The 72089-nt window shown below is 31.2% G+C and overlaps 2 protein-coding genes across 2 annotated transcripts in view; one reads left to right on the forward strand and one right to left on the reverse strand.

Moving 5' to 3' along the window:
* Window positions 1–5995: 5995 nt before the first annotated feature.
* Window positions 5996–56504, forward strand: LOC139487865 (von Willebrand factor D and EGF domain-containing protein-like). Its single transcript, XM_071273072.1, has 17 exons — window positions 5996–6212; window positions 6521–6688; window positions 8106–8168; window positions 12636–12901; window positions 14815–14901; window positions 16167–16559; window positions 18780–18929; window positions 40769–40972; window positions 42048–42256; window positions 44952–45312; window positions 47089–47238; window positions 47998–48184; window positions 51851–52035; window positions 53934–54182; window positions 54502–54541; window positions 55853–55967; window positions 56318–56504. Exons 1-17 carry the CDS (start codon window positions 5996–5998, stop codon window positions 56502–56504), a joined length of 3231 nt encoding a protein of 1076 aa, XP_071129173.1.
* A 2867-nt stretch (window positions 56505–59371) lies between these two features.
* The window catches only part of LOC139492827 (uncharacterized), a 75484-nt gene continuing 62766 nt past the window's right edge, over window positions 59372–72089 (reverse strand). Inside the window, exons 12-21 of the mRNA XM_071280981.1 lie at window positions 71617–71883; window positions 69389–69442; window positions 68862–69019; window positions 68327–68531; window positions 67812–67931; window positions 67445–67599; window positions 64812–64931; window positions 62281–62395; window positions 60538–60631; window positions 59372–59757 (exon numbers count right to left, since the gene is read on the reverse strand). Of these exons, the coding sequence (XP_071137082.1) occupies window positions 59622–59757; window positions 60538–60631; window positions 62281–62395; window positions 64812–64931; window positions 67445–67599; window positions 67812–67931; window positions 68327–68531; window positions 68862–69019; window positions 69389–69442; window positions 71617–71883 (1424 nt within the window). The 3' untranslated portion in view covers window positions 59372–59621. The remainder of the gene's footprint in view (window positions 59758–60537; window positions 60632–62280; window positions 62396–64811; window positions 64932–67444; window positions 67600–67811; window positions 67932–68326; window positions 68532–68861; window positions 69020–69388; window positions 69443–71616; window positions 71884–72089) is intronic.

A 72089-nucleotide genomic window follows, 5' to 3' on the forward strand; every position in this document is an offset into this window, starting at 1 on the left:
GGACACACGTATTTGTATACCATTCCACTTACACTGTTATATTTAAGATTATATGAAGATGCATCAGTTTTCAATGCATATTGTTATATAATGCATAGTTAATAGATTTCAATGTCATGATTTTTCTTTTGTAAGTGGATTGTCTTTGTTAACACTGTTTTCCTTGTTTTGAGATCAGTCGATTTATATTGTAGGAAGACATAGTTTTAGTTTAGGTTTGCTATTGTTCGGATGAGTTTAATTGCGCATAATTTTGTTTTAACATATCTGAAAAATGTAAAATATATTAAAACTTGTATAATCCTGAGAAAATTATAAGGGAAATATTGCCAGATGTTATTTATATTGGCCTTTTCTCTGGAATTTCCGATTATGACAATTTACTCGCAATTCAATTTTTCTTATTAGATTATAGTGCGTTCAAGACTATCAAAAACAAAAAAAATAAAAAACAAAAAAGTATCATTGGAATCAAATTATTGATACCACGAAACGATGAATGAAATACAAAATGCATATTTTAGTGATCAACTGTATGAATATTTGTTCTGTTGTGTCGCGTGCTTCCTACAATGCTCATTTTTTTTATAATAGTTCGTAGGACTTTTCAATATAGATATATATTTGGCCTTGGACATTTAAAAATACTAAAACGTAATGATCTATCAATGACTTCCTTGTTGGTCGTCCTTATTATGATAGTTCCTCAGAATACCATTCAAGAGAATTCAATGTTGTTGTTTTTTAATTTGAACGCCAAATCAAGTTTTGTCATGATTATCAACATAAATAATCAGTACGTAACGGAAAATCTATGCCGATGCAAAGGAAAATTTATGAAACTTAACTATTCTAATATAATCATGTATGATGTAGTTTGGCACTGGATTTTTCATATATTCTAATTAACCGACGGAAACGTGAAAGTTTTTCTCATCTGATAGAAAGCTGTATAAACTTTATTTCTATTTTACTGACGATGGTTAAATCGCTTTGGAATCTTTTGAGTTTAATAAAGATAGCGAGTTTTAATAGCTGACAATGAAAGTCATTGAAATCTGTCAATGTTGTTTTAGACAAATGAAGTTATGGTTTTATTAATTTTATAAATTAACCAAAGTTCACCTCGAAGTCAAATTGTTTGTTGTATACACCATTTTTTAAAAAGCGAAAATAGTACAAGTAGATGTATAAATCATCATATAAAAAGCCTAATTCTTTTATGTCACTTGAAACTGCAGCATACGTGTCTCTTGCATTATGTATGTGCACCATCAGAATCCCTGTTAAATGCAAATTATATCTATTAGTTGAGTGTGGTTAAATGTGCTGTCCATTATGGAGTTTCATTTCATATTTTCTATACTGTTTATACCATTTATTATGATTCCGATGTAACAGGTTCACTTATATCTATATGGAAAATCATTTTAATATCAATTATGTTACAAAACAACTGATAAGAAAAGATAATACTATATTATTTAATAAATAAATGAGGCTTAACAACTATATAACAGGAAGTTAATTCTTATTTGTCTAAAACTTTGGAAAATTCCAAAATTTAACTATTCAACTAGCATTGAATAGAGTTTAAATTATCATAAAGACTGGATGTTTTGACTGTTAACGCAAAATGTACATGTACACAGTATATTGTTTCATTATTATTATACAAACTGATATCACGTTTAGCCAGACTGGTAAGTAGAGTATTTTGTTTAATTATTCTAAGGTGATTGGAATCTTATGTGGATTATCAAAAAAACTTCTTGTCGTCATATAACATAACATTTTGGATATTTTCGTATTTTCTTTCTTTTATATTGTATTAATGCAGTCACTTCGAGTAAGAACACGATGAAGTGATACAGCAATGTTGCTTAAGAAAATATCGATCAAAGGATCATATGTGGAATAAAATGTATCTCGACTTTATCTCATATAAGGGCGGTTACTTCGAAAAGAGTGTTGCCGAGAAACTCCCTCTCAATGTCAGTAAAATTTGACAAGAATTCAACTTAAGACTCATCGAACTTTAAAGATGTAGCAATCGTGTACATATATCAATGTCTTCCAGCTATGTCAATACTTCGGTGTTGACATGAATATCAATAATGTGGTAATTTTTTTTTATAAATTTCCTGTTAAAAAAAGTTTAAATTTTTCGAAAAACTAAGGATTTTCTTATTCCAGGCATAGATTTCCTTAGCCGTATTTGGCACAACTTTTTGGAATTTTAGATCCTCAATGCTCTTCAACTTTGTAATTGTTTGGCTTTATAAATATTTTGAGATGAGCGTCACTGATGAGTCTTATATAGACGAAACGCGCGTCTGGCGTACTAAATTATAATCCTGCTACCTTTGATAACTATTTACACCACTGGGTCGATGCCACTGCTGGTGGACGTTTCGTCCCTGAGGGTATCACCAGCCCAGTAGTCAACACTTCGGTGTTGACATGAATATCAATAATGTGGTCATTTTTTTATATAAATTTCCTGTTAACAAAAGTTTAAATTTTTCGAAAAACTAAGGATTTTCTTATTCCAGTCATAGATTTCCTTAGCCGTATTTGGCACATCTTTTTGGAATTTTAGATCCTCAATGCTCTTCAACTTTGTAATTGTTTGGCTTTATAAATATTTTGAGATGATCGTCACTGATGAGTCTTATATAGACGAAACGCACGTCTGGCGTACTAAATTATAATCCTGGTACCTTTGATAACTATTTACACCACTGGGTTGATGCCACTGCTGGTGGACGTTTCGTCCCTGTGGGTATCACCAGCCCAGTAGTCAACACTTCGGTGTTGACATGAATATCAATAATGTGGTCATTTTTTTTTATAAATTTCCTGTTAACAAAAGTTTAAATTTTTCGAAAAACTAAGGATTTTCTTATTCCAGGCATAGATTTCCTTAGCCGTATTTGGCACAATTTTTTGGAATTTTGGATCCTCAATGCTCTTCAACCTTGTTATTGTTTGGCTTTATAAATATTTTGATATGAGCGTCACTGATGAGTCTTATATAGACGAAACGCGCGTCTGGCGTACTAAATTATAATTCTGGTACCTTTGATAACTATATACTTCCTTTAAATCATCCGCACATTATTGTCGTGAAGGATTCATCTGGAATGGTGTTCAAATCTATGGGTTCCGCCATCGTAATCGGCGACAACGATGTAATACAGCGTTATTCAATTGTGACGTTATGAAAAGATCTGCCATAGATTTAAAGAAAACAAAAAATATGCCATAAATTTGATTTGTTTGCCGTTTGTAACGTCACAATTGCCATAGATTAGGAATCTACCATAGATGGAATCCGCCATAGATTTGAGTCCTACATATATGTAAAAGTCAATAAGGACACACGTATTTGTATACCATTCCACTTACACTGTTATATTTAAGATTATATGAAGATGCATCAGTTTTCAATGCATATTGTTATATAATGCATAGTTAATAGATTTCAATGTCATGATTTTTCTTTTGTAAGTGGATTGTCTTTGTTAACACTGTTTTCCTTGTTTTGAGATCAGTCGATTTATATTGTAGGAAGACATAGTTTTAGTTTAGGTTTGCTATTGTTCGGATGAGTTTAATTGCGCATAATTTTGTTTTAACATATCTGAAAAATGTAAAATATATTAAAACTTGTATAATCCTGAGAAAATTATAAGGGAAATATTGCCAGATGTTATTTATATTGGCCTTTTCTCTGGAATTTCCGATTATGACAATTTACTCGCAATTCAATTTTTCTTATTAGATTATAGTGCGTTCAAGACTATCAAAAACAAAAAAAAATAAAAAACAAAAAAGTATCATTGGAATCAAATTATTGATACCACGAAACGATGAATGAAATACAAAATGCATATTTTAGTGATCAACTGTATGAATATTTGTTCTGTTGTGTCGCGTGCTTCCTACAATGCTCTTTTTTTTATAATAGTTCGTAGGACTTTTCAATATAGATATATATTTGGCCTTGGACATTTAAAAATACTAATACGTAATGATCTATCAATGACTTCCTTGTTGGTCGTACTTATTATGATAGTTCCTCAGAATACCATTCAAGAGAATTCAATGTTGTTGTTTTTTAATTTGAACGCCAAATCAAGTTTTGTCATGATCATCAACATACATAATTAGTACGTAACGGAAAATCTATGCCGATGCAAAGGAAAATTAATGAAACTTAACTATTCTAATATTATCATGTATGATGTAGTTTGGCACTGGATTTTTCATATATTCTAATTAACCGACGGAAACGTGAAAATTTTTCTCATCTGATAGAAAGCTGTCTAAACTTTATTTCTATTTTACTGACGATGGTTAAATCGCTTTGGACTCTTTTGAGTTTAATAAAGATAGCGAGTTTTAAGAGCTGACAATGAAAGTCATTGAAATCTGTCAATGTTGTTTTAGACAAATGAAGTTATGGTTTTATTAATTTTATAAATTAACCAAAGTTCACCTCGAAGTCAAATTGTTTGTTGTGTACACCTTTTTTAAAAAGCGAAAATAGTACAAGTAGATGTATAAATCATCATATAAACAGCCTAATTCTTCTGTGTCACTTGAAACTGCAGCATATGTGTCTCTTGCATTATGTATGTGCACCATCCGAATCCCTGTTAAATGCAAATTATATCTATAAGTTTAGTGTGTTTAAATGTGCTGTCCATTATGGAGTTTCATTTCATATTTTCTATACTGTTTATACCATTTATGATTATTATTTATGATTCCTATGTAACAGGTTCACTTATATCTATATGGAACATCATTTTAATATCAATTGTGTTACAAAACAACTGATAAGAAAAGATAATACTATATTGTTTAATAAATAAATAAGGCTTAACAACTATATAACAGGAAGTTAATTCTTATTGGTCTAAAACTTTGAAAAATTCCAAAATTTAACTATTTAACTAGCATTGAATAGAGTTTAAATTATCATAAAGACTGGATGTTTTGACTGTTAACGCAAAATGTACATGTACACAGTATATTGTTTCATTATTATTATACAAACTGATATCACGTTTAGCCAGACTGGTAAGTAGAGTATTTTGTTTAATTATTCTAACGTGATTGGAATCTTATGTGGATTATCACAAAAACTTCTTGTCGTCATATAACATAACGTTTTGGATATTTTTGTATTTTTCTTTCTTTTTTATCGTATTAATGCAGTCACTTCGAGTAAGAACACGATGAAGTGATACAGCAATGTTGCTTAAGAAAATATCGATCAAAGGATCATATGTGGAATAAATTTTATCTCGACTTTATCTCATATAAGGGCGGTTACTTCGAAAAGGTTGTTGCCGAGAAACTTCCTCTCAATGTCAGAAAAATTTGACAAGAATTTCAACTTGACTCATCAAACTTTAAAGATGTAGCAATCGTGTGCATATATCAATGTCTTCCAGCTATTACTCAGGGGACTCGGCGAACGAGTGGTCTACGTAATAGAACTATTATATCATTAGCCTGTGGCAGATGCGCTCGACTATAATCGTAATTGACTAGGATTGTCAGTTTTAAATTTTTTTTAAATACATATTCCTTCTATTTCTAAACGCAAATTATACTAGGTTACTAAGTATTGTTTCTTTTGACTATTTCCATTATGGCAAATTAATCTTATGTGTTTCTTATGACAAAAGATTTTTTTTTTTAATTTATCATTTTAATTACTGCATTTTACATACATTACTACATAACCAAGTAAACTGTCCAAGTTCAAATCTTTGTTTCTACTTCTTGGTTGAAACAATGGACAACGAAACATTGACCCTTTTTACGGTGACAGTTCTAAATGTTATAGTTTTCTCATCGCAATGTTTCTATTTAAATTAGCAGCACTAATAGGTGAAACCAAATAGTGTAAAACATAGTTCTGAACAATTTCTTCTGAGTTGACCGTCTCGCGTCAGATGGAAACAATTATATAGTTATGAATCTGATTACAGATCCCTGTGCAAGTTATTCAACTTTAGACAATGTTAAAAGGTCTGCTGGGTATGCTCTTGACTTGGATACTGATATAGCAATAAGTGATGACAGACTTGATCCTGGATGGTATAGAATTGTAAGTGTAGCTGGAGAAGACATACCTACTGAACCACCTGAGACTTTCAGATGTGGCTCCTGGTACCCTATATGGTTAAATGGTGTGTACATTATATAATATTTTAGAAAGTATTCTTCTACACAATGCCTGATTTAGGGCATACATTCATTTTGTAAACGTCAACCAAGCTACAGTATTACTAGTAGTAAGTTATATCGAATAATTTTACTTTTTTTTAATCAAAATCCATTAATAAATTATACAAGAATGATTGAGGAACATAGAGCCAAGATCAAAAATGCTGTCCCAAATAAGAGTTTCTTATATCAGAAAGAACACAATTACTTCTTGATAAAGAAAAGTTACTCTTGCATAACTTGACAATTTAAGAGGATTCATTACTTTTAGGTACTCTCCCACTAGATGTTAACTCTGATGTGTCCCAACCTGTTTGCATTAAAACGCTTTTGGATGAGTGTGAGTCCACCTGGAATATTGACATAAGAAGATGTTCAGGAGATTTTCTGGTTTACAATTTACTGAGCAGTCAGAAGACAAAATCGGCGTATTGTTTTGGTAAGTTAGAAAAAACAAGAATGTGTCCATAGTACACAGATGCCCATCTCGCACTATCATTTTCTTTGTTCAGTGGACCGTGAAATTGGGATAAAACTCTCATTTAGCATTAAAACTAAAAAGATCATATCATAGGGAACATGTGTACTAAGTTTCAAGTTGATTGTACTTAAACTTCATTAAAAACTACCTTGACCAAAAACTTTAACCTGAAGCTGGACAGACGGACGAACGAACGGATGGACGCACGAACGAAAGGTCTCACAGACCAGAAAACGTAATGCCCCTCTACTATCGTAGGTGGGGCATAGAAATCCTTTATATATGGTTTTTCTACATCAGATCATCCAATATATCTATTTACTTCGAATTCCTACTCCTTTTCTTTTAAGTAAGTCTATTATTATACTTGTAGATTATTCTTCATGAATCAACTGTCAACTGAAGTAATGTCTATTTAAACGTTTGACATTTAACTTACAAACAATTCTAATATGACGGCATATTATCGTCGACAAGTATAATTGCAGTATATCTACTTTTAGCGCAAGCGCATAAATACACAAAACTGGCTGTTCCCCCTTACGCTCAACTTAATTATACTACCAGGGATTCTCATTTTTCGACATCAAAGTCAACAGTTTACATAGACCAAGAATCAGATAGAATTTAGTTATCTTTATTCTAAAGCAAAATAACCAAATCAGTCCATTTCTCTTTATTTTTCGTGGTAAAACTTCATAAAAGAAATTCCGCGAAATGTTATCGTTTTTGCATGGCAACGAAACAAGGTGACGTCATATGTATATTTCCGTAAACCAAAAAAAAAAATCAAATGTAAACACCGGGCTTCTTGTACGCCTCAGAATGCAATGAAATTTCACCAAAGGAACATGTATAAATGCGATTTAAAAAAATAATTAAATAATATAATATTACTAATATTATTATATGGGGGTAAAAAGGAACAGCCAAAACAGTATCGTGTGTATAGGGCTTTCACGGTTAACAAATCTAATAAATTTGACCTATTAGAATCGAAAAATTAATGACAGCCGTAGATTTGCTTTCATTCAATCATGGGTTGGGCATTTATATTCGTATTTTACCCCTCGCTAACGCTTAAGGTAAAATAATCGAATATAAATGCCAAACCCATGGTTAAATGAAAAAATAATCTACGACTGCCATGAATTATCCCCCCATGATGTTTTTGACATCAAAATTGTATTCCATTCAGCAGCGTCTTTGTGTCAATATACTATATATATTTTTTTTAAATGCAACACAAAGAACACAGCTGCCATATGAATATAATGAACATGTTTTCCTCAAATTATTACTTTACGTATTTGTTGTTCGCAATTTATGTTGTTTTATCAACACTTATTTACATTATTTACTTACTTACATTTAGGGACAGATGTAAAATGCCCTGATGGGGAGTATTCGGAAACTGGATATTCTCCTAATTGTTCATGTAAGTTTTTGCTTGTTGCTTTTATCTTGTTTTGTTTTCATTATTTTTTGCTTAGAATGAACCTTCTATTTATTTGTACAATATAACAGAATTTCATCTGATATAATCAACGACATCATGAATCACACACGATGAGCTAATTTCTCATTTAAGTCGAAATCCATTGAAGAAAATGGTCTTTACATGACAACCAAATTATCTAATAGTCATTTAAGTTAAGAGGTATACAAATGCAACAGTAGTAAACCGATGATCGAATATCGAAAATCGAGTGAGAGATAACAACTACAACCGAAGGAAACACTTTTAAAACTATAAGAGGAAAACAAAGGAACAACAAGAACACTGACGTGAAACAAAAACAAACGCCAGCATACCTTTAAAGAACTCTTTGATAACAACTGCCATATTTCTGACTCGGCACAGGACATTTCAAGAAAAAACGATGGCTACAAGGTTATATGGCTAGCCAAACCTCTCATTTTATGACAAAGTTAAGAAATATCGCAAAAATAACAACAAGTTAAGCTACAGAAATACAACACACACAAGAACACTCATCACAGAGAAATGCACAAATAAATACCAATAAAATACTGTCACAACAACTTGCAGAACAACAACGAACATCTTTATTGATTTATACTGTCTTAAACAAAGTGAAGTAAAATTTAAAAAAAAAAACAGAACGTCCATCAACAAATTGCCAGTTCAAAAGTTCAAGCACAACAAATGAATGGAAAAAAAACTGACATATTCCTGCATGTTACAGGCATTTCCGTATGTAAACAATAGTGGGTTGAGCCTAGTTTTATAGCTAGCCTTACCTCTCACTTTATGACAGTCGTATAAAATTTCATTATATTGACAACAATATGTGTGCAAAACAAACAGACATAAAATGCAAAATGGTCAATAATTGGGGGTACATCAGTAAACATTGTGTTATGATCTTAAAAACAATCAACTTTGTTAATAAAGGAAAACAAAATGGTTGAATAAATACCGAACCACGCCAAAAGGACACCACCAAAAATGAACTAAACGGTGAAGATTAAAAAATAAACAAAGACACTTGAACACGATATTTCGAAGATGATAAACAACGTTTGTACCTCGAAGTAATAATACATTACCATCATGTATTATTTGCGATGTTGATACGGAATATGTAAACTAATTACTTTATTGAAAATATATTTTGAGTAGACAAACACACAATCACAATAATCGTTATTAATTGCATTGCAATTGTATGTGTCTGATCTGTTCATCTCTCGTGAACTATGATTAGTATCAGTTATTTCAGTTGATGCAAAAAATAAAATCACACAAATATTGAACTCCGAGGAAAATTCAAAACAAAAAATCCCTAATCAAATGGCAAAATCAAACTAGCAAAAACAACAAACAAATGGACAACAACTGTCATATTCCTGACTTGGTACAGGCATTTTCTTAAGTAGATATCTGTTAATTAAACCTGGTCTTATAGCTAGCATATGACGATCTCATGAAATTCTATTCTATTGACGATATTTGAACTAAACAAAAAGGCATAATGGGTAAAAATGTCAAAAAAGTGATACTAAATTATAATCCTGGTACCTTTAATAACTATTTACACCACTGGGTCGATGCCACTGCTGGTGGACGTTTTGTCCCCGAGGGTATCACTTCGGTATTGACATGAATATCAATTATGAGGTCATTTTTATGAATTTCCTGAATATAAAACTTTGAATTTTCGAAAAACTAAGGATTTTCTTATCCCAGGAATAGATTACCTTAGCCGTATTTGGCACAACTTTTTGGAATTTTGGATCCTCAATGCTCTTCAACTTCGTACTTGTTTGGCTTTATAAATATTTTGATATGAGCGTCACTGATGAGTCTTATGTAGACGAAACGCACGTCTGGCGTACTGAATTATAATCCTGGTACCTTTGATAACTATTATTATCTTAATCACTATAAAAACAAACAAATATGACCACATTAGCACAATAACACTATGTCGAGATGTATAAATAAAGAGTCTCAAAGCAAAACAAAAATGTATATAGACTAAGCTTATAAGAAAAAATGAAATATAACAAAATAAAAATTATCATAGAACAATAACACAATGCCGGAATGTAAAGTACAGAGCCACTTCACATGTAAAAAAGAAACACAAAAAAGCATATAGACAAAGCAAATAAGTAAAAATAAAAGACAAGAATACACCAACAAAAAAACACAGCTGAGCGTAAAAAATCAGAAATCGACCTATGTATTTGTATCCGCAAGCAATATTAATTTCTTTCTTTCCTTTGATTTTGCCTCCAGAAGAATTAGATGTTTAATATTTTCTCATTATAAAAAAATATCTTTTGGATTTTTTTTCTGATTTCTATAATTAAGATTTTTAACTCTCCATCAAACTTTATAATAGGTTTATCCATAAAACAGCAGATTGATAATACTAAAAAAAACAGGGCAGCCCTTCGGTTAGAAATCACATTCGAAAAAAATAAGCAAAACTTATTTTAAATGTTTTTGACAAAATCATAGCGCTTAAAAACAAACAAAAAAACATTTCTATGCATAAAATCGTTTATAACATATTTATTTACAAGGGGCCGTGTAAATTAAAGTATCCTTAGATATGTCAACATCACTTATGTATTGACATAAACTATCATTGATATGGTCATCATCGTAATTAACTGTTTAGAAAACTTTGAATATTTTCAGTAAAATAATAAGGAGTCTCTACCCTAGGAAAGGATTCCTTTATGGAATTCCAAATAATTAAGGAATTTTAGGTCCTTATTTATCTTCAACTTATTATTTTATTTTTTGCCTCTTTGATTTTTTGTATTCGACGGTCACTGATAAGCCTTTTGTGAACGAAAAAGGCGTCTGGAAAACAAAATTTTATTCCTGGTATATTTATTTTGGACAATATTAAGGAAAGTCTTAGGATTGTTTTTGAATCTTGCATGACCTATTTGATTTTTAATTTAAATATTTTATAAACCAATTAATCATTTGGTAAGCAATACCACCATAACTTATATACCTCTAATGTTTACAAAAGTCATTTCAATTATCTAATTGATTTTTGTTCAAATCTTTGAGAGAGAGAGAAAATCTAGAATATCTTTCCTTAGAAATATTCAATATTTTCTCCTTTTAAATCCCCCCCCCCCCCTTTCCGCCGCCTGATTTTTTTAATTTTGACTTTTATCTCTCTACCAAACTTGATAATATGTTTATCCATAAAATAGCAGATTGCTATTAACAAAGAAAAAAAACCGGGTAACTCTTAGGAATGGAAACACTATAGAAGATATTGTCGTTTATTCGAAAACCCGCAAAAATAAGTAGAAAAAAATGACTACCTAGAATTTTCTTTTATTCTTAATACCCCTCAGGTAAAAATGTTGTGAGTAGTGAACAAAAATTAATATCTTCTTATTTATATTATTTACAATTGCCGTCTTTCAACATCTTTTCGTTTATATATGCCATAAATGATAAACATGGCAGAGAGCATCTTTTTGGGGACGATATATATTTGAACTGAATTCAAGACGTACAAATTATACATTTATAAATCAGTAAAATTTCCGAAATGCGCATACTCTATTTAAATGTATGATACTGCCAAATATGTAACCCAATGACATTCCTTATTTCTACAATCTTCTCAAATTACTGAAGTAACGTCTTTATAGTTTAAAATTATTTACAATGTCAATAACGTTTATCAATGACATGGTGTTTAAATGTTTATCTGTTATAAGTTTTATTATATTAAAAAACAAATTGGCACTGTAATTTATGTCGCTTTGTTCCTCCTGGGTTGTAATACAAAGTTTGTTAAATTAAACCTTCTGTTAATCACGTCAAACGACAAATCTCTTTATAGTTATCAGCAATTCCTGATTGGTATCTAAAAAAAACACCCAATTGCTTTAGGTTAATACGTCATCAGAGGATATAGATTTTTTAAATAATAGCGATGCAATAAGCTTTTGGGTGTATATAGAAGGGAGAGTTTTTTTAACAGTTGTGTTTTTTAATATTTATTTTGTTTTAAATTTCTTATTTTTAACATGAATAGAAGAATTTTTTGCAGATGAAGTTAAAAAAGATATGTGGGTGTCTGGGTTTAAAGGTCAAATTGATTGATGATTTAAAATTGAACTCTTATCTCTTTATAGTCATAAGCAATTCCTGATTATTATATAAGAAAACATCAATCGCTTTACGTTAATACATTGTACGTCATCAGAGGATATGGATTTAAAAAAAAATAGCGATGTAATAAGCTTTTGAGTGTATGCAAGGGAGAGGCTTTTTGAAGAGTTGTGTTTTTAAGATGTATTTTGTTTATTTCTTCTGGGTTTAAGGGTCAAATTGATTAATGATCTAAAATTAAAATTCAAAGTAGTCTATGATTTTCATTCTTTTCAGCTAACGTACCACCTGAAACATTTTTACCGGTTGTTCAAGCAGAACTAGCGGAAGGTGCAACCTTGAATCCTAATATAGGACCAAGCTTAGAGCCAGTGTTTAAATGCTCGTTTACTGAAGTTTCTGGACAAACTTATGTTTATGATGTGTATTGGTTTATAAATGACCAGTCTATAGTTACACACAGACGACTTGAGTTCTCTAACATTGATCAAGCTTTATTGCGTCCAAATGACTGGGTCGGAAACTATCAAATGAATATGGTGGTAGGTAAAGATACAAGTGAAGAAACCGGTTTAAACAGTACAAATTTAAAATATTTTCAAAATACCATTTTACATGTCATTTGAGTTAAATAAGTCAAACATAAACGCAAAAAGCACGTGTAGTCATAGCTTTTGTATTAATACGGACATAAATTTAATGTTAAAGTACCTCACAATAATAGACAGCCAATCAAATTTTTGTGAATTTTATTGAAGCATACATGTGCATGCAATGTAAATATGTATTATAATTTTCATGCACTTGTCAAATACCCGTATATACGTGTATATGGATATAAAAACGGCATATATGTGATTCTAATAACAATATTCAGTTTCAAATAGGACGTCACTTGGCGTAGAGGTTTAAACGTATTCGGATGTGTCTACTTTTGTGTTTCAAATGTCTGGTTATGTAAATGTATTTCAGTTGTTTCCTGTAATTAGTTAATACTTCAGCTTTATCATGTACATCTTTTGAATATTCATTTTATTAAATTTACAGTTTGCAAAAGTATAAATTACTCTAAATTATAGGGATTTTCTGGTAACTTAACAGAAAACCCTTGCCGTTTTTGGCACAACCTTTTTGATCTTTTGGTCCTCGATGCTGTTCAGCTTTGTACTCGTTTCGGATTTCAACATTTTGTATCTGTGCGTCACACATAGGTCTTGTGTGGACAAAATACACTTCTGGCGTATTAAAATTTTGAACTTGTTGCCTTTTGTTGGCTGTTGTTCGTGTGATTCTTTGTCAATTGTGTTCTCCAATTTATTTATATTGTAGTCCTGTGTTGTCATTTTGATGTTATATTTCACATGGCCATAAAAGTGCGAGGTTTGGCATGCCACAAAACCAGGTTCAACCCACCATTTTTTTCCTTTAAAAATGCCCTGTACCAAGTCAGGAATATGGTCATTGTTATATTATAGTTCGTTTCTGTGTGTATTACATTATAACGTTGTGTCGTTTGTTTTTTCTTATTTTTGAGTGTAAATTCACATTGCGATAAGACGTGTCACGGTACTTGTCTATCCCAAATTCATGTATTTGGTTTTGATGTTATATATATTATTCTCGTGGGATTTTGTCTATGTGTGTTACATTTTAGTGTTATGTCGTTGTTCTCCTCTTATATTTAATGCGTTTCCCTCGGTTTTAGTTTGTTATCCCGATTTTGTTTTTTGTCCATGGATTTATGAGTTTTGAACAGCGGTATACTACTGTTGCCTTTATTTTTTACTAATATAATCAACATAAGGTAAACGCAAGTGAGACACAATAACCAATGAAAAGACATCTAGAGTCAAAAATAAGCAAATATCTCCATGTAAAATGTCAGGTTCTTAATTGTCCCAGTTTTTAAAAACATGTAATTATTTGGAGATTTCAGATGTATATAGAAATAAGAAGATGGGTATAATTGCCCATGAGAAAACTCTCTATCACAGTTAGTAGTTTTGGGTTACTATTCGGCCTTTAACAATGAGAAAAAACTATGATGTAAAGTAAGTTATAAAAGGCCCCGACATAAAATATAGGAAGAGAAATTCTAACGAAAAAAATGACGGCATAACTTAGAACAATAGAGTTAGAAAGATAGAGGTTTAAATTAGATAGCTTTATCTGGTTTAAACCTGTCATTTTTGTCGGAAAACGCCTATGCATAGTAAGGAATAACACAGTTGCTTTCCCTTTGTTTGGTAGTTTAATAAAAACTCAACTTTGATTTTGTCCGTTTTCATGACGTCTTCCTTTTTGAATTTACGGCATAGTTAGATATTTTTATTCATCCTTATATCTTCAAAATAAGTTTAACCCCCCAACACCTTTTGCCTGTCATAAGTCTAGAGCCTCGTCGTCTTATTTTTAAATGAGTGTAAAGTGGTGGATTTTGAATTTTTTATTTTAGGTAAAATGTGCTGTGCGTGCACGACTGAATGCCAACTCTGTTCCAGGGCCTGTTTTCTATAGTGAACTATTTGAAGCAGGAGTAAAGGTAAATTACTGTATGCTATAGTAGTCAAATTTACTTTTTCTGAAGAAAGAACCTACAATTACAACAAATATGTGAAGGCAAACTCATTATATGAAGATGGGACCAATGAAAATTGAAACAAACAATTATAGAAAGATAAACATAGAAAACTTATTTGATACATGAACCCAACGAACAAAATCTAAAACAGATACAAAGAGGGATAGGCATAAGAAGTATACTATTGAATATTGAATAAAGGCCTGTGTTTTCTTTAAATTGACGTTTCGTGATATGTTTCTATTGACACTTAGTTATTTCCAAATCATTCGACAAATGAACACGGATGTGCAGTATGATCTTGTTCTTCATTTGTGATTCTGAAAGAAGAAATATTGTATCCTTTAAAAAAATCAGAGTTGAAGAACTAAACGATAATGAGAAGGCTAAATGGGTATTATGCGTCCAGTGTAAAGTGATATATTAATATGACCCCTGCTTTGTATCATTCGACACGCTGAGACGGATTTTTCGCATGCTAGTTTCCATAGTTCAGGAAGAATTTCACCCTACTGGATATATTTTTCTGACTCGTGGCCGAATAATTTTTGCTCTTACATCTTAAATATCAAACCGCTAATTAAGTAGATTCTTTGGTTTACATCGACCGGGAATCGAAAGTGCGGCACTTCGCACTCGAGCCGATTTACCTATCACGAGACTGGCGATGATGTATACAGAGAAATACAAATCAATTATTAATTTTCAGGTGGTACTATACTTTCGATGTTTGGTTGGGATCTTGAGTTATATTCATCGCCTTTATAGTTATTAAAAGTACCAGGCTTAAAATTTGATACGTCAGACGCGCGTTTCATCTCATAAAATACATCAGTGACGCTCATATCAAAATAGTAAGATAGCCAAAACAAGTAGAAAGTTGAAAAGCTCTATATAAAACGGCCCTTAAAAAGAAAAAAAGGTACTTATCTAACCTTCAATCCCACGCTCCTATGAACAAATAAATAAAAAAAGTATCTTACATGCACAATAAACAAAATGTGTGCTCTTTGTCCAATATTATTGATTTTCACCAAAAATAGTTGAAATATCTACCATTATTACACAGTTTGTTGTACATGTATGTGTTGTTAAGTAGAAATCAGAGGGGAAGGTTGTAAAATAAATGTACTTCACATTTGAATATGACGATGTGAGGTCACGGTCTGACAATTGTAAATACACGTTATACCTTTTAATGTAGCATTCTCAAATATATGTTTTAGCCTGATAATTACAATTACCAGATTATAGAAGGACAAGAAATAGCTATTCCATTTATATCATCAGTCCCTGTCGGCTGCATTGGGTCATCGGAAATAATCATGAAACGGTGTACTCATACTCTGAAAGTATCACAACCAGAATATCAAAATAGGCCGGAGGAAACTTGCACATCAAACATAGAACCGCATTCATTGGCCTTTGATACACAGGATTGTGGGATAACACTTTCCACGACCAGCTGGAACGATCCTGTTTATTTAAATGTTACTGGATACGTTGACAATGTTTATAATTCACGTGATAGGACGGCAAACATCAGAATAGAAACTGGAGCGAACAGTGCCACAGATCTTTCAGGTGTTTGGAATACAGTTAACATACCAGACATTCAGGTAATATTATTGTTGTCCCTGATATATTAAATGATGTTCGAGGCGATGGCGAGCACAAAAGATTGTACAAACTGGAGAACAAACTTGTTTTTATCCTCAAAACCAGTCATTTAGTTTTTATTATACCGGAAAACGCTATTTCAGAAATCCGAATACACATTCTGAAATAAAATTATCACATATACTTTTGTACATGCACATGATATGATTATGATAATACATGTTTCCTTGTGTTATTTGTAAGAATGAAGTAAAAATACTAAGCAGTAGAGGTCTTTAAGAATTACTAGGAATATGATTATCGGTAACTTATAATACATTCAAAGTATTAAAAGACTAGGAAGACGACGACAAATCCATTTCATTCATTAGTATGTTTCAATTCTATCAAAAAGTTTTTTTATGTAGATTTCAATCTTATGTTTAAAGATTGCTCCTAATGGTTGATTTGATTATTTGGAAAAGACGATGATAAAGATATCAGTTATTAAAAAACGAAAAACAGTACGAATAAAGGCAAAAGTAGTATACCACTGTTCGAAATTCATAAATCGATAGAGAAAAAACAAATCGGATTACAAAGTAAAACTGTGGAAAACGAATCAAATATAAGAGAACTACGACACATCAGAAACACACACAGAAACGAACTATAATATAACAATGGCCATTTTCCTGACTTGCTACAGGGCATTTTAAGAACAAAATGGTGGTTTGAACCTGGTTTTGTGGCATGCCAAACCTCCCGCTTTAATGGCAATGTTAATAATAACATTCAAATGACAACATTACATGACAGGACTAAATGGGAGAAAATATAGGACAGAGAAACAAACAAGAAATAGCCAACAAAAGGTACCAGGTTAAAAAATTTAATACGCCAGACGCGCGCCACGTCCACACAAGAAAAACCAACGACGCTCAAGTGGAAAAAAAAGTTTGAAAGTCAAAACAAGTAGAAAGTTGAAGATTACCGAGGATCTAAAGTTTCAAAAAGTTGTGACCAATACGACCAGGGTTATCCGCATGGGACAAGAACATCCTTATAATTTAGAAGAATTCATAAAAGGGTCAGGAAAATAGTTTCAATATTCGTTAAATAGTCTTTAAACTTTTGACGGGCTTTAAACTGACTGAAACTATTGACTTAGGGTAAATGACCATTAAGCTATTGACTGGCGGTAAAACTTACTGAAACTATTGACTGGGTTGCCAAGTCTTTGATACAAATAACTGGGAGTAAATAGTCTTTGACACTATTGACTATCGGATAATACCCTTAAAATATTTGACTAGCAGATACTAGTGTTTCAAAGTATTGACTTGCGGTAAATAATCTTTGTAATGAATAACTGGTGAACATTTTTGCTAGCTTTGAAGAATTAAGGAATTAGATGGCACAAATAATGTTATTCTTTCTTATATTAAAAGAGTTTTAAACTACTGATGCATTAAACTTTCTTTTTCACGTTTCATTTGAATTTGATAAAATATCGTATGTAAATGGTAACCAAGTTTGAAGCAATTAATGATAGAAACTAAGGTAGACGAATTATACATGGCCCGAAATGGAGTGCACTGTGTAACCTATTCTAAACAACATACATTTAATATTCATTTTATTATACTAAAAATAATGTCAACTTGGAAGATACAAGTATTAGAATAATTTCAACATATCAATCATATATTGCATGAGCATGAACAATTATTTTTTTTTACATTAAAACTGTCGTTTTTATGCCGAATTGTTCTGTTAGTATAATTTTAATAAAGCGCTCACTAATAAGATTAAAAATGAAAATGAGGAATGTGTCAAAGAGACAACAACCCGACCATAGAACAGATAACAGCATAAGGCCACCAATCATGGGTCTTCAATGTAGCAAGAAACTCCCGCACCCGGAGGAGTTCCTCAGGTGGCCCTAAACATATATGTATATTTGTTCAGTGATAATGGACGTCATACTTAACTCCGAATTATACACAAGAAACTGAAATCAAACATAATACAAGACTAACAAAGACAAGACTTATAAGTACATTCCTTTGATGTTCGTTGTAATACTTTGACCCATAATTTATATTAATAAGCGGCTATTCCATCTGAAGCCAGCCAGTATCTAATAAACTGCACAAAGAAACAACAATGAACGCAGTTTTTTTTTATAATCATAATAATGTCCAATCGTTCCACTTACTATACTCCCTTTGATTTAGGTGGTAGTGTCTGACCTTGACTCTGCGGTGACGTCTCGCAAATGTGTTTCATGGAATGACCCACAATATACAACTGCTGATGGCCGCCAGTTCTGGTATCATGGCTCCGGAGAATTTATTTTGTACAAACATAAAAAGTACCCATATTGGGTGAGTATACATAAAGTGTAAATGTAGCAGCATTTTCTATAATTTTTCAAATGTAACCTCTCCGATGCTTCAAACGGGGCAACAATTCCATGATTATTCGACAATTACAATTGTGCGTTTTCTATATTTACTTAATTTAGCATGACATTGCTTAACGATAATGAACAAAATAGCAAATTTAGAATTTACGAAACATTTTTTTTTCAAATAGTATCACCATAGAAATTTTCTGAAATTCAAGCAAACTTTCATGGTTTCACCGCTAAAATATGTTGTAACAATCTAGTATGTTTTACTTGTCCAAGTTTGTTTAAAGGAGAAAGTTATCTCAATATAGATTATTTTCGGCTTCAGACTACATTGGAAACAGATATATGTTACCATAAATAGACGAAATTATGAAATGTATATAATAACTAAACAATTTAGTAAATACCTGTATTTACTAATCAATTCAGCAATTATATGAATTTACTGATTGTTTAAGAGATAACAGGGTATCACTGATTTTTGTTTTGTCATTTTACAACTATATATGTTACAGAGAATTTGTGAAATCAGGGATTTTGTAAAATCACTGAAATTTCAGGGAAAGTTTATTTAGTATAATTTTAGCAGTTAAAAACAGAATTAACTCACACTTTTTTATATGTTTTTGTGGTACTATAAAAGTGATTGTATCCAATTTAAAAAGGGGCGAGATTCTATAGAATAATTATAATATTTATTTTAATTTTTTTACACTTCACTAGTCAATCTGCTTTGAACTGGTAAAAGTAGACAAAATCAGGATTGCTCACACCATTTCCCTTTTTGTTTGTTTGGATAAGAAAATTTTCTTTGTTAACAGTTCCACAACTTGTGCATGATAATAAAATGATTTCAACTCAAATTTCTATCAAGTTTTCATATTATTAAATTATCATTTGATGCGTTTTAATATAAATGGTAGTTTTGCATCGGTAAAAGTCGAATTTCTTTTCTTGCTCATATTCACACGTATGTTATTTGCAGTATCACAATAACATAGTTGAAGTACTAGGTATTTATATGAAAAATGCACGAGATAGGCCTTTGAAATTTTTAGTATGAAACCGTTACACTTCAAATTCAGCTACCTCAAAACATATAATGATTTTACCGATTATATATTTAAATTTCACTTTTTATAATTAGTTTGTTACAATTCTAATATGAAACGTAGTTATATTTTTTTATTTATGTTTTGTTTCCTGTAGTTTAAATGTTCAATTATAATATCAAAATTATTTATTACCTTTAATTTAAAACTAAAAATTATTTTCTAATAACTAATCGGTTTTTAAATTAGAATTGTTGCTTTAATTTGATACAATATTTCATTTTTCATTTTCTATTTTCTTTTACGCCAATACTTTGGATAGCGGTTAGGACATCATAGCTAAGATAATCATAAGATAGCTAAATTATAATCCTGGTACCTTTTATAACTATTTGATGTTCATGCTGACACATGTCGTATACCTAAGTCGGTCCTAACTTTATCAGAATTTCTGTCCTAAGAATATCTTATAAGACCGATCTTAGGACAGTTTCGATAAACAGGCCTCAGTTCTCATAATGCAGTCGGAAACCAGGTTGAAATAGAACAAAACAATCGAAGCTCTTTGTTAGAGAAGGCGATACATGTTTACTGTATTGTTTACTATAGTGACAAAATATTTAAAGTTAATCGAAACAAACAAAATTGCAATTTTCTTCTCAATTACGAGGTCTTTTATTTTAAAAACACCATTTGCATAAGTTTTCAATTTATCTAGTACATAGTTAAGCAGAACAATTAGATATCAAGTCGACGACATGGGTATCTTTCAAGTTGGATGAAGAAAATGCATAACCTCCGATTTTTATGAAAAAAATACCACGGACGGAAAACATATCAATCTATTAGTTCAGTAATTTTCGTGTCTGCCCTTCCATTATGTGACTGAAGAAAAAATTCCAAAAAATGGGTAACAATTGTATCGAAAAGAGAAAATCGAGTGCACCTTTTTATGTAAGGGCGTGTTTGAGTTGAGTATTTGGTCTTGATATCGTACAAAGTAAGAATATTTCATACATCGTCTCGCTTCATATTCTATCATTTTTATATATTAAAGCTACAGGTTGACTTTATAACACAAAAAAATCACAGTACTAAAAGATGAAATATATGGGTCAAGTGAAATACCTATCTAATGAGTCACAAAAACTGAGAAGGTGTGTTCGAATAGCTATTTTTTACTGAAAGTACTTGACGACAGTCTTTCAAGTTGGATGATGAAAATGCATATCTTCGAAAAATTCTATTTTTTTTTTGTGTGTGATTACTAGAGTTTATAGTCTTCATACACTAAAAAAATCTAGTCTGCCCTTCCACGAAATATTTAATTAGAATTTTTTTAAATGTTTATGAATTTTCGAAAATTCCACCTGACAACCGATCAGACAATAGTTTTAAGTTGAATCAATGCAGACAAGATTATTAACTGATCCTCATTAGCTAGTTGATACATTTGTCTTTTAAAATACAACTGACATATAAGGATCGTAATGGTGCAATGTGGATAAATTTATCGGTTTCCAAGAGCAATATTGGTAATGCGTCATCCCTACAATGGCTTCCATTTCTACGATTGTGAAAATGAACTGGCGTAATGGCGAGATAATTTTGACGAAGTAGACTCCTGACTGAATGTAAATATGTAAAAAAAAAATTTGATTTAAATGAATAAATGTTTTTTATTTACTCGCATTTATATTTTAGGCATTAAGCTTAATGCCTGCACACATCTTTCAGGATTTAAGAGTAATGCCTAACATCATTTAGGCAATAGACTTAACGCCTAGGCGTTAGCTTATTGCCTAGGATTTAAGCTTAATGCCTAATTTTACTTATTGACGCTAACATATATAAAAGAAGATGTGGTATGTTTTCCAATGAGACAACTAGGCCGGTGACCAAAGTCGGATTTATGAAATTTTAATCGTCAAAAATGGTACACGGCTATATCCTATATCATTGGATTCGGAAATATGCCTACCTTGAGATTCTTCTGGTCGTCAAAAGAAAATATGGTGCAGTTTTTCAGAAATCTTGATCAAAGGTCACATGTCGTTTTCAAGAAAAAAACAAAATTGAATATCTAACTCCAATTCAAATATCCTTTTTACTGTAGAATGATTGAAAACTTGAATCTATTATCTTCCTTATTCAATTTTTTATCAAAAAAGTGGAAACCCATCATTAAATGAGATTTCCGAACACACGTATGCGACTTTACAAAAAGGGGGTATGAACAAATATGTTATTATTAGTATAACCACCTAGTATACCTTAATGAAAGTGAAAACTTAAGTTTTAGCCATATACGTTGAATTCGGTAATGCAAAACAGACAACAAAAAATATTTCAAAACATACTTATAATTGAGTTTTTACAATGTCATGACGATTTCTATAAAATAAATTTGTATTTTTAGTAATAAGAATATAAATCATTTTAAGATAAACTAACAACTTTAAAAAGATATTTTTTATGATAAAATAGCCTTTTATTCGTTTAAAAATGGAGAAAGTTTCGGTTATTCAATCCCAAACTAAGTGACGCAAGATAATATTTTTTTTCTATGCAGGATAGTTTAATATGTCACTAAATATACGTAACGTTAACCAGTAATTCATACCTCAAATGACTTTTGTAATGTCGGAACGTTATTACGATGATCAGACCCTTGGCTGGAATACATATGTTTGTAAGTTAGTGGAAGGTTTACAATGCAGCAAATCTCGAATGTCAGTATTGGTCCATAGTGTTTAAAGAAATTCTTAAGCCACGAGTCCTATAATAATATTGCGGATATGAATGTTAGACTTCAGACATTTAACGTGACGTGCATTGCAATGGAGTGGTGGTCAAATGTGTGTGTACCACATATAGCGAGCTTTTATCCAGCATCATTGGATATCAATATCAAAACATTTCGTCATTGAAAAATACACTTTGACAATAACAATCTATTATTAGGGGACATAAAACAACTGAAACACCAGTGCACCGCTAGGAAAAATGTCTAAAGAACCCTGTATTGAAAGAAACGTCTTGTCCTGCTGCTTGCAACTCAAAATATCTCTACACAAAAGTCAAGAAAAACCTTCTTTGATCGAAAGTTTCCGATTGTCGTGGTCTGTATAATTGATTTGATATCTGAACTAGGGTTAGCATTTATATCGCACTGCTGATGGTAAAAAACTTTATTTTGTGAATGCTCATAATTTAGAATACAGTTTGACTCCAAGTGAAGGTTTATAGTGGCTGTATGACAAATTAACATTAAACAGCTTTTATGTAAATGTTCTGTTTAAGAGAATGAAATTCCTTGTCTTGGTTGTAGTTTTGTTTACAATAAATACAAGCATATGAAAAAGAGACCAAAGATAACAGAGAGAAATTAAACGTCATAAATCGAGAATAAACTGACAACGCCATGGCCAAATAAAGGAAAACACTCGCAGACAAACAATAGTACACATATCACAACCCTAGATAGCCGTGACCTCGATTTATTGACTAGAGCCGGCTGCTTTATATCTGTATGTATCAAAGAAACATTAGAGGCAACAGTATTTTACCGATGTTTTTGTTTTTAAACAAAAGCTAGGGGAATTCCAAAATTTCAAAAAAGAGATCAGTTCAATTGTGTCAACAACATGTAACCCGTGTCATGCGAATCAAAAGTATCAATATGTTACAAACAGGAATGGAAAACAAATTAATTGCAAATTTTCAGATATGATCTGTTACTTGGTATCTAAACATCTTAAACCGCACAAAGAGGTTGCTAGTGAGTTGGGTCACGATAGAGCTTAAAGATATTATTATTCATGATACAGTGATATGATGACTTTTTTTGTGTCTATTTCAGTCGCCAGTTCTTCTTCATAATTAAGTACATGTCACCAAATTTCCACGTTTGACACTCAGGTGTCACAATTGAAACATAATCTGCTAAACCTTCCAGGGGCACTCGAGAAAACCGATCTATGTAGAGTTTTGTAGAATTTTGTTTGTCATTAACGTCATTCTTCGACTTTTATCATGCCGCTTTGATATTATCTTCGACTTATAAGTTTATATATCCCTTTTGAATCTGCAGCTTGTTTTAAGTAGTCAAGGGGTACACCCCTGTTCACATAGTTAATGCAGTCTGTATTGACTTAACATGCACAAGTGTAGGGTATCATTTGATATATGTGCATAACTGCATATTATACGATGACTCAGAGGGGAATAGTTCATTGAAACATGGGGAAATTGACAATTGGAAAATTAAAATCGCCCAATAAAAGTTTGTCATAGATTTTTGTTTGTAGTCGTCAATCTGTCTCAAAATCAAAGAAAGGGTCAATACATGAAGCAAACATTCTAGTTTCTGTAGTATCCCTTATCACAAGCTAACTGGGAAATGTAAGTACTGATTGACTGATTTGTGGGTAAAAGAGAGACAGGAAATCTTCAATATATCTGAATTTGAAATCAAAGAACTAAGCAAAATGGTTTTCTTGAGGTCTTTAAAAAGTTTCTGCATTTCAAATTTCAGTGGAAACTGTAAATACCACTATGTTATGAGACCTATTCACCATTCGTATCCACTTCAATTATAAACAATTTTCAAGCGAATAGCATGAACCATAGATGTACATGTATGAATGAACTAAAGTCACATTCTTCCGTGCAATTTCGGGAAATTTCATCATTACACCAATCAACTGTGTCAAAATACCTTCACTTACTGTAAGTGGTAAAAAGGGATCAAATATTTCACCTCCACATTTAAGAAAATAACACTATTTGAAGAATTAAACTGAATGTTTGCTTCTATAACATGTTAAAACCAAGTTTCAACGGACTTTCTAGTTTTGTTATCTTTTGGGGATTTTGTCGGATCCCTATTTCTGAAATAAACAACCGAAAAACTTATTTTTCCTCTTATATGAATACAATCATATTAACACAACCTTAAAAAAGAATGCCGGACACCCAAATAATTCAACGAAATAATAAAAAATCAACAAAAACAAGAAATATCAAGTCCAAAATATTACAGGAAAACTATGTATTTCAGCCCAATCAAGGAAGGGACACAACTATCCAGAATTTGTTCAAGTTAATGATTGAATAGCAGAGATTTTTAAAAGTTTAAAAAATATCGTTTTAAACAATCTTACCTCATAAAAACATGTGTACATGAAAAGAAAAAATGCAGTTTTATTACTTTATAGTAGATACGATATAATCCATTTATCAGCGCTTTATTGCATGATGTTGGAATCGGGTAAAACACAAAAATGTCCCTGTTAACAGTAGTTTTTACCTTCATAATTTGTCATCAAAAGGCTTTTAGGGTTATCTTTTTCGCCTAATGCATAGATCATTATGTCTCATGTTTGAATAAAACAAACAAGAAAGACATTTAAGGTCAGCTTTTGAATAAACGCCAAACTGCATGCCACTTATGATTTGTATTTGAAGTCAAATTTGCTGACTAAAAGATTAAATGAAAAAACTACACAATACGAATTTTTGACGACCAATCTTAAATTCAAGTAAAATCATTTTTCTATGACTGCCAATTTTTAGCCGTGTACCATGAAGTGAAATTAAACTCTTTTAATAATCGACTTTTTCCTATTTCGTCACCGCACTAAACTGTCCACAAGAGACCAAAATGACACAGACATTAACAACTATAGGTCACCATATACTCTAATTCTATGGAAATTTATCCCTTTCCGAACCCATTGTATAAATATAGATTCTTACATTGATACCAGTGGATTATCGGATTTAGAAAATCGAGATAGTTAAATTATCAATTTTAAAGTCCGAGCCTCGGCGATAACTATAAAATCTATAGTTTAACTATCGAGATTGGATAAATCCGATAATGCACGAGTAACTAGGTAAGAATCTGTTTCTCTAATGATTAAAAAAAACTTTTTTTTTTTGTTCCCCTTCGAGTGCCTTTCACTTTCCACGAAGTTGTCCATTTCATTAACACCTATTAGCATATTTTGATTCATCCAGTTATCTAAAAAGTCTATGATCTTTTGAGATCACCGGCAACCAGATGTTGTTTACATTTTTTTATACAATGGGTTCGGAAAGGGATAAATTTCCATTGAATTAGAGGGAAAAAATACAGCACAAACAACATTTTCCAAAATATCAAAAGAGTGAAAAAATATCTTATTGAAACACATTTGACTATCAGGTCGAACAACTGATGTTCTTAAACCCTGCTGACTGCCATTAACCATTGACAAATAAATTGATGACAAGGTGTAACAAAATGGATGTCATATTAATTTAATATCTAGTAGAATAGTCTAAATTGAAAACAACGTTCAAACCTATGATTGCGTTGGATAAAAACCGGTAATTTTTGAGGTAGGTACTATTTCATTTAAGATTACGTTGTATTTATCTTACATTTATGGTTTTAGAAAGTCAAGATGGCGGCGTACTCCTTAGTTACGACTTGCCATTGTGCTTTTGATGGTAAATATATATAGTAGCCATCAACACATAAAATGTTTGGCTGAAGTATTATAAGGATTAAACACATTTTTTCTAGAGGTTATTGATGTGTAAACCGGGGCTCTTACTCACAAACTCAACATAAAAGTCCTTCGGACTTTTATTCAGGTTGTGAGTTAATCGCCCCGGTTTACACATCAATAACCTCTAGAAAAAAATGTGTTTAATCCTATAATAACAGATTATAAATTTGATATAACAAATTAGTAATTTGATATAACAAATTATTAATTTGATATAACAAAATATTAATTTGATATAACAAATTATTAATTTGATATAACAGATTTTCGAATTTGATATAATAAATTATTTATTTGATATTATCAGATTATTACATGGCATTTTTCATATCGCATATATTATCAGCCCTAGGTTCAATATCAGACAAAGAGCCGCATGGCTCGAGGGCTGATATTGACCAAGGGCTGATAATACATGCGATAGGAAAAATGACATGTTATGATCTTTTCATCATATGCTTCAATAATGGAGAAAAATAACTTATTCGTATATTTAAGGAATAACAGTACTGTAGTTGAAGAGTTGCCACCGTCAATTATAGATTTGACGGTCGCAAATGCAGTTTTACTGGCGACGCGTAGCGGAGACAGTAAAACGGAGATTTGCGACCGTCAAATCAAAATTGACGGTGGTAACTCTTCAACTACAGTACTGTTATTCCGATTCTAATGCATTTCAAAAAGAAATAAAACGATAAAACTTGAAAAATGTCTAAATTTGACAAATAAAAAAAATCCGCGAAACTTCATGACCGATTTTGGCGCAAAGACGTCATGGTTAAACGTGACGTCATACAAATGAAAACTTACAAACTGGAGGTTATTACGTTACAAATTCGGATAAAATTACATTAAAACGGCGAATTCAAGGTAGGTGTTGTTTTATTTTCGATTATATAGTAGTAATCGAACAAAATGGTTATCCCTCCTTAGTTACGCCTGGTCAACTGTAGATTTGACGGCAACTTTTAGCCAATGAAAAAAATTGCTACATACAAATTGCATTAGAATGATCCTTTTACATGTACGTGGTTCTCAAATAGAAGTTCAAAGAGTGAAAAGTTCACGGACGTCAGACCCAAATTTAGTACATTCGATATGAAATTTTTATATCATTTTCTTCAGCAGAGAAGAAACGCTTTTTAATATTGAAGAATCGACACAAAAAAATCGACAATATACATAATGAAGACTGTTTGGAAAAGTCACCTTTTTTTTTAAAGTAACTGTCTAAATTATGTTTAAAACTTTTAAACAATGCATTAATTTAATAATTTGTTAGTTTTTCGGTTTTTTTTTTTATTATTATTTTACAAAATATACTTTCCAGTATCCAAATAATTGTTTTGTACACTACTTTGTAATGTTTTTCACTGAAAACGTAGCATTGAGGTGTATTATCCGAAATTTGACGAGTATCACCGGAATGCCATGTGATAACGCTACGGAAAGGCATGTGATAACCATCGAAGCATGTGATAAACTTTTCATATCAGCCCGCTAAGCACCATTTCGAAATATATGGAATTTACGTTAATTTAATGATATTATCATACAGTATAAATCATATGTTTTTTAGTCTAAGTATATGATAAAACAGATTATCAATTTGATATTACAGATTATAATTATTTGATGTTACAATTTATGAATTTGATATAACAAAAAAGGAATTTGACATAACAATAAAGGAAATTTGATATGTCAAATTACTTATGCATGGATTAGGGTTATCCACCTTCTCTATTTGACGTAAATAATATATAAGTGAAACGTTCAAACTGTTTAGAGATATAGACCTAAATGTTTTTTGCATTGCTCATGGTCGGAAATCCTTATTCTATATATACACCGTTATTAAGGTGCTCAGATTATACTCGGGTGATCTTTTTAACAGAAATTGATAGTCCACAATCATTCAAAATCTCACGCATGTTTTAATATGTTGCAACAAATTTATTTAAGACAAATGCAGTGATTGAAGGATGTTTGATAAATTCTTTCATAGATATAGGAAGATGTGGTATGAGTGCCAATGAGACCACTCTCCATCCAAGTAACAATTTATAAAAGTAAACTATTAGAGGTCAAGGTACCGCCTTAAACACGGAGCCGTAGCTCACAACGAACAACAAGCTATAAAGGGCCCCAAAAATTACTAGTGTAAAACCATTCAAACGGGAAAACCAACGGTATAATCTAAATAATAGAATATAAAAAAAAATGAAAATCGAGAAACACGTATGAAATTACATAAATAAACGACAACTACTGTACAACAGATTTCTGATTTAGGACAGGTGCAAACATTTGCAGCGGGATTAAACATGTTCCTATTGAAATTAATAAAGCAACATGCCAGGGTTTTTTGTAAGAAGGAAAAGCATTTTTTTCCTTGCATGTTCCTATGTTCCTAAAAACATTAACATATCGAAAGAACTCTTCGTTTCCTTTTGAATTGAAAATATGAAATATAAATTGATCAAATAGACCCCCCTTTTCTCTCTTATATTTTTTCGATCTAAGGCACCAGGTCCCATATGCGAAATTGAGAAACAAATCCAAAACATTGTCTCAAATAAAAGGGAAAGGGGAGGAGGGTTGGTTATAGAAACATTAAACCTCTAAATTGAGTTTTGAAAATGCATTATATATTTGTTACTGGACGTCAGATGAACATGAATGAATGAATGAATAAATAATTTATTGAAGTGCAACCTGAATTGCCATTATATAATACATATGATATGAACATTGTTATTTTCAGCCAGCCTTATAGGCTAACGAAGCACTGTCATTTTAAAACATTATTATACATGTATAGCTACATTTGATTTGATATAAAATATTTTAGTTTTAAAGTTTTTACGTCGTGTAGTTTTGTTAGAGTAAAAATGTTTATATAACATCTTGTCTTATCCTTAAACAGTCTATGATAAAGTTTGCCAACGTTTTCGGGTTGCTGATTAACAGTTCTTTTAGTGTTTCTTCTGGGGAGTCAAAGTTAACTGAGGTGAGTTCTCGTCTAAGTTCGTTCCTTCTAACAGAGTAACGGTTACACAAAAACAAAAAGTGGATTTCATCTTCAGTCACATTGGAGTTGCACACTTTACAGATTCTCCGGTCGGCTGGAATATTTCGATATCGACCTCGTTCGACTTCTAAAGGTAGTGTACCGCATCGAATTCTAGCTATACTCGATCGCTGTTTTCTGGACAAGAACTTTTTAACATACTGTTCAGTACAAAATTCGGTCTTAATAACTTGTATGTTCTTTGTTTTGGCATGTTCTGAACATTAATAGTCCATTCACTTTTGAAAGTATCTACCAGTTTAGTTTTAACGGATTCAATTACGTATTTTGTTGAGATCGTATCGTGGTTGTTTGTACAGTTAATTAAGGCTGATAGACCACTATTGTTCAATATTGTTTTAACACTGTTGAACCAGGTCTTCTTGTAGCGTGTGGAAAAATCGATATCCAAAAGGAATACTTTACGACTGATACTGAAATCAGGCAATTTCATAAGTCTACACCATAAGCGAACTATATTACATTGATTGTTTACAAGTATAGAAGTCCATCCAATATCACCTGTTATTGCTGGAATCGGCGAGGTTTCCCACACCCAAGAAAGTTTGGATTGCTCTATACTGGAGTCTTTCAAGTACATCATACCGCGTTTATCCCCACACCCTGACGCATAGTCCATTACAGGGATAACCGTATTTTCGAATATCTTTGTATATGTAGCAAAGTCCATATTACCCATATGAAGGTATTTTGAGGTAAGTGATCCAAGCGCTCTACTAGCTGCTGTTGAGAGCTCTTTCACAGAAACAGCGTAGTCCATATCTTCAGATATCATTAAGCCTAGATAGCGGTATTTATTTGCGAAATCAAGCCGGGTATTTCCAAGCATAAATTCTGAGTCACATCTAGCGGCGGAAGCTTTCCGAATATACAGGATCTTCGTTTTATGACAAATAATGAGTGAAACTATACATATATGTTCATTGAATTGTCAGGGACTAGGATCAAAAGATAAAAGACAAAGACTTCATATGTGGATGAAGCATCAACATTGTAATATTTTATTTGTACAAGAAAGCCATTTCACTGTTAATTTAGAGAAAGATTTGAATAAAGAATTCAGGGGTGAGTTATATAATAGCTATGGTAATTCACAATCAAGAGGGGTGTCAATTTATATTAATGAGAAAATAGAATATAAATTTATTGATAAATTTCAAGATAAAGAAGGGAGAATAATTTTGCTTAATATAGAAATTAAAGATAGCATTTATACTTTAGTGAATATTTATGCTCCAAATTTACCAAAAAACAGAAATGTTTTTTTCAAAAAAGTAAAATATATGATATCAGAAAACAGCTTAGGGATGGTAATTGTTGGTGGAGATATGAATGATACTCTATCAAATATTGACAGAAAAAACTACAGCACAAATAAAAAAACACAAAAACCAGTTAACAGTTTAAAAACTCTAATTAAAACAATAAAGTTGATAGACATTTGGAGAGAGACACATAGTAACAATACACAATTTACATGGAGGCGCAAAAACAATATGAATGAAGCCTCTCGCATATATTTCTTTCTTATATGCCCAGAAATAAGATCACATATATGCTCAGCAGATATAAGGCCTGCACTTATATCTCACACAGACCACCAAGCTATATCATTAAAGTTGAAAGGGAGATCACAATCAAAAGGGAAAGGATATTTTAAAATTAATAACAGCATTTTGAATAATATTGAATATAGAAACATAATAAATGGCCTAATTCATAAATATAAAAACAATCCAAAACTTACCAAAAATATTGGACACCATTGGGACTTATTCAAAATTGAGGTCAAAGAATACACCATTGAATACTGTAAAAGAAAAGCAAAACAGAACATAAGTGAAATACATGTATTGGAAAACAAAATCAAAAAATTAAATGAACAAATTAACAAACATTGTAAAGATGAGGTAATAAAACATTTTCAAGAAGAATTAATTAATAATGAAAGTAAATTGAAGAAAATATATGAAATAAAAACAAAAGGAGCTCAAATCAGGTCACGAATTCAATGGGTAGAAGAAGGAGAAAAAAATACGAAATTCTTTTTAGGTTTGGAAAAAGCTAGACAAACAAGAAAAACTATAACTGCACTTAGAGATAAAGAAGGAGTGATACAAACTGATTCATCCAAAATTTTACAATTAGAGAAAGAATTCTATAAAGATATTTATAAAAGTACAAATCCAGATATAAAATTTATAAATGATTATATTAATGATACAAATATTGATCATAAATTAACAACACAAGAGAGTGATATTATGGAAGGAAAATTAACTATAGATGAATGTACAGATTCACTATGTAAGATGAAATTGAACAAATCACCTTGAATTGATGGTTTAAGCGTAGAATTTTATAGAACATTTTGGAAAGAATTAAAAGAATTCATTGTATCCACATTTAATTTTTCATATAAAAAAGGGGAGTTAACAAATTCTCAGAAATTAGGAGTTATCTCTCTTATCCATAAAAAAAATGATCCTCTGAGTTTAGATAACTATAGACCCATAACTTTATTAAATGTAGATACAAAATTAATAGCATATTCATTAGCTCAGCGCATTAAAAATGTCTTACCAAAAATTATCCATGAAGATCAAAATGGGTATGTAAAAAATAGATATATAGGTTACAACATCAGACAGATCCAGGATATAATTGATTATGCAGAAAAATTTAATATAGAAGGAGCATTATTATTTTTAGACTTTTCAAAAGCTTTTGACTCTTTAGAATGGGATTTCATGTTCTCAGCATTAAAAAAATTTGGCTTTCAAGATTCTATGCTCAAATGGATAAAAACTTTGTATACAGACATTAAAAGCTCAGTGATCAATAATGGGTGGATATCTGAACCCCTCAACATTTTTCGAGGGATTAGACAAGGATGTCCGTGCAGTGCTTTAATTTTTGTTATTGCTGTCGAGATATTAGCATGTAGAATAAGACAAGACAATAATATTAAAGGATTTGAAATCAAAATAGATGGGAAAACACATTCTTTAAAAATCAGTCAACTCGCAGATGACACAAAACTTTTTTTAAAAACAAAACAAGACATTTCAAAAGTATTAAACATGATTGAAATTTTTGGCACTTTATCAGGGCTTAAATTAAAAAAGATCAAAAACAGAAGGCATTTGGTTAGGAAAACACAAACATTTTAAAAATGATAAACATAGATAAATATATAGAATCTATCATAATTGGGTGGATCAAAAGGTTAATTAATGGAGATCTAAAAAATTGGAAAATTATTCCACTTTTTTATTTTAATAAGTTTGGAAAAGATTTCCTTATCTTTCATATGAATATTGATAATACTGACTCTATTCCAGAGTTAAAGGAGCTGCCAAAATTTTATTTCAACATTGTTAAAGCATGGATAACTAATAAAAAAGTACAACAGCCAAAAAACTTTAGATCTATACGTCAAGAAGTTATTTGGGGAAATCATTTCATAAAGATTAAAAAATAAATGCCTTTTATTCCAAAACTGGATAAATAGTAATATTATCTTTGTTAATGACATCATTGATGAAAATGGTAATATAGAAGAGAATTTTATTTTACAAAAGCTTAAAATAAAAAGTAACTGGATGTCAGAATTTTACCAATTAAAGAAAGCTTTTCCAAGAGAATGGTTAAAGATTTTAAAACAGGAAAATTCAAAGAAAACTAAAGTAAAAACGCCCTATGCAATACATATTAATAATAATTGTAACAAAAAAGAATATTTAGAAAATGTAGATACCACAAAAATTTATACTATATTAATTAAGAATGAAATTGAAATACCTGTTGGTTTTTATAAATGGAAGACAATGCTTAACCTTGAATACATTAAGAGTCTTTCGTGTAATATGTTAAAGTTTGTTCATCATTTTTTAAAAGATAACAAATACAAAGTGATCCGTTCGAAATTGCTACACTTTATTTTACCTTGTAAAGTTTTATTGAAAAAGTGGAAGATCTGCGATATTTCAAATTGTCACTATTGCAACACCACAGAGGATTATGATCACATGTTTCTTAAATGTCACTTTCTTGATAATTTCTGGAGTAAAGTTAAAAAACTCTTAGAAAAACTGAATATTAATTAAAAACCAATTGTTCAGAGAACAATTGATGGTCTTTCCACCAGTTAATATCTATTTTGATATTAAAATATAAAAAATCAGTCTAAAATGTCAGTTCATATGGCTTTATGATGTATAGATATGAATTTAAAGCAAAGGTCAAAATCTAGAACGTCAAATTAACCTATGACCTTGACCTCAATTTCAAGGTCACAAACTGAGGATCTCAAATCAAAAGACCCTAGGTCTCTAATATGTATGGTTAATAAGTTATATCACTTTAAACATAATTTAAGATATGATAGGGGCTAAAACTCCCATTCATTGTTTATGCACCCTTTCAACTAAAATTATTTAGTTACCACATGTCGCAACTAACAATTTATACAAAATAATTTGTCGATATCTTATAAGGTTAATGAAAATGAGTGAAAATAAGACAAATTCAAAAATTAGCATATGACCTTGACCTTTGACCTTGACCTAATTTTCATTTTTTTGGACCAAGGACCTTAAATCAAAAGATCCTAGGTATCTATCACTTATGGTGTTCCAGTTTAAAATACATTTTAAAATTTCAAATACAAAAAGGGAAATAACTCTCATATGGAGCGCTCATATTGCTTCGGTCGAAATTGGACAAATCATGCGAAGGATATAACGAGCAATTTTATAAAATAAATTTGTCGTAATCTTTTACGGTTGCGAAGGAGTTGTGATCACAAGGAAAACAGTGTTTGGGGAGATAACTCCTACAAAGAAAAGTATTCGGTTACGCAGGGTAAATTTCAAAAGCGCATAAACTGTTCGATATCATATACCAAATATCTAAGCGACATATTGCGAAACAAATGTTTATCGCAAGAACAAAATTTGGCGGAAGAAAAAAAAATAATCAGAAGAAAAACAATAGGTCTTTCCACAGAAAAGTGGAAAGACCTAATAATAATATTCTAACATTAAAAAATTTAGTATGGGGTTATAAAATAAATGATGAGCAATACTATGAAATTAATTATCTGATTACTATTATAATGTTTTGTATATATAAGGCAAATTATATGTCTGAACAGAAAACAAAATCTTTAGATGTATATTCTGTATTTAAAGCAGAATTCATGTACAGCTACAAAGTGCAGGCAACTAGTAAACATACTAAGAATAAATGTCTACTTGATAAAGTTGTCAAATTGTTGTAATAATTTTTTATATTGCCAATGTATAATCTAGCAAAAAAGAAAAGAAAAAGGATAATATTATAAATTTTTAGATCCGGAACTGATTTAGAGAAATAATTTTACCTATCACCGATAAGCGTGGAGATAACGGTATTTGTTATCCACTGTTTTTTTATCGTTTAAAAAAAAGGAAAAAAATATTTACATACTATCTTTTTTTTCCAAAATCGAAGCATTAATACATACCTGTGAATTGCTAATGATATTAATCATAAATCACTATTTTAAACTGGTAATTTCCAAACCAGGAAGAGATATTAATACAATTAAAAACCAATTGTTCAGAGAACAATTGAAGGTCTTTCCATCAAAACAATGTATTTTGATATGAAAGTTGTGAAACTAAGTTTAAAATGTCATTTCAATCGTCAAATGATAGCTTCTAGTACGCTGATTCCAAAAATATTTGGTTTTTCATACATTTTTTTTAAATAAGGGAGATAATTTGTTACTTCCGGTTTGAAAAATGTTACTTATGATTATATTTGAATATTTACTTGACACTGATTCCAAAAATATCTGGTTCTATATACTTTTATATTAATAAAGTACAAAAAATAGCTACGTCCGGTTTACAAAAGGTTACTTCCGGTTGTTTCTTTCAAGGTTAAATGGTTTGATACCTTTTTCCAAAAGTTTCATAGCTTTATCATGTATACATATAAAATAAAAGCAAAGGTCAAAATCTAGAACGTCAAATTAAGCTATGACCTTGAGATCAATTTCAAGGTCATGAACTAAGGACCTCAAATCAAAAGACCATAGGTCTTAATTATATTTGGTTAATGACTTATATCACCAAACACGTATTTTTAAATACAAGAGGGGAGAAAACTCCCTTTTACGTTCAACGTGCCCTTGCAATAAAAATTTATGTGTTACGACATGTCGCAACTAACAATTTAGTAAAAATAATTTGTTGATATCTTATACGGTCTTTGGATATAAGTGAAAATAAGCCAAATTCAAATATTAGAATATGACCTTGACCTTTGACCTTGACCTCATTTTCATTTTTTTGGACCAAGGACCTCAAATCAAAAGATCCTAGGTCTCTATCACTTATGGTTTATAAGATAGAAATGCATATCACTTATATCAGATGCATAAGGGGAAATAACTTCGGTCAAAATAGGACAAATCATGCAAAGGATATAACGAGCAATTTTGTAAAATAAATTTGCCGTTATCTTTTACGGTTGCGAAGGAGTTGTGAGCACAAGGAAAACAGTGTTTGGGGAGATAACTCCTACAAAGAAAAGTGTTCGGTTACTCAGGGTAAATTTCAAAAGCGCATAAACTGTTCGATATCACATACCAAAGATCAAAGCGACATATTGCGAAACAAATGTTTATCGCAAGAACAAAATTAGGCGGAAGAAAAAAAAAAAAATTAAAAACCAATTGTTCAGAGAACAATTGAAGGTCTTTCCACTAGTAAAGATCTATTTTGATATTGATATAGTAAAAATCAGTTAATAATATTAGTTCCTTATGGCTTTATGATGTATTTATATGAATTTAAAGAGAAGGTCAAAATCTAGAACGTCCTATTAACCTATGACCTTGACTTCTATTTCAAGGTCACAAACCAAGGACCTCAAATCAAAAGACTATAAGTCTTATTTATAGTTGGTTAATGAGTTATATCACCATACGCGTATTTTTTAATACAAGAGGGGAGAAAACTCCCTTTTACGTTCAACGTACCCTTGCAATCAAAATTTACGTGTAACGACATGTCGCAACAAACAATTTAGGTAAAATAATTTGTTGTTATCTTATACAGTTTCTGGAAATAAGAGAGAATTAGCCAAATTCAAAAATTAGAATATGACCTTGACCTTTGACCTTGACCTAATTTTCATTTTTTGGGACCAAGGACCTCAAATCAAAAGATCCTAAGTCTCTAGCACTTATGGTTTACAAGATAGAAATGCATATCACTTATATCAAATGCATAAGGGGAAATAACTCTCATATGGAGCGTTCATATAACTTCGGTCAAAATAGGACAAATCATGCGAAGGATATAACGAGCAATTTTGTAAAATAAATTTGTCATAATATATTACGATTGCGAAGGAGATGCGCTAACAAGGAAAACAGTGTTTGGGGAGATAACTCCTACAAAGAAAAGTATTCGTTTACGCAGGGTAAATTTCAAAAGCGCATAAACTGTTCGATATAATATACCAAATATCTAAGCGACATATTGCGAAACAAATGTTTATCGCGAGAACAAAATTAGGGGAAAGAAAAAAAAAATAATCAGAAGAAAAACAATAGGTCTTTCCACAGAAAAATGGAAAGACCTAATAATCAGAAGAAAAACAATAGGTCTTTCCACAGAAAAGTGGAAAGACCTAATAATATAAAATCGATAACTGCAAGTGTGAACTATTTCCGGAAACTTTTTCTTTCCAAACAAGCTAGATACACATATTGATAAATTAAAATTTCATATATACTTATTTATTTACGGTTGAAAATGAAATATTTATAACAAAGATTAGATAAATTGTCATGTTTTATTGTTAAACAGAGAGAAATCCTGGATTTCGTGTTAAAATAAAGATACCCTTCACTAGAATGCTGGACTAGTGAAGTAAATTGTTAACAGCAAGCAATATATTGTTGAATAAAAAAAAAAAAAAAAAAAGGATCTTCGTTTTATCAATAAATTAATACACAAAATTGATAATTTGTTATATCAAATTGATAATTTGTTATATCAAATTGATAATTTGTTATATCAAATTGATAATTTTTTGTTATATCAAATTGATAATTTGTTATATCAAATTGATAATTTGTTATATCAAATTGATAATTTGTTATATCAAATTGATAATTTGTTATATCAAATTGATAATTTGTTATATCACATTGATAATTTGTTATATCAAATTAATAATCTGTTATATCAAATAAATAATTTGTTATATCAAAATCGAAAATCTGTTATATCAAAATCGAAAATCTGTTATATCAAATTTATAATTTTTTTTTATCAAATAAATAATTTGTTATCTCATATTAATAATTTGTTATATCGAATTAATAATTTGTTCTATCAAATTAATAATTTGTTCTATCAAATTCATAATTTGTTATATCAAATTCATAATTTGTTATATCAAATTCATAATTTGTTATATCAAATTGTTAAAAGTAGACTAGCATGGCCCTTAAAGGCTTCCGTACATGTGGGATTACATGTAATTACTAAATTACTAAATTTTAGTAATTACGTGTAATTCCCAATTTCACCTATTTACTGTTACATATACATTATATATCGATATCACTAATGGACAGCTGAATACTAAAATTTATGATAAAAGAGATGATTTTTCATTTCCTATCGTTAATTATCCTTTTTTAGATGGTGACGTTCCCTTGTCACCATCTTACGGTGTTTATATATCTCAACTTGTACGATTCGCTCGTGTATGTAACAATGTTTTAGATTTTAACGAGAGAAATTTATGTATTACTGAAAAATTATTACACCAGGGTTTTCGATATCACAAACTAGTCAAAACATTTACTAAATTTTATCATCGGTATAAGGATATAGCTCAACATGCAGACTTCTTATACGTTCAGGTATTTCACATCCAATTTTTTATGGAAATATTCTTTATAAAGCACAAAGGTGTCAGTATTCACCTCAAAAACTAACAAAACCTTTGAATAGACTTATTAAGAAGGGATATAGTTACGATACTGTTGTCAGATCATTAAAGATTGCATATTTTGGCGTTAATATTGATTCACTTATAGGGTCTTTGCATCGGAACTACACACATTTATTCAAAAACCAGTTGTTGGCATGACACGGGTTATGTTCTTCTCATATATGTTCTGATGGTATGATACTAAACCCCTAACGGGAAGGATTGTGCCTGATGTTCATATGATGAAATCATAATCTTTCAGTCAGTTTAATTGAAGTTTGGAGCTGGCATGTCAGTTAACTGCTAGTAGTCTGTTGTTATTTATGTATTATTGTCATTTTGTTTATTTTCTTTGGTTACATCTTCTGACATCAGACTCGGACTTCTCTTGAACTGAATTTTAATATGCGTATTGTTATGCGTTTACTTTTCTACATTTGCTAGAGGTATAGAGGGAGGGTTGAGATCTCATAAACATGTTTAACCCCGCCACATTTTTGCGCCTGTCCCAAGTCAGGAGCCTTTGGCCTTTGTTAGTCTTGTATTAATTTAATTTTAGTTTCTTGTGTACAATTTGCATTGGAAATTAGTATGTTTATGGGCCAGCTAAAGGACGCCTCCGGGTGCGGGAATTTCTCGCTACATTGAAGACCTGTTGGTGACCTTCTGCTGTTGTTTTTTTCTATGGTCGGGTGGTTGTCTCTTTGGCGCATTCCCCATTTCCATTCTCAATTTTATTTTTTTATGTATACATATGGACTGCAATTATTTTCACCTGATATGTTTATATGCGTTACGGTAAATCATATATCATGCATTTGTATACTAGTATTAAAATCGAAGGGTTTGGTCAACTTTTTTTCAGCGATGTTAACCTTAATCATCATATTTCGAAGCTGTCTTTACTAATATAAAGTAGAAGGGAACATTATTTTTCTGGTCTGTGTGTCTGTCCATCCGTTTGTCCATCATGCAATCGTTTGAAGGTAACATAAACTTAAAATGTCAAACATATGATTATTGTGAGAAGAATTTCTTAACATATTTTCTGATTCACGATTTAGACCCAGTCAGTGGCACGGTGCCATATGGACCAATAATCTTGTTTAAAGCATAGTGTTTAAAAGCTGAAGATATATCAAAATGTTTTTGATAGTATACTCATCTCATTTAAGACCGAATCCCCTCCCCAATAAATGAAACCAAACGAAAAAAAAAAACACACCAACACACCAACGTACCAACACTGAATTCCAAGAAGAAAGGGTCGAATAGTGAACATAGTAAATATAGATGCTGAAGCTCTGGGTTGAAGTTTAATAACATTTTAATCTTAATTTCACCCTTAAGTTATTAAAATAATCAGAAAGGCAATCAAGCTAGTACTATCTGCTACTACTAAGGATCAGCTTATTTAGTTGACAAAATATAAAAATAAGGTAATATTGTACGAAAAGTGGGCTTTCATAAAAACAAGGAAAAATCTTAGTTATTGATGCCACTATCTGTAATTGTTATATCAAAATGGATATTTTGTTTTACTAAGAAAATTAGGACAAGTAGTACAAGAGGCTGCATCCTAATTTAAAATTTTCATACAATTTTTACATGGTGTATTACAACGGCCTTTGAACACCCAATACATTCATGGTGATGTATGCAATTGACCAGCTTTTTTGTATTGTTGTCTATGTACATCAGCCATAAAGAGTACTGGATGATACATTTTGAATTTTGATCATTTGTCTATTTAGTTTACGTATTGTTAAGTGCATAATGTTCATATCTACATGTATGTTTAATTGATTTGATTTTATTGAGTGTCCTTTCAGCACTTACCTTTTGGTGACTGCTTCTGCCGTTTTCATTTTTTTTAATATTTTTTACTATTTACTGCATGCGGGAGAACGGGACGTAAAGATACTGGATTATTGTGTTTGAATGGATAAAATAACAAAAATTCTAATACAATATATAAAATATACAACATGTTTACAAAAAAACAAAAACCGAAAAGTAGAAAAAAAACAAACTTTATTATGTTATTTTCAATTAAACAGTTGAATGTTTTTGAAAGTTTATGAAAAAAATATTCCAGGTACACACCTTAACAACAACCTGCCCGCGAGGATCCTGCAACTGTGGATTCGCAGTTCGAAGTCACGACTCTTTATTTGTAATCCGTACTTGTGATGTAATCGCAACAGAGTTTTATGCGTCAGGAAGATATTATCCAAGCATATCGTATGCTGTATGTGATAATAAACACATGGTAATTGAAAAAACGTCACGTGGTTATAAGGTTAGTTCAGATATTTTAGGCAATGTGTACTTGAATATTAGTTTTTCGAAAATCACTCTGACAACTGGTCAGCTTATATAATTATGTATGTTTTTCAATCAAGAACTGATATAAGTAAACAATAGAAATAATTAACGAGTAAACCTGATGAATGTAAAGCATTGACGACAAAAAGCTGTCGACCCTTTAAGGTTATTTTATTAAGTGGAAATGGAAATATCTATTCAGGGTTGACAATAATGGAAATTGACAGCTTTTTTTGGACCATATTTTTTTAAATCCTGAACCAACATATACATACTAAAGAAAAATGGGCCATACTGTAGTAGCCACACTTGATAAACTGCCTAAGATATCTACGTACGTATGATACATGTAGAGACTATTTTAGACTAATATTGCGCGATCTAAGAATGGCAGTATGTAAAGTATTTCCTTAGCACACGATGATATTCCAAACCGGGATTTTACGAAGGGCTCAGAGGTAATGATATGTCATATTTGTTTTTCTTTAATTGTTTTGTACAGTTTGTTCTTGTGATAATCTGTTGTACAATTTTTCTAGGAGTTTTCCAATGAGATAATTACCAATCAGCGTCAAAATAACGTAGATATAAGAAACTGCGTGTCAACGTATGCACTCCATCAATGTGTTAAATCCATCTTATCATATAACAAGCGACAAAAGACAAAAAATATAAACAATTCAAACGAAAAGACAAACGGCACGATGTATGTATAAAACAATAAACGAAAAAACAAATTAATTGATAGCAACAACAACTTAAGAATTACAGACTCCTGATTAATGACAGACACATGCAACATGCGGTTTTGGTAAAATAAAAAAGCAGGAATACAATGATAAGTTGACAGTTGTTTTATATAAGCACACTTTTAATTTTATAGTTTTTGTTTTTCTAACAAAAAGACCCGACATTCTAATAAAAAAAACACAGTAAGACCACGCAGAGATTAACAAAGATTCTCGAAAAAGGACCTTGGTTTTTTTTGTGAATCGACAAAATCATAACAATTTATTCCATTAATCGATAAATTTTATATGTTCTCAAAGGTAACGCTTCCAATTGGCACAGAAATTAATATTCACATGGAAGACGACTGGATTCCATTAATTACACTTAAACCCTCTGTCTTAGACATTGAACAGAGTGAAGGCATTTGTGGATTTATAAGCCAAGACATCGATTCATCAGACGATCTCGTTCCAAGAGGATCAACTTCTTCAATATCTTCAACTACAGAGTTTGCAAAGTCTTGGAAGTTTGTAACCATATTTGATAAATAATATTTTAATGTTATATGGAACAAAAACATTGTTAATCAAGTATTTTTTTTGTTAAGAGTGATCACCAGTGAGTCAACTATACACTAATCTAAATGACGAACGACCTTCAACAATGAACAAATCCCATACCATTAAGTCACGTATAAAAGGTCCCAAATTGACAATTGCGAACTTTAAATTACTAGTACTATGAAGCAACTTTCCAGCAGCGACTGCATATATATATATATCTTCCAGTTAATACCGATATTCAAAGGCTGGTATTTCCTATCATTATTTCCTTGACAGAAGGTTGAAGGCTTCTAAACTAAGGGATATACATTTGTAAGTGGTGAAATAGAAATTATCTCTTCGGACATTTTACAAAAGCAATCACGAGTTGGTTGACCGTTATGAAATATTCGTTTCACTGATGATAGCGGATATGTTTCTGATGACGTTCACTACAATTTTTATTCCCTTTTCTGGAATGTGACCTACCGAATTGGTATCATAGCCGTAATTGTACTAACATGAGTACCACGACGGATGCCACATGTGCAGCAGGATATGCTTACCCTCTCTGAGCTCATGAGATCATCCCAATTTTTTGGTGGGGTTTATTTAGCTCAGTGTTTTTCATGTAGTGATTTGTGTTCTATTATTTGTCTGTTGAACTTTTTGTTTTAGACTTATGAGTTTGAATGTCTCTCTGGTATCTTTCGCCTTTCTTTAACAAAATTTGAAACCAAAATAATTGGAACGAGAAAGCAACCGACATGAATTAAAAAAAACAAACATGACAGAAATGAAAAGCTTCACTCAAAATATTGATACAAAGCTTAAAAAAACAAACAAAGAACAATAACAGCGATCAAAATTAAACGTCACATAATAGTTTTTTTTGTAGACGAAACGCGCGTCTGGCGTTAATAAAAACAAGAATGTGTCCTCAGTACACGAATGCCCTACTCGCACTATCATTTTCTATGTTCAGTGGACCGTGAAATTGGGGTAAAATCTCTAATTTGGTATTAAAATTAGAAAGATCATATCATAGGGAACATGTGTACCAAGTTTGAAGTCGATTGGACTTCAACTTCATCAAAAACTACCTCGACCAAAAACTTTAACCTGAAGCGGGACAGACGGACGAACGAACGAACGGACGAACGAACAGACGAACGAACGAACGGACGCACAGACCAGAAAACATAATGCCCCTCTACTATCGTAGGTGGGGCATAAAAATCCAGGTATTTATGATGAACTTATAATACGGATCTAAGAAATGATGCATTTTTATGCCCCACCTACGATAGTAGAGGGGCATTATGTTTTCTGGCCTGTGCGTCCTTCCGTCTGTACGTTCGTCTGTCTGTCCGTTCGTCCGTCCGTCCGTCCGTCCGTTCGTCCCACTTCAGGTTAAAGTTTTTGGTCAAGGTAGTTTTTGATGAAGCTGAAGTCCAATCAACTTGAAACTTAGTACACATGTTCCTTATGATATGATCTTTCTTATTTTAAAACAAAATTAAACTTTTGATCCCATTTTCATGGTCCATTGAACATACAAATTAAAAGTGTGAGTTTCAGGTTAAAGTTTTTGGTCAAGGTAGTTTTTGATGAAGTTAAAGTCCAATCAACTTGAAACTTAGTACACATGTTCCCTATTGGTTGATCTTTTTACTTTTAAGGCCAAATTAGATTTTTTACCCAATTTCACGGTCCATTGAACATGGAAAATGATAATGCGAGTGGGGCATCCGTGTACTTTGGACACATTCTTGTTTAATAAAGTAATTAATAAAAAAAAATAAACCTGACGAAACCAAAAAATATGACAAAGAAAATAACTTAACCTAATATATTGTCACTTAGCTTTATATAAAATTTCTTCATTTACAGTTTTGCAAGTTTTAAATATTCATATGTGGAATCCTATATGGTTTTCATATCAATACTTTATTGTTTATCGTTTTGTCTTTTTTTTGTAGTATCTGATGGTGCATTACTTAATATTTATTTTGTCTTTTTATTATTTTAACAATATCACATAATCACTCATGTTCGTACACTTAATACACCCTAACGTTGTATAATAAGAAAGACGAAGGCAACATTGAATGTAGATAGATCTTTGGTTTCCCTGTTTGAATGGTTTTACACTATTCATTTCTGGGGTTCTTTATAGCTTTCTGTTCGGTGTGAGCCAATGCTCCGTGATGAAGATCGTATTTTGACTTATAATGGTTTTCTTTTATAAATTGTAACGTTGATGGAGAGTTGTCTCATTGGCACTCCTACCACATTTTCTCATATATATGTACTAACACATTGAGTGGAGTAGAGTGAAGTGTTGGAAAGGAGTGAGGAAGATGGGTGTTGGAGTAAAGTAATGGAGTAATGAAGTGAAACAGGGATTGAGGAAGTGTAGTGTAGGGGAGCAAGGGGTTTTAGTTCAATATTGTTTGAATTCACAAATCAATCACACTTCATATGATATCAAATGAAATTATTAACGAATAATTGGTTTGATAAAAATCTTCATTTATATTGTAATCTTATTTTATTTTTGAAAAATAGCAGATATCTATGTAAGTGCAGTATATTTAGCTTTTGATTTGTGACGTCTAAATTACTAACTCATTGAACTTTTCAAATGTTTATAACCAACTTATTTAATGCTTTCAGAGTCGATCAGAATTCTGAAGAGGAATTATTTTCACCATTTCCAAATTTTTCTCGAGAAGATTTGTTTTTAAAAGAATATTGTATATGCGCCAGTGAAGCAGGTCATAATGATGATATTTCAGAATTTACAAGTGTGCATTGCAATCAAACAGCGCCAATGATACAATGTAAAACCACGCGTACACCACTAGCAGAGAGGTTATATCAAGAATGTCATACAACCAGGCGAAAAAGAGATACTTCAGATATGGAACCTCATGATACAAAAATTTTAAAAAGCAATGGTTTAGATAGTGATGATATACTGGAAGAAAAAACACTGACATATGATGCAAATTACAATCCAGATTATTTACCACCAGTAAGTAAATGTAATATTGAATATTAGAATTACTAGACAACTTACTGGAATTATGAAATTATATGTCGCTTTTTATGTTGTTAAAACTTACTTTGATTTTACATATTGTTTTTTGTTATTCTGAATACAGTAGACATGTATGTGCTAACATCTTGAAAAATAAAGAAATTGGACGTCCGTGACCTCTGATATTGATTTGACGGGAGTAGAAAAAAAGTAAATACAAAATTTGATCCTGGTAATCATGATGAGTAATATACAAATAGTTTACCACTGGAACAAAACAAAATGAACAGATCACATGCTTTCGATAGCTATATGATTTAAATTTATGATATTTGGATGCATTAATATTAAATTTGTTGTTGATTTAACTACACATTCCCTGAGGCTTAATACCAAATATTAGGGATGCATATTGATAAGAATCGAACAAGAGCAACAGCCAGTAGAACTATATCATTGGTTCTCTCCGTAGTGTCTTACAGAATACCAAAAAAAAAAAGAAGAAGATGATTCATGGATTTTTTGCTAGACCATAATTTGTTGTATCACTAAAATAGATCGACTGAAAGAGTTGTCTTTTGTAAAAAAACATCTTCTTCACATTTCGACACACACACTGAAACACTTAAATAATGTTATTGTCAATTTGTTGCTCTATCAACTTACGCAAATAAACTTTCCTCTTACAATGTTTGTTAAGCGATCACATAATATAATTACTTACACTTCGCTATCACTCCAACATTATATTTGGTATGCAGTTGCATCACTTTTTGCACACCTCATTTCCTGGGCGATTAATGGCCCTGACACTTAAAGCATGGTCTATTGACTATGAAACTTTTGCTTAGTTTACAATCATTATTTAGGGATTATGTCAATTTACGAGGCACCATTGTCCAATAATGGAAGGTCAATACAATTTAATTTGGTGTTCAGTTATTATACTACTGGCAAATCTCATTTCTCATCTCATCTCATTGAACTTTTCAAATTACTAGACAACTTACTGGAATTATGAAATTATATGTCGCTTACCCTGCTTTCCCTTCCGGAGCACCTGAGATCACCCCTAGTTTTTGGTGGGGTTCGTGTTGTATATTCTTTAGTTTTCTATGGTTTGTCCTGTGTACTACTGTTTGTCTGTTTGTCCTTTTCATTTTAAGCCATGGCGTTGTCAATTTATTTTCGATTTATGAGTTTGACTGTCCCTGTGGTATCTTTGATCCCCCCCTCATATATATATGGTCTATTGATTTACACATTTGAGAAGTCTCATTTCTCAACTCATCTCATTGAACTTTTCAAATTACTAGACAACTTACTGGAATTATGAAACTATATGTCGCTTACCCTGCTTTCCCGTCCGGAGCACCGGAGATAGCTCATAGTTTTGGTTGGGTTCGTGTTGTATATTCTTTAGTTTTCTATGGTGTGTCATGTGTACTACTGTTTGTCTGTTTGTTCTTTTCATTTTAAGCCATGGCGTTATCAATTTATTTCCGATTTATGAGTTTGACTGTCCCTGTGGTATCTTTGGTTTTTGACCCCCCTCATATATATATATGGTCTATTGATTTACACATTTAAGAAGTGTACATGTAAAAGTTTGTGATTATGTCAGGTGAAAGGGAACCACTTATAATTGTCATTTCATTCAACAATAACAAACAAAAAAAGAAGATTTGACAACCTGGTTTCGAATATATTTTTCTCCGTTTCATATGTTTGATTTGTTGATAAACATTCAGAAGAACATATCATATTTAGGATCCTGTATGGAGAAATGGATGGTCAGAAGAATCAGCAAGACAAGCATGTACCAATGGACTTTCAGAGATGCCTGCTCTTGCCTTATGTCAAATGTATGGCCATTTAGTTTTATCAGATTACATAGAATCATGTGTAATAGATGTTAAGGTATGAATCAATTCAGTTGTTTCATAAATTAATTCTATGATTTCTCTATATTTCACCATTTATCACCATTATTTTGATCATGATGATAAAGTAACAGTTTTTCCCAGTTTAATCTCTTTGAGAACTTAATGCGTAATATGCATGTTAGGAACTTGGTGTTATTTGATTTCTTGGAACTAAATGGTAGCTTTAGCATTCGCAATTACATAAGTTGCTTCGACAATAACTTTTGTCTCTGAATATTTGTAAGTGTCACATTTTAACACGGAAAGCATCGATTCAACATACACCAACTATGTATCATCATGTCGCGTTTGATCAATGTGAACAGCATGGATGTTATTTTTGACGTTTTTATTGTAACCGTGAGTGAAAAATTGTGGAAAATCGGAATCAAATTTTCAAGTAAAAATTTTTCAATGATAATGCACCTCTGTTCTGTCAAGATTATTTTCTTTTTTTATACAGACTGTTTGCTGATATTTATTTTATGTATTTAGGAAAAGACACAGTAAAATAGGAAACACCATATGCCTTTAACAAATTAAATAGATAATGTAAATTATCAAATGGAAGTTCAATCATATTGATGTTATGTAAGAATAGTCTTCAACCTGAATATAAAGATTCCTCAATTTGAAAAGATCACTCATATGCTTTTGAATAGAAAACAATATACATGTGTTTGATGGATTTTTCGAAATATTTTGCACATTCGTTATTTAAGTATTTTTTTTTTTAATTTATTATATATTTTAGATAGCAGGCAGTACAGAATTCCTTCGGTATACAATCTGGTTAATGGAGGATGCTTGTAAATATGAAATAAACAGGAACGAATCTCTCTTTACGAGTAGCTCTGGAATTGATGGAATTTCAGTTCTACAAATGATACAAAATCTATTATGTCCTTCTAACTGTAGTAATCATGGTCATTGTAATAAAAGTAAGTAAATTAAATTTTAAGAAATAAAAAAAAATATTGTGATTAGGTTACGAACTAAGTTGAATTACAGCAAATGAATTCAACAATGAATTGTTTATAATACGGATAAGTCTAATGGAAAACTAAATTTCACCCGACATCAGTGGCGGATCCAGAGGGGGCGTAGAGGGCGTACGCCCCCCTTTGCTTGGACCTTTTTTGTTTTTTTTTGTAAAATGATTAATCAGACTAGACTTCGTGAACTCAGGGTCTTTCTATACTCCCTGGTGAACTTTGCCAATTCCCGTGTATTTTTTTATGCGACAATTCTTAACTTATAATGATATTTTTTGCTGGTATTTGCTGGTTATGTCAAAGTCATAAAATTCGCTATGTTGGAGTTGACCAGTTCGCCGTAAAAAGTTTAAACGTCACTCAGTCATTTTGAAATTCAAATTACAGTAACACATTAATAAGGCTAAGGACGACAATCATGACACCTTCAAAGCGACACAGAATTGGACAAGAACGTATTGACTTCTATTTCACAATTCCGCTAAATAGAAAGTAATTCTCTATTACACTCTCATGAAAAAAGGTCCTCAGCAATAAAATTCACCTACGAAAACATGTTTAACCCTAAACTCTCCAGCCTATTTTAAAATAACATCACTGAATAATGATCCCCAGTCAGTCCGATAAGCTCTGGAGTCTAAGATACGAACCATTTGATTTGAGGAGGCAGTCTGAGATATTTGAGAGAGAAAAAAATCTGACTCTGATTTTTGCCTTAAATTAGAATTCTGGCCGTATCTGGATTGAAAAAAATAATCTTGTCAACTTTTTGCTATTAGAAACGAAAATAACCAACAGAATCAGTCTGTAGCATTAAATGAACATGATGATTAAACTTGAAACGGGCGTATTTTTTTTTGGGGGGGGAGGGGGAGCAGGGGTTTGCATGTCTGACCGGAATGTAACTGTCTGTTTCGCCGAATTGATATATTGAATAGTTTATTATACTTATTTCAAGACAAGAATGCCGCAACCTGCCTGCTGGGTGTGACTTTTATGTCTCCATTTGTCGACCTTCATTTATATTTTTTTGTCTCATTCGTATACGCCTTTGGTTGATTTGGAACCCCTCACTTCCCTTATTTTTGTTCGGTGAAACATATCAACAAACAATTGGATATCAATTGCTTGTTTGTCTTTATTAAATCGTGTCGGTCGTATTATTAATTTCATCGAATAGCCCGGCGTATATCTTGTTTACAACAAGAAATCTGTGAGATTATTCTAACTTAACATACAACAAACGAAGATTTTCCGTGTCTATTTTTACCGACAAGTCCCACATCAAATATATCAGTACATGGCTTTGGATCCATACTATAATTATATGATAGACAATTAATAGAGAGACTACAGCATAAAAAAGTCCAACCCTAACACTTTACAGCAACAATAAAATATACAAGTCCCACGTCAGGAACCGCCGCTTGAAAACGTGCATTTTACACTTATTTAAGGTTTTTTAACCTACAAAAAGGTTTCAAAATTTTTTCGCATCGCTCTCTCGGCGAGTTTTGAAAATTTCGCCCCCTTTCAAAAATCCTGGATCCGCCCCTGGACATGTATTAGTTGTGTATTATCATCTGCCGTATTTATTGAGGGATCAGCTCATTGTTACATAACACTTCAGAAAAATTGTAGATAATAAGATATGCATATTGAGAGGAATTTAAGGTGGAAATTTTTTTCTAGGAGTTATGCCCCTTTGAACTTACAATTTTTGGCTTAATTATACTACTGCAACAGTTTGTCATCGCAACTTCTCGGAAACCACGCAACATGATTTGCATATCCACAAGAAAATTTTCACCAGTTGATTTTTGTAGATTTATGAGTCTATGAATCTGGTGAGATTTTGTTTATCCAGTGTCAACGTTGGGACGTTGGGTATTTGAGTCGCTCACAAAGGTTCTTTAATAATTATACAAAAGAGCTGTTATATGAGAACAATATTGACGATGTTCAGCTGAGCATGGATTCTGTCTGTGCAGAACAATTGAATCAAGATATTTAAGAAATTGTTAATATGGTGATGTAAGATTTAGAACTAGATCTTTAGAATTTTGAAGATTTTGCGTTGATGATTTGAATTATGATGTAAGATGTACATTTAATAATTTAAGGAATCCAAAGCTTATTTTCACCTTTATAACCAGATTTGGCTTAGTTCGTGTTGCTCAATATTTAATAATGTATGTACAACGTGTACACAGGGTAAGCGTGTCTGTTTCTATTATAAAATGAGTTCGTTACCAGTTTGATACTGGATCCAAAATGTTCTACAAAATATATAACTAGTAAACTTTATTCACAAATTAACGTCAATGAACTTAAATATATACAACTGCTCTTTGCGGTCTTCGATAAACTATCTATAAACTATACTCCTCAAGATATTTAATACTGGTACAAATTATAACAAATTTGTCCTGGGTCATGAACAACTTGTCCTCCTCGTACAAATATGTACCCTACAAGTTATCACATTTGTCTGATACGTCACCCATCATCCATTCTCTTGGTACAATTATGTACCTTACAATGCAAGTTGTTCACACAGACTCTTATTTGTCCTATTTGTCCTATACGGTTCTACAATTATGTACCTTACAATGCAAGTTGGTCACACAGACTCACACGATATATTGTACAACAAGTCGTGGTCTATGAACGAAATTGTCCCATTTTGATTACAGCATAGCACGTCTGGCGGTAATGCATACTAAACGGAATACCTTACACCGCTTAAATGACTATCATTTCATTGTGTTCACTGTTTTTCTTTTCTTGGTTATTATATTCCAAATTAGATAACTAGCTTGGTTGATCAATTCAACTTACGTGCAACATGTGTTCACCACAAAATGTTGATTTTGTAAGGCGGATTATGCATGTTTAACAGGGAGGCTTACCATACCGATAAACCCTGTCTCGCTCCTTTATTAATTTATGCTATTTGACTGTCTCTCTGGTATCTTTCGCTCCTGTTTTTTTTCACATGTTCTGTTTGTTTATATGATTTGGTTCTTCTTAATTGATTTACGAGATTAGTGGGGTTATTGTTGCTCTTTCGTTAGTTTTTTATGTTGTGTTTTGTGTTATGATATTTGTCTTTTGATCGTTTTTTGGTTTTGCCATGGCATTGTCAGTTTGTTTTTCGACTAACAAGATCGATTAACCATTTGGTATCATATGTCTATCTTTTTTGAAATCTGTAAATTAATGTCGGCTTAATTAAAAACAGTGGTAAATTACTGTTGTCTCTCATATTCATTTTTGATCTCTCAAGTGTTTCTTTTATGATTCTGATTCAATATGTTCTAATCTACATAACTTCCTTTAAATAACATTTTTAGTTACTTGCACAGTAGAAAAAAAACCGGTTTAATTGGTCATTATGAGAAATTTTGTTTATTTGAAAATTGTCTCGATTATTATTATGTGTTTTACTTTAACGGTATAAAGTATGATGATGGTTGATTTCGAATTTTGGGTCCGATTTAACAACCTTAAATTCTGAAGCAAAACATTTTAGGACTACCTGTATAATTATATATCATGTGAAATTTTATGAATTTGAGTAATTGATGTGTATAACAATGTATATTACAGCTGAATGCGTTTGTTATGATGGTTATATTGGATCTGATTGTTCGACCTCAATTTCTGAACCACCACGAGAGATAACTGTACCCGACGAGGGATTATGTCGAACTAAGTCAAGAGCATGCAAAAAGACAAACATTTTTGGAGTGTTTCATACACCTGATGTATATTGCAAATTTCAACATTTTACTGTAAGTTTAATATTTCGTGATAATATACTTTCTATTATAGAAATATATTTATGTATTGTACCTGCAACAATTGCATTATCTCATGTAGACGAAACACGCGTCTTGTCGACTGGTTTTCCGGTTCCCTATGTGTGTGGACGTGTAAAATGTTATAATCATTCGTAAAACACTAAGATTGTTCTTGACCAAGACATTAATGGTCTACACCAGATTTGGCACAACGTTTTGAATTCTGCGGTTTAATTGTCCAATCACTCTTTTTATATATGTAACTTTTTAAATTGTTTTTACCGAACGCAAAAGAGAACAATTGTTCAGTTAGAGAAATTTCTTTGATTGTCTCTCTACAACACCACAACCAGAACAAAAATGGAATTTAAAGGATGTTGAACGCTGCCCCGTCCTTACTTTTCATTTATATCTTCGATTTTCAATAAATGCACCGGTAGTCTTGTGGTATCATTAGCACGCGGTTCAAGCCAAAGGTCGTCAGTTGCATCCTAAGGTAGGTGAAACTTAAAATTTGAAAACTGTTATCTATTACTGCTCATGTGCCATTTTGAAGTGAGGTCATATATTGGTCGACTCGGAATCAGAATAATGTTCCCGGGCTAGAATATCCTTTTGTGGATTGTTATCTTATGAAATCTGGTTCATCGAGTGGTTTTATTCTTGTAATGTTTTATAGCACTCTTTGTAAAGTATTAAATTTACTGTTTGGTCTGTATTGGTGTTGTCCATTTCACGCTGCTTGTTACTCGCACATCCTGTCATTGTGTTATTGTGTTGTGGTAAATTTTTGTATTTTGATTTCGTCTTTGCTAATGTGCTAGTCTTAATGCTTTTTTTTTATTTGTTGACATATTTGTTTGATATTATAATGATTAGGATTACAACACAATTTGACTGCTGTTTAACTATGTTTATTTTTATTTTTTTATTTTTTATGTTTTTGGTTTGTTCACACATCGTACTTGAAATATAAAGGAATCTATGATGAGTTTATCTTATGTGAATGTCATATAAGTGCGAGTTTTAGCTAGCAATAAAACCAGGTTTATTCCACCATTACCAACATTAGAAAATGCTTGTAACAGGTCAGGAATATGCAAGTTGTTATCCATTCGTTTGATGTGTTTGAGGCTTTGATATTGTCATTTGCTTAGGGACTTTCAGTTTAAAAATGTCCTCGGAGTTTGGTATTTTTTGTTCTTAATAAAAAAAAAGACATGACCGTCTATATGAATATATTTAAATATAGATACCGGCGGAGCAGAAACTAATGTTTCGATAGTGCTTAATTTTGTTCTGAAACGTTGTGGTCTTTATTTCTTTTTCCGCGTTTTTTGTATTTATGATTAGTTCACAATTTTTCGTCAACTTATGGTTTTTAATTTTCGGTTGGTATTCCCTGCTTTATATTTGAAAGTAAAAGAGACCCATATTTCAACTTCTGCAAAACATATTTATAATTTGAATTCCAGCACAAGCAAATATTAGAAGTTGTATTTTCATAAATTTGTTGGAATTTGTATGAGGAATAAATGACATATGCATAATGGACATGCAAACAGAATAATAACAATTAAGAAAGATTATGAAGATCGCCACTGTGATTGTTATGTTTGAAACTTGATATCGTCCGGGTTGATTCTACAAAAGAAAAACCTTTAGTTCTGAAAGTATATAACTCTGCATGTCGTCTTAAAATCATTAGAACAGATTCCACCACCAAATCTCGTGCAATACGATATTTATCCAGTCTGGACAGTTAAACTTGAAAATTCAACTGTCTCGACTGGATACATAATGTATCACACTTGATGCAGTGGTAGAATCTCTATTAATCATTATATATTGAATTCCATTAACCGAGTTATATTACTTCACATTTAAAGATTGCTGAAGATGGGAAACACATTTCTGGGAGTACACATATCAAAACAGCTGTTTTTTCATTTGACAATATGATTTCCTGCGAATTCCCTGAGTCATCAAGGAAACGGCGATCGACAAGCAACGATGCAGAAGGATATGATATATATCTGTCATATGATCAAATAAATTACGGCGACTCGGTCACCGTTATACTATTTCCAGAAGACTGTTTGAGTTGCAATGTGTCGACATTGACTTGTGTTCAAGTAGTAAGTAGCTTAAACAGATCAACTTCTTAAACATTAATATAATGAGCATTGATTAGGAAATGTACATAAACTGGCTAAAATCAGGTAAAAATATTTCTTATAACGACGCATTGAGTTGAGATACTTGCAATATATCAAAATATTATATTGATCTTTCGAATGAAAAAAAGATGAAATACACATTTAAAAGACTATAAGCAAATTAATCCTGTGATTACTAAAAACAAACATGTGTCGAAGATTAACCCTTCTTATCAAGTTGTATATTTTGATTTTTTTCTACATTTTCCTTTAATTTTGAGGTTTTGTATTTTCATAGAAAACATGTCCTCCAGATACTGATACTCCTGAAAATAAAGGTAAGTAATGTTCTTGCCAATTCATCAATTAATTATTTATAATTGTCATGTAAATATTTATTTTGGGGATAAAAACAAATAAAATCACGTGTAATTGTAATCTCATATGAAAAAAGAGACAAATTATCTGTCATTCCTTTGCCCCTCATATCACTTTTTGCTTTTTAATCTGTTTTTCGAGAAACTTTTCAAGCAATTGTAGACCTTAACGACAGACTATAGTAATACGTTTTTATAATTATTTTTTTTAATCCAACTGTGTTTTTAATTTATGGAAAATATTACTGCTAGCGTTAATTCATCCCCATTCACCAATCTTCAAATTTCTTCTTCCCATTTAACACAAAAGATAAAAGGGAAAACGAATTACAATATTTTGCTGCATTGATGACACATTTGTGCAAAGTGAAGTACATGGGAAGTCACATTTTCATTGTTTCATGATATTAACATTTTATCAAATACAAGTTTGACTCCTAATACATATCCAAATTAGTATATACGTACATAATATTAACAACATCACACAATTTGCTTTTGCACGTGAGATCTAAGATACTGGTATGATTGATTTACATAAACTTAAGGCTTATAATTATTTCTAGACGTTTAATGGCTCATTTGGCACGACACAGACGACCATCAAACATTTCTACATGTATTAGAAAACAAACAGTTGTGTTTTTTTTTCCATACATATATCTATTTATTTCAATTTTTATGGCAGAGGTGAGATAAGAGACGTTTTCTTTCGCCTAATGATAAAATTTTTATTCAAATGTTTTACACTTGTCAAAATGCACACACAGTACTGAAAAAATGTCGTGTACATAAATACAGATGAATATTTAAGTGTTCTGTAATTCGGATAGGCTTTTGGGGTACTAGTGCTTAATTTATTCTTATTTCTAATTGATTTTTTTGTCAATAAGTGATAAAAAAGTAAGCGTTAATGAACTTTATTGTTATAATAAGGTTGAAGACGGGTCATAGATCCTGAATAGCGTCAGATGCATTTGTCTTTATTGCATTCTTGAGTTTAAGGTTCTTTTTCCTTATTTTATACATTCCTTTATTAAATTAAAGTTATTAATTGAAATGAAATTTACAAAAAAAAAAATACACTCAGCTATACTTTTTTGTTAAGGGACCAGATGACGAACGCCTCAGGGTGCGGGATTTTCTCGCTGTATTTGAAGACCCATTGGTAGCTAACGGTTGTTCTCTTCTTTTTCGTCTGGTTATTGTCTCTTTGACACATTCCCAATTCCAATCTGAATATTCTATTATATTTTATTTATTTTGTTCTAGACACGAAGTCAAGTACTCCTCCGACGGCTATCATAGCTGTTATCATAGCATTAGTTGTGTTTTTGACAATTGTGTCAGTGCTTGTCTGGATGAAATATAAGAAGTCTAAAGAACGGTAAGTGTTGACCTTAAATAACAGCTATTTACCTTCATAAATTTGAAATAAGATGAACAAAAATATGTTTATACATTTTCATATTAATTGAAGCTCTATCTGACCATTCTTGATAATACAATGACAGATTTAACATAACTGCATTAACTGTATATATCTTATGCTTAGAAATATGAAGTTTACCTGAAACTTTTAAATAGCTTATTTATTCTGTCATGAAATCAAATGGATATATGTAAGAAAGAAGGGTTATTTATTATGAATATATTTAAGTATGTTTTGAATAACAACTTTATTCAGGGATATTTGCTTCATCTTTTTTTCTAAATTATTGGGTATTTACTCAACAGGATACAGCGACGAAACAATAATCAAAGTGATCATAGTATATTCGCAAAGACAGGTATACATAACGAAAACAGTCCACCATGCTCAACAGGCGTTCCAATACAGTATAGAAAAGACACAAGTGACCTATCGATTGCATGGACAGAACGAAACGCTAGCCCAGTAGATCTGTTTAGAGCTAATTCATAAAACTAAGTAAGGGCCAAAATGGTCATCAATAACTATGTAAAACCATCATTTTCTTTAATTGAAACAAAACCAAGACACTCATCTATTGCAACCATCGAAAATTGCTTAATTGAAAGAATAAATAATGATTAGAACTATGATAAGTAACTTAGTTCCCTAAAACAGTACGCGGCATCAACATTTTAACAATTTTAATCAATGAGTGGATAGTTATAGACTGATGAATTTAATAGACATGCCAAATTGATATTATTATAATTATTTAACCATATCTTTTAAGTATTGACCGAAATATTGTTAGAAAAGCGAGATGTGGTATTTTTTGACAATCAGACATCGACCCACCAGAGACAGAAATACAAGGATGTGATATTTTATTAACTATTTTTGGATTCTTATAAATTCTATATATAACTTTTGGACTAGTTTAAATCTCGGTCTATTTCTTAAATTTATTCTTACATACTTTTGATTTTTTAACCCTGTATGCTAACATTCCCATGAAAATTTTAAAATTGTTTGTACGTACATTGAATGACAAATTTATGTGACGTATAAAATTTTCTGACGTCAGACACTCAAATCAATAAATGTGTTCGTAGATAGTAGATGTTTTTGTGTTCTGTTAAATTGATCCTTTTAAAATTGTTAAACGATGATGACTGATGTACCCATATTTTGACTATTATATTTATTGTGTCTGTTAATTTAACGCATCAATGTAAAAATATCGGAATTTGATGAGACTGTCATTTAAGTGAGAGGGTTAGCGCTATAGAACCAGGTTTAATCCACCATTTTCTACATTTGAAAATGCCTGTACCAAGTCAGGAATATGACAGTCTTTGTGCATTCGTTTTTGATGCGTTTTGTTATTTGATTTTGCCATGTGATTATGGACTTTCCAAATTGATCTTCCTCTAAGTTCAGTATTTTTGTGATTTTACTTTTTACAGGTTATTGTACGACTTTCAATGAAGATAAAAACTCAATCCGTTTAGTAAGCTTTAACATATCCTGTCATATAAAAAAACGTAAATAAATCATAAAGATTAGCATGTTTCATTTTCCAGTTTTTGTATTATTAAACCATACATGTATATATGTACATTGTTTAGTGCAAGGGATATTGCTTTTCTACATTGTTTAACCAAATTTGGTCATAAGAACAGCAAATTGGATTTTAAGCTTGCATTCTGTAACTTTGAAAATGTGATAATGTGTTGTTTTGCTTTACATTACTAGACTAAAAGAATAGATGATTACTTTGTTACATGATGTAACTAGGTTTTTTTGTTTTTTTTTATATATATATATTTATTTCTTATAGTTTGAGGATTCGTTTTGATTTTATATTTCTTTAAGTGTATGTAATATGTAAAGACTAATTTAATTTAGATTTTAAAATTTTATCATTTGTTATAAATACTCGTCTGTTGGTCGAGAATGTATGTGGATCACTGAGTGTTTCGTATCGGTTAAGTACTCAGTTTGAGGCTGATTCAAATTAACATTACGTTGCTTGTGCATATGGTGTTTTAAATTTATAGAACTCTCTATGGAAATACTTAATATGTTAAAGAGACAACCCAATGAAAAAAGTATATCCCAATACTTAATTACATTTTCCTTTATGTTTTTATTGTTTACTATTTGTAACCCGGATATGTTTTTTATCAATCGATTTATGAATTTCCAACAGCGTTTTACTACTTTTGCCTTTATTTTTTATGTTATTATTTTGTAAATACTAATTTCAATTCTAACACGCCTTCGATAGGAGGTTTAAAGACATTATTGTGCCAAATTTGAATTTATTTGTATATTAATGTCAAATGTGTATTTTCTTTTTTCAACATGTGTTAATTAAGAACTGTTGCATTAATAATTTTGCACTTTTTCTGTTATATAGTGAGACAACGTATTTATAGAAAGATGCCATTTTTGCAGCAAAGCTGTGATGTTTTCTTTAATGAATTGAATTTCTAGTACGTGGTCAATACGGCTACATGTGGACTACGAGTATACTCATCGCAATATTCTGTACTCTGGTGTTGACGTGATTTAGTATCAATCATTTGGTGTTTTTTTTTTTAATTTCCCGGTGTTTTTTTAAAGAAACTTATGTTCAAACTCCTTAAAATAAAGCTGACATTAGATAAATTGAGCTTTTCTATTTAGCTCCTATTTGGTGAAATAGGTGATCAGGCATTTAGATGTTCATACATCCTTGACATTAAAATGACTTGAATGAACGTTCCGGAAGGGTAAATCCAGTAGAGATATTTATTCCAAAATAGAGCATCAGTCCCGACATAACAACAGTATCGTAACTTTATCCCTTCTAAATTACTCTGTTTAAAGGTTAAGTTACCTTTTGAGGTAAATGCCGACATGTTTGTACTTTGTAAAGAGTATTACCATAAAAGACTGGATGTGAAATATCTAAACGTTTAAAACGTCTGCATGTTGATTTAAATTTACGAAGGATGTCCTTGTATCAAGGGAGTTATTTAGTAAATGTTTTGACTAGTTTGTGATATCAAAATTCCTGGTGTTATAATTTTTCAGTATTACAGAGATTGATTTTGTTAAAAGCAAATACGTACACAAGCGAATCGAAAAAGTTGAGATACATAGAATCGAAAAGAAGGTAAAAATGGAACGTCATTTTCTAAAAATAGATAAGATGGTAATAAATTATCTTTTTATCATAAATATTGATATTAAGTTTTCCGTTAAAGATATAGATATCAAGATTCCGGAGGGATATCAATATCAAGATCCATGGATTGTTCAGTGCACTGGGAAATTTGTTTTATACATTTTGTTCAGGACTTACGTATTTGTCAAAAAGCAACAAAAAGTTATCAACCAAAGTTCTTTAATTTAAGCAAAGCAAAACTACAGAAATTGCTACGCTTACACAAATTGTAGAAAAACAAAGCATAAAAATCAGCGAGTGACATTAAATAAAATAACAATCAAGACAATTTCTAATGTGTTCTCCGTTACAACTGAAAACATTTATTAATGGTTTAGACAAAAACATAAAAAGACATTTCTATAACATTTACGAAGGAAGGTGTTTGTGTGTCTACCCTAAAAAATCGTTTTTCATTTCTGCATTTCATAATAATAAGCATCAGATGGGGTTGTCCGAAATGTGCTGTCGAATTCCTTTACAATGGTTTTGAATGCTGGACGATCTTCTGGTTTAAAACTCCAACATTTTTTCATTATTTTGTAGTGCCTAAAAGAGTAAGAATAATGTTATTTGTTTCTAATTGAGACAAACACTCATATTTTGAAGAACAGAAATTGAGGTGACTGATATGCAAAAGATTACTCCGATGCTTAACATTTGACTATACCGTATGTAAAACAAAACATACGACTAAACCTTATGTACATATATGTGAGAAAACAGACCATCGAAACGCCATTTATTGATAGTGGTAATTTCAGACTAAAACCAAGAAACCAGATGTCCACAAAAATACATTTTTTCCAATCCACGATAATGAGTATTTGAAATTGTTATGAATGGTTATTGAATGGTAAGTTAAACTAGGGTTTTTAGGTTATGTGTGTTCCAAAAAATGTTCTTTTGTGGAAGTATTTTTTTAAAGGGGTATTTACTACGAAATATAAAACATATAACAAATATTTTAATGTTTACATATTTTTAAAAATTACTTACGTCAGCAAAAGCTTAGAACGTGATATAATTGTTTTATAATTATTCAATTGCATTTAAGGTGACTTATAGGTTCATTGGGCCGGGTGTATTAATATTTACCATTATATGTTTTTAATTTGTACATATTTACACATGTCACTATTATATATAATTTACTTACTTACTTACTTATAAGATACTTTTTTTTATTTGTTGAATCATTAATGAAAGTTAATATTTAGTTTTGAAGCAATCTTGTTAATACAAAATTGAAGATGTATTATGCTCATCTTGATTGAATCATCAGTTAACATATAGACAATAACAAAAACAATGATAACGTGTACGTACGTATCTGTGCTATACTCAGGTCGTTCAAGTCTGTGTCCATTCTGTATTCTGTCTGGAACATTGCGGCTGGAAATTCCTCCATATGGAGTTTCGCCTGAATAAATATAAATATCACATCTTGTATTAAGTTTCTTCATCAAAAACAGCAAAGTTCCTTAAACCATACAAATATACAGATAACATTAGAATATGTATGAATCAAACAATGCTATATAAAAAAAGTATACGAATATAACTGATTACTTTAGAAGACACATATGCATTAAAATTTATTATAATATATATGAACATAAATTGTTCCGGAGTTTCTGGTATTCAATACTCTTCAACTTCATTTTTGATTTTGTTTTCCAACCGCTTTGAATCGAGCACATATAATCCATGTGAACGATCTCGCGTTTAAGCAAATCAAATAATAATATTTAAACAATATACGTATAGTGTCTTGAAATATGAAATTTATTTGTATGAGGCTTAGAAACGGGGGAAATGCGAGGTTCTACCGAGCATTTCCCCTGTTTCGTGCCGAAAACAAATAAATTTCATATTTCAAGACACTATAGGTATATTGTTTTTATACTGAAATTGATAAGAAAATTAAAAAAAAAAAAATATGTATCAAATATTGTTAAGGAGGCTCGAGGGTAAAAAAATTTCAGGAAAAAATCAAACATTTGTTTTTCATTACAAATGTTATTTATTTCCTTTTGTAGTTGTTACTTTATCATATGGTACAAAAATCATTCAAAACAATCAATTCGTGTTGTCCCCTGATGACTTTTAAAATGTATACATCATTGAAAAAGTTCCAAATTATCTCCCTTTGGTGGAAAAATGCCATTTTTTGGCTCTAAAATTGAAATATCTTTTTCAAATCATCGGTGACCTATCTTTTTTAATATAATTTCCATATAAGCTGTACTTAAACTAAATTATTGTAAAATTTTAGCGATTTCTGTAATAAATTTCTTTATTTTATTTCGATATTACCTTTATTTCTCCTATTACTTCAACAGAAAAAAAAACACCTTTACCAAAATGTATGCTTCTTTCGATGGCAGATTGTGAGCGCAAATGAACGGTGACCCCACTTTTTTATTTTATTTTTCTATTAACTATAAGATAAAGTTCATTTATAGAAAAATATAGAGAAATCCTATATAAATGATTTAGACCCGCGAACCCCCTTAAAAAAAAGTTTTTGGAATTTCCCTCTTGGGGTACCATTTTGGGATATTTCCCTATGACCGTATTCCAGGTGGTAAGACATAGACATTTTAATGAATTAAACAGGGGAAATGAACATAATTAATAACATTTAATAAACATGGTATATAAATTACCAATTTGAAGACATAACAAGTTTAAATTCATAAAAGTTTGACCATTGTTACTACACGTTGTCATGGTTGTGACGTGACGTTGTTGATGAAATACAGTAGTTCCGGTAAGTAGGCGGGGCTTACAGGTAAGTTGAGGTCATTGGCGTATAAAGCTTACGTTTATACGTATAGCTTTATCTGTATAGTAAAATAGCTGATTGCAGTATAAAAGAAATTGTACTCCTTTAAAACCAAACATGTAAAGTTATCTGCAAATCTAAAGTTTTAATTTAGAAATAAACAAGCAACATCATTTCTCACTTGACTTTTTTCAAGACTTAATTATTTTTTTTTTCAATTTGCAGAAAGTCAGAATTAGATTTTAATAGGAAGTAAAAATAACTTTTAAACATTGTTTTACCTAGACTTAGAATTTCCCACATAACAATTCCATATGACCAAACGTCACTTTTTGTGGTTGCATTAACTGTAGACAAGGTACATTCTGGTGCCATCCATTTTACTGGTACTCTTTCCTGTAAGATATGATTTGTTAACACACGCTTGTATATTTGGTTCACTAGATATATTTAAACCATAAGATTGGGCAGAGGATATGTATCTGGTAAGGTAGGTGACTCATGTGATAGGACATCATAATGTCATACATTATAATGTAAATAACTTTGAGAAGACTTGCTGCCTTACCCGGCACTGCACAAAGTTTTCGCGGGACCATACACATTCAATATGTATTCGGTTTGGTATCATAAAGCTTCATTGTATGTATACTACTGTAAAAATTTTAATATTTGATGAGAATTATTGCAGTATGTATTAGATATTTTATAAATAAACATCTGATTAACACATTTGCTTGAATGTACCTGCTCACAATATTACAGATGCCATATACAAACGAATGGCAGTAAGAACACTTCAGAAAATATTTACCCAAATATCAAGTCGACCTGGCTTCGATTCGATTTTTGGGAAGTTTATCACGTATCCAGGTTAAAGGCGGAAGATTTTCATCGTCGTTATTTTTTTTATTTTAATACCAATGAAGGAAAAGGATTTGTGTTTTTATTTAAATCTCCTATAAAAACTTTCTTACACATTGACGAAAGGTACGAACGAACGTATAGGGAGTATGTATTGCATTCCCACAATAACACAGAGTCCATGTTTTATCCAGTAAACTGCATTCTTTTTTTAATCAAATTTAGCTTTTAAAAATATCAACATATTGAAAATAAAACATGCATTTAATATCTGTAAATAAAGAAAAATAGTCTAAAACGTTGCTTATGTAACCACGATTACACACGTATGCGCGGGAATTGTTCAGGCATGCTTTTTTAAATGTTAAAACCATTAACTTTTTAATGACATTCTTGCAGTATGATACTCTAGATTTAACGTCAAACTTGCAAACTTCACAATTATTTTTATTTCATTTAAATATGCCATTAACAAATTGTCAACGTGCACCATCAAAGAATAAAAAAATATGAAAACAAAATCTAGGATAAGGAAAAGAAAATGATTTAGTGATAAAGTTTTCATTATATTCAATTAGAGTTTAAATGTTAAGCAGAAACTATTGCTACGCTTGTGATAGCTGGAATCAAATGTAAAACGGAATAAATAACTTTACCCCCACCCTCCCCCCTCCGTAAAAATTAAAATTGTCGTTGCATTTGTATTCTTGAAATTATTTTTAGTCTGTTTCCAACTAGTAATAAACCAATTACTGACTGAAAAGGAGGCTAGGAATATGTCTGCGAGAATAGACAAATCCGGTACACCCAACTCCAAAATCTGCCCATGAATTCTTATTATAGATCAACTCATTATGGTTCTATTTTGATTATTTACATGTATGAATAACTACACATTTGAATAACTATAATATGACATTTGAATAACTATAATATGATTATAGTAGCCCCGACATACTTTTTGGGTGTAATTTTTTCCGATTTTTCAATTTTTGGAGGGTTGAGTACCAATTATTCAGAGCTTTTTTTTTATTCTGACAAGTCGATGTTTAGAAAATTTGTTTGAGTGGTCTCCTTTACATTGGTTTTATTATTATTTGGTTTTACATCGTACGTTACAAAATTCCTATGTCGCCTGAAAGTTCTCTTTTGACGTATGTCGTTATATGCAGTGTAAACATTGAGGCGAAACGCAAACAAAGTCCCATGACAGCGTTGATTATTAATACAGTTCAAGAATTCAAAAGTCAAAATAAAGGATCCCTCAAACGGGTCTTTCGTATGATTCGTCATGAATACGTACCTTTCGTCAATTTGTAAGAAAGCTCTATTTCGTGAATGATGTGGTATATATCTGGTTCCTTCATTTTCACTGAATTCCATATTGTTTAACGAGACATTCCGAATAAAGATTATTGCATAGAAACACAATATTTTTTCGAGACTTATATTATTAACGCAAGTAAAATCGTGTATTGAATTTAGTATTGAAATAAACCCAAAAGAAATACTTAATCAACTTATACGATGTTAATGTATAATTTTAAAAAGCAGGAGTTCTAGTTATACATATACCTGGGCATGTATCATAATGGAAAAAAAATTAAAAATATTTAAAGGTGTGATAATATGTTTGTTGGTGAGATTCATAAGATGTTAGTTTTGAGCTGCAATGAAATTAAAAACAAACCAGAAAGTGTCCCAAGTACACAGATGCCCTATTAATATTAGAAAGATCATATCACGGACGCACAGACCAGAAAACATAATGCCCATAAATGGAGCATAAAAATGAGACAATCAGAAAGTCATTGAAAAAGGTAATGTTTAGACAAACATAATGAGGTTGAAAGCATTTCAAGTTTTGTTCTGAAAGAGTAACAAATACACCCTTCAATTAAAATATTATCAATGCAAAGGTCGTTTTTATAAGCTGGGAAAAATTTACCTTTGTTGTATCATTTTTATCTTTTGTCTCATCATTTGGTGTAGGCCCAAATCCAGAAATCTTCGGTATCAATGTAAATGGAAGTAAAATGTTCCTGGCAGCCAATCTCCGGTGAACAATCTATTTAGAAATGACATGCGATGCTCATGTAATACAAGTTTAGGCAGTAAATGTTGTTTGTATTATCTACTTTTAAGGTAACACATTATCGTTTTAAATCGTACAACAACATATGGTACGGGTGCGATAGACTCAGTAATTTTGTAAAGTGTTTTTTTTTTCTCGTTTGTGTGACAATTTTAGATACTAACTAGCATTTAACCAATACTGTTAAATTCAGGTATATATGATAAGACCTTAGGAAAATCGTAAGAAGTGTTTTTGTCTGATCTCTGAAAATATTTCTTTTTTTATGTCCTTTTTAGGTTAGATCGATGTAACCCTCTTACTCGATGCACTGGTTTAAAACATATTAACGTTTGATATTTTGACTAAGCAATATTTGGTTTCGTGCACTAGGATGAGTATATTACATATATATATGAAAAATGCGATAACAGACCATCTAATTAAATCCAGTATCTTGTAATTTTCTATCTCGTTATTCCAATAAACTTACTTTTAGTATCCAATACTTATTTTAGCTTACTAAATGTAACAGAGAATTATTTGAAAGAAAAAAACGATAGTAGCACTTGGATGTCAACAAAACTTGCAAAAACGCAAAAACATATAAGAACAAGAATGTGTCCAAAGTACACGGATGCCCTACTGGCACATTTTCCATGTTCAATGTACCGTGAAATTGAGTAAAAAATCTAATTTACATTACAATTAGAAAGATCATACCATAGGGAACATGAGTACTAACTTTCAAGGTGATTGGACTTCAGCTTCAACAAAATATACCTTGACCAAAAACTTTAACCTGAAGCGGGACAGACGGACGGACGAACGAACGGACGGACGGACGGACGGATGCATAGACCAGAAAACATAATACCCCTCTACTATCTTAGATGGGGCATAAAAAGAAGATATTGCTTCAATATATACACCACTGTTCCTGGCCAAAGCGTAAGTATAATTTTTTCAAATAAACTATGAATTCAATATACTTGAAAATGGAGAGGAGAAACACATACTTCAGTTCATAAGATAGAGTAAACTAAGAGCTAATTTGAAAACTCTCCTCCATCCAAACTGGACAGAGAGTATTTGTGTTACCATATATATATTTCCTACCAACGTGATTTCTAACTAAATACCCACAATTACTGTTCAAACATAATAGTATTATGAAAAATTCTTGTCACAATACATTGATAATGAACGAACACAGAGGATTGTATTTGTATGTGACTCTCTTTTACCAATGCGCGTTCGTCGTACAAGTTATAAGCCTGGTATATTTGATGATTTTAAAACCCGCTGGGCCCATGTCGTTGGTAGATGGTGTTTCGACACCGAGTGTATTACCATCCAAGTAGTCAGCACCGTTTTGCTGTCATGATCATTTTCTGTAATTTTACTCGTATAGAGCATTAATTTATTCTAAAAATACTAAAAATACTAAGGTTTTTATTATCATTGACATATATTGCCCTAGTCATATTGGAATAATCTTTCGAAATTTTTGGTTTAAATGCTCTTAAACTTTACATTTGATGTGGCTTGCATATTGATCTGATTCGATCGCCATATATGAGTCTGATATAGACGAAACATTCGTCTGACGTAACAATTTCAATACTGCCTTCGCTGATGTAGTTAAAAAATAATAAATTTGATATTTCTGTTGAAGAGTTTCTTCCGGGGATTGTCGACCTCACATAAGCGTTGATTTTGGTGTTATCCGATTCAACGTTTAAAAGTTTTGCATAAATACGATTTGGTTTTAAGGTAGATTCATGGTATACCGCCATCTTGGATTGAACAATCACAAAAAAAATATCGGTCTAGTTATTTGCCTAAATCTGCAAATTTGGAGACAGATTTGCAATTTGATGGTTAGACTGTTTAATAATATAAAGAAAACTTGGCAATTTATTGTATAATTCAAAATAATTAAACAAATATCATTTTATTTTGCTTTTTGAATCATTTTTATCAAATGAGCCATTTAAGGGAAGATAACTCTTTTAGTAAAAAATTTATACTGGACAGATAGGGATTTTTTTTCTTTTTACTTGTAGCAAGAAAACAAGTTGGGTGACACCAGTTTTTCTTTTTATTTTCTTAAAACATATTACAAAACCTATCTTTTCACAATTTATTTCAAAATTCTATCTCATAGATTATTTTTTATGCACACAATTGTGCTTTTCCATTAACAATCTAACCAAATTTAGGCAATTTTCAACGACTCATAGCTTGAAAATTAGCACGGTGACCCCTACTTTTTATTATATTTTTGAAAAGAGCATATTAAAATCTCCATTCTGGCTAAGTATAAGAAAATTCTGTCTCAAAAAAGATTTACTTATGATCTACCTTAAGCACTAAAGACTGCAAATAACATTCAAGACAATGCAAGATTTTCATATAAAGCAAGCATTTTCTCTCTTATCCTGCAGTTAAAGTACAACGCAGTATTTCTGTTTAAAGCTTTCTCTGCAATTTATATTAACTACCTTTTTTGAAGCCAAGTATTCCATTCCGGTTGCTACCCCGAACACAATCTGAAACAATTGTTCTATCATTTCATCTCCTATTTTATCCTTCTTTTTTAAAAGCCAGTCTCTTAGATTTCCTTCTTCACAATACTCCAATACCATATAAGGTCCAACTGTGAAGTACAAAAACTTACACAAATATTGTTGAATTGGATAGTAAGCGATTTTACACGAAATGCATAAAATGCTGTTTAGATTTATGTTCTATAATCCTTCTATCGAGGAAATTATTTCAAAAAATTAAATAAAGTGCTAGATTAGAAGAAACAAATTTAAGCAAGGGAATTCACTTTAAGTAATTGAAATTGGTTGAAATTCGACTTACGATGAGTGTTGTCAGTAACAGCTCCAATGAATCCAAGAATGTTTCGATGCTTGCCAACTTTTGTTGCAAAGAAGTTAATTTTTGCCATCATTACCAAATTAGTGTCGTCATTGTAGTTTGCTTCAAAGAAAGAAAAAGACGTGCAGTTTTAAATGATTTTATATTCTTTTTTAAATAATGTCCGCTTGTCTTGTATTTTAATTTTTTATTCGAATATTTGAATTCTTCTGGTTCTATCTATTTGGTGTCATATAACATTTTGTGCCGCTAATTTAAAAAATTTTCATCACTTTAAATCGTATAGTTTAAAAAAATTAATTTGGAAATCCTTGTATTGTTTTGAAAGAAACAAAGGTGTTAAGGTTAAATGTTTGAAATATTTAGAGATAATCGCCGACCGCCAATTAACTTTTTTTTTCGTAACATTGTCTTTTTGTCGGGTTCTTTTATAGACAATGGTTTTTAAATCTATCTCCATATCTTTAAGCATGAAGAGAGTCTCTTACGTTAGTTACCTTGTAATGTTTTGGCAACAACAGTTGTCATGTCATTCTGTTTGGTGTCATATCTAGCTTTAAAGATATCAGCAAATCTACCGCTGTTTATTTTCTCTTCAAGGACTATTTTAGTATGTGGTATAAGCCATGAAGGGTTATCAATTTTCATTCCCCCATATAAGTAAATATCTTCCATTCCATCATCACTCGTATATGTTTTGTTCTGTAAAATACCACAAATATATATTCATAAATATATTTTTACCTGTATTTATCGTATATACACATCTACATAGACATATGCGTGAAGCTAACTTATATAACAGAATTGAACAGATTTGTTTACCTTTGAAAAATATGTATTTTCCAACTTTTTGTAAAAAGAGTAACTGTGGAAAATCTGTAAAAAATAACTTGTATCCAATTTGTATTCTATGAGGTATGGCATAGTCATTAACCTTTAATAAAGAAAATCCATGTCACAGATAGCCATTTAACTCTTCAGACTGCATAAGATTATATTAAAATGAAATGTTCAGTATAATAAACTTACATTGTATTCTGTCAATTTATTAACTTGGTGTTTGTTTGGCAAACCAGACGAATATACAAATGCTTTATCGTTGTCTTGTTGCTGTTTACGTGGTTCACAAAGTCGTCCAGTTCTCCATAATAGTATTATAATGATTATTACTAACAGGAGAAACAGTACTGAAATAAATTATAATGAACAAAACTGCATTAAAAAAATTATTATGCCATTATCATTTGCAAATTGATATGGTGCAGACACTATGATGTGGTTGAATAAGCCCGAATAATCTTTCTCCTTTGTATGGCTGATACTTATGGTATAAATTTATATATTTGTCTTAATGTTAATTTCATATTTGTCCATAATAAACTGATTATAATATGCAAAGTAAAAGTTTTTTTATTTGAATATGAAAATAGAACCAAGCATTTTGCACATTCAATAAATAAACTGATCTTTTCTTAACCCCCTCCTTTCCCGGCCTCTTGATCGTCGTAAGACCCGCTGTTTATATTATGTAATTTATTTTATGTAATGGTACTCACTTCCGCCGATAGTTCCGCCAATTACTGCAGCATATGAACTTTGTTCACTTTGTCCTGGAATATTGAGATGAAACGAGCATCAATAACGCATCGATATGTGCTTAACACCTAATGCTCTGTAATAGTTATCCTATGAGGACGTTAGAGGTTATCTTACACTGACACACCAAGTGCAAGTGGGATAACCTTTTTACATCCCAGTTGTTCTAGATTAGATGAAAAAAACTTTTACAATTCATAAACCCAAATTTAGAACGTCACACAACGATTATAATATACTTTATTAGTTGCTAAATACTACATAGCCCCACAATGGAAAATTAAAAAAAAACCACTGAATTTATTCGTCACAACTTACCCCACTTATTAAAGACAGTTGTCTCTTATATAGTACTAGAGCTCGGTGCTTTTTTTAAAAGGGGGCGAGTTATCTACTTCCTTTAAATATATTAAATTACTGAGAGTTTGTATCCAGTCGTCCTGGTGTATGTGTTTGTTTTGTGGGTTTATATGCTAAAGGTCTTGAGTTCGAATTCCAGCATAGACTTTTGAAAGTTAGTCTTCTCCGTATAAACAACTCTAAGTTTTATTGTACATGTAAAATTCACACCAAAAAGTAACAGAACAAAGGAAAGCATGCAGAACAAGGAAACTCCAGCTGGGGTGATCTAGTTGGGGTGATCCGTCTCCAATCACAAAAGGGGCAAACAATTAAATCATTTTTTTAACATTTATATTCTTAAAATCTCATCATCTTAACAAATACGTTTACATTTTATGACCTTAGTCAATTGTTTAATGTATACCTTAAATAAATACATACAGGTTCTAACTTAATTCGAGTAGAGTAAGAGTAATCGTTTAACAATTAAGCAAAACACTGAAAGGAACTCATTGATTTGTTTAATTATTAATAATAACTTTAAAAAAGCGTATACTTATATTGTACTGTTATACCAATGTTCCAGGTTAGGGTGTGTGGATCCCGCTAACATGGTTAACCTCGCCTATGTATGTATGTATATGCCTGTCCCAAGTCAGGACATTTAATTCAATGGTTGTCGTTTGTTTATGTGTTACATATTTGTGTTTCTTTATTTAGTACATAAATTAGGCCGTCAGTTTTCTCGTTTGAATTGTTTTACGTTGTCATTTAGGGGCCTTTTATAGCTGACTATGCGGTATGGGCTTTGCTCATTGTTGAAGACCGTATGGTGACCTATAGTTGTTAATTTCTGTGTCAAATGGTCTCTTGTAGAAAGTTGTCTCATTGGTATTCATACCCCATCTTCTTTTTTTTATATATACTATAGTTAAGTATAATTATTAGTGAACAGGTCTGGTAGACTAGAAAAGGATCATTCCAATCGGATTGATACCAGTTTGATAACAGACCGTTTTTATTGCAAAATTTTAAATTGGAAAGCTTGCAACTATTTTGTGAAGCCAAAACATTTAAAGCTATCATATTAATTCTCATGACTTATACGATATACCAGATAACTCTTAATATGTGTTTACAGAGCATTTTGACATGTACAATGCATATATATAACACTTTAAATCATGACAAGAAACAAATAAATACCTCTTTTATCTTAATATCAAAATAAAAATGCAAAGGAACAGGATAGTACCGTTAGGGAGCTACCATTTGATTTTTATGGGGGGGCTAGGATGAAATTTGAAAAAAATAGGCAGGACAGGAGTTTTGAATAAAAAAAAAGGCAGGATGAGACACTTGCAAAAAAAAAAAGTCAGGACGACAATTTAGGTAAAAAAAAGTCAGGATAAACCAAAAAAAAAAAAAAGGCAGGACCGAACAGAGTGAAAAATAAAAAGGCAGGACAGAGATTACAGCTAAAAAAAATGCAGGACAAAATTTTTCATCCTAGCCCCCCCCATAAAAATCAAATGGTAGCTCCCTTAGACAAAAGAACAGAAGTTTAATCATAAGTTACAAACTTGGTGATGGTAATAAAAAAGATCAGACACGTTTAAGAACAGAAAAGAATGGCATTTAAGGTTACAGCGTATGCTTGTAATATTTATCCTCGTTTAAGGTATAGTTGAAATACTTATTTCTTTTTTGGTTGGTGGGTGTATCTGTTCTACATGTTTCACATAGATTCGAAAATAGGATTCTTCTAACATCAAACCTGGCGATTGTGATAAAGAACAAGCATACACATTCAAATTAATCATAAACAATTATTTCTTCAACAAACCTGTAACAAAACTAATATAAACTGGATCACTTGAGTCCTCTGCATATTTTGTCACAAACTTGATAGTAAAATTGGTATTGGAAGCCAACCCAATTATTTCAGACCAATCAGCGTCTTTACTTATAGTCCTGTTTTCCTGATGTCCTGAGCTCGTACTAAATGTAACTAATATGCCTTGTATATCGTAACAACTTTTCCCTTTAGTCCATTTAAGTTTTACTCCGTTAGAATATATCGCAACCACTCTGAGGTTTATTGGTCCTGAATCTGAAAATATTGAGAAGAAAACGTTTATAATATTTCAAAGCTCATTTGATTAAACCACGCCAGGGCATTTTATTAATGATTATATAGTTTTGTTTTTGGCACATTTTCTACAGACTTTACGGATCCTGCAGTTGTAAATTTCTACTGTCTTTTGATTATTATTTGATAGTCTAAATTGTATCATTCCCTGTCTCCGTAATTCTAAA

Source organism: Mytilus edulis, chromosome 1 (genome assembly GCF_963676685.1).
Source record: "Mytilus edulis chromosome 1, xbMytEdul2.2, whole genome shotgun sequence".
Classification (NCBI taxonomy): domain Eukaryota; kingdom Metazoa; phylum Mollusca; class Bivalvia; order Mytilida; family Mytilidae; genus Mytilus; species Mytilus edulis.

What these genes read in the sequence shown, in the direction of transcription:
- LOC139487865 (XM_071273072.1), top strand. Translation starts at nt 5,996, where the DNA reads ATGAATCTGATTACAGATCCCTGTGCAAGTTATTCAACTTTAGACAAT. An exon ending in GTACCCTATATGGTTAAATG is followed by an intron (nt 6,213 to 6,520) that starts GTGTGTACATTA and finishes CATTACTTTTAG; the next exon opens with GTACTCTCCCACTAGATGTT. An exon ending in TCATGGTCATTGTAATAAAA is followed by an intron (nt 48,185 to 51,850) that starts GTAAGTAAATTA and finishes TGTATATTACAG; the next exon opens with CTGAATGCGTTTGTTATGAT.